The sequence below is a fragment of the Pongo pygmaeus genome, chromosome 20, assembly GCF_028885625.2.
Source record: "Pongo pygmaeus isolate AG05252 chromosome 20, NHGRI_mPonPyg2-v2.0_pri, whole genome shotgun sequence".
Taxonomy (NCBI): Eukaryota; Metazoa; Chordata; class Mammalia; order Primates; family Hominidae; genus Pongo; species Pongo pygmaeus.
The window spans coordinates 61,314,749-61,366,416 of NC_072393.2; the positions used below are offsets into that span (position 1 = coordinate 61,314,749).

At 48.4% G+C, this 51,668-nt stretch overlaps 2 protein-coding genes across 2 annotated transcripts; both read left to right on the top strand.

Annotated features, from left to right (window-relative positions):
• Nucleotides 1–9,252: 9,252 nt before the first annotated feature.
• On the top strand, nt 9,253–41,312 carry NLRP2 (NLR family pyrin domain containing 2). Its single transcript, XM_054463797.2, has 13 exons — nt 9,253–9,334; nt 12,831–13,129; nt 16,048–16,092; nt 19,425–19,496; nt 22,534–22,602; nt 23,084–24,650; nt 25,945–26,115; nt 27,060–27,224; nt 30,938–31,108; nt 31,418–31,588; nt 35,080–35,250; nt 38,079–38,249; nt 40,935–41,312. Exons 2-13 carry the CDS (start codon nt 12,850–12,852, stop codon nt 41,071–41,073), a joined length of 3,192 nt encoding a protein of 1,063 aa, XP_054319772.2. The 5' UTR covers nt 9,253–9,334; nt 12,831–12,849; the 3' UTR covers nt 41,074–41,312.
• On the top strand, nt 15,370–15,964 carry LOC129020042 (large ribosomal subunit protein eL42-like). The gene is made up of 2 exons (XM_054463800.2): nt 15,370–15,602; nt 15,889–15,964. Exons 1-2 carry the CDS (start codon nt 15,370–15,372, stop codon nt 15,962–15,964), a joined length of 309 nt encoding a protein of 102 aa, XP_054319775.1.
• Nucleotides 41,313–51,668: the final 10,356 nt, after the last annotated feature.

Sequence of the window (51,668 nt, forward strand, 5' to 3'; positions counted from 1 at the left end):
GGCACACGCCTGTAGTCCCAGCTACTTGGGAGGCTGAGGCAGGAGAATTGTTTGAACCCGGCAGGCAGAGGTTGCAGTGAGCCGAGATTGCGCCACTGTACTCTAGCCTGGGCGATAGAGCGAGACTCCGTCTCAAAAAAAAAAAAAAAAAAAAAAGGCTATTTCTACCAGAAGGGGAGTTGCTCAGAGACAACTTTTATCACCTAAGGAATTTCATCTGCATTAATAAGTCAACCCCCAGCTCATCATACTTTTCCCCCTTTCTTTTTTTCTTTTTTGAGATGAAGTCTTGCTCCCTTGCCCAGGCTGGAGTGCAGTGGTGCGATCTCGTCTCACTGCAACCTCCACCTCCCGGGTTCAAGCGATTCTCCTGCCTCAGCCTCCTGAGTAGCTGGGATTACTGACACCTACCACCACGCCTGCTAATTTTTTGTATTTTTAGTAGAAAGGGGGTTTCACCATGTTGGCCAGGCTTGTCTCGAACTCCTGTCCTCTGGTGATCCACCTGCCTCGGCCTCCCAAAGTGCTGGAATTACAGGCGTGAACCCAGCAACTTTTCCCCCTTTTATCATACCTTAATTTGCCTCCACCACCCCCAGAAGCTCCAAGTCTCTACTCCTTTTCATGTATGTATGTATGTATGTATGTATTTATTTTATTTTGAGACAGGGTCTCCCTCTGTCTTCCAGGCTGGAGTGCAGTGGCGTGATCTTGGCCCACTGCAACCTCCACCTCCCAGGTTCAAGTAATCCTCCTGTCTCAGCCTCCCGCCCGAGTAGCTGGGATTACAGGGCACACCACCACGCCTGGCTAATTTTTGTATTTTTAGTGGAGACCGGGTTTCACCCTATTGTCCAGGCTAGTCTCAAACTCCTGATGTCAGGTGATCCACCCATTTCGGTTCCCAAAGTGTTAAGATTACAGACGTGAGCCATCGGGACGGACGACACCCCTACTTCTTTCTTCTTCTTCTTCTTTTTTTTTTTTTTTTTTTTTTTTTTGAGATGGAGTCTCCCTTTGTAGCCCAGGCTGGAGTACAATGGTGCGATCTCAGCTCAGCTCACTGCAGTTTCCTCCTCCCGGGTTCAAGTGATTTTCCTGCCTCAGCCTCCAGAGTAGCTGGGATTACAGGCACGTACCACCACACTGGCTAATTTTTGTATTTTTAGCAGAGATGGGGTTTCACCATGTTGGCCAGGCTGGTCTCAAACTCCTGACCTCAGGTGATCCACCCACCTTGGCCTCCCAAAGTGCTGGGATTACAGGCGTGAGCCACCGCACCCTACACTTTTACTGCTTTCTGTAGCTCAGGCAGCTAAACGAGCTTCAATCATCTGGCCCTTCCTCCAGTCCCACATTTTTGTGGGATTCCTGTGCATACACAATTGAATCTGGTTTTTTTTCTGTCAGACTGTTTTGTGTCAATGTAATTCACAACCCATCCAAAGAACCTAAGAGGGTGGAGGGAATCCATTTTCTCTCCTCCACACTGGAGGGCCATGGAGCCCAGGAGTTCAAGACCGGCCCAGTGTACAAAGTGAGACCTAGTCTCTAGTTAAAAAAGAGGGGGAGGGAGCCGGGCACAGTGTCTCACGCCTGTAATTCCAGCACTTTGGGAGGCCCAGGTGGGTGGCTCACCTGAGGTCAGGAGTCCAAGAACAGCCTGGCCAAGGTGGTGAAACCCCGTCTTTACTAAAAATACAAAATTAGCTTGGTATGGTGGCGGGAGCCTGTAATCCCAGCTACTTGGAAGGCTAGGGCAGCAGAATCACTTGGTTTGGGATTTTCTCTCTGAGACACTTGCTATCTCCAGGATTATGGGTCTCAGGTGAAAGAAAGACACAGAAGGAGAGAGAGACAGAGAGAGGGACAGGAAAAGAGAATTTTAGACTTATCTAACATTGACACTTAGGAGAAGTAGCGAGAAAGAGGTGGGAAAATAAAGTGCCAAGGTAAAAATGAACACGTCAGTAACAATAATAGCATTAACAATAACTAGTATTGCCGGGTGTGGTGGCTCACGCCTCTAATCCCAGCACTTTGGGACGCCAAGGCGGGCGAATCATGAGGTCAGGAGTTCGAGACCAGCCTGGCCAACATGGTGAAACCCCATCTCTACTAAAAATACAAAAAGTTAGCTAGCTGGGCACAGTGGTGCACGCCTGTAATCCCAGCTACTAGGGAGGCTGAGGCAGGAGAATCGCTTGAACCCGGGAGGCAAAGGTTGCAGTGAGTCAAGATCAGGCCACTGCACTCCAGCCCAAGGGACAGAGTGAGACTCTGTCTCAAATAATAATAATAATAATAACCAGTGGCCAGGTGCAGTGGCTCACACCTGTAACCCCAGTGTAGCAGGACGAGCCACAGACAAAACCTCTCAGACACAGAGTTGTAAAAGAAAGGGCTTTTATTCAGCTGGGAGCATCGGCAAGCTACTGTCTTAAAATCCAAGTTCCTCGAGTGCACAATTTCTGTCCCTTTTAAGGGCTCACAACACTAAAGATTGTGCACGAAAGGGTCGTGATTGATTGAGCCATCTAGGGGATACGTAACAGGGGTTTCATGCACTAGTGGTCAGAGTGAAACAGAACAGGGCAGGGAGTTTCACAATGTTCTTCTATACAATGCCTGGAATCTGTGGATAACATCGGGTTCTAAGTCATGAGTTGATTTTTATCTACTAGGTTGACGCCAGGCAGGCCCAGGCCTGGTTTTGGGTCTGGTGCCTGGCGCCGGGCTGCCTGCCTTTGGTTTCACTTCCTTGCTTTTTTCTTAAAACAGGTACTGAGTATAAAACAATATAGAACAATATGAGAGGGTTTCTCTCTTCCCTCACCAGCACTTCGAGAGGCTGAGGCGGGTGGATCACGAGGTCAGAGTGGATCACGAGGTCAGATCAGCACTTTGGGAGGTTGAGGTGGGAGGACCCCTTGAGCCCAGGAACTCAAGTCCAGCCTGGGCAACATAGCAAGACCCCCATTTCCAATTTTAGTGCTGCCAAAGCAAGTACTGTGAGACCCTGTTTCTACAAAAAATGAAAAAATAAAAATGAGTGCTTGGAAAAAAAAAAAAAAAGTGCTTGGCCAGGAGGCAAGCACACCTCCTCATCCTCTCACGGATGTCTGTCTGTAGAAACTAAACGGAGACAACTTCATTTTACCCAACTGCTGTGTTTTAGGTCCGCTCTTGAGCTTCTGTTGTTCCCAGCCATGCAACCCTGGGAGCCAACTCCCGGCTGCAGAACCTTGTTAGAAGCAGGCAATGTACACAGAGACCCAAGGCCTGGTTTAGACAGGCTTTCACCGACCTGGGCATTTTGTTGAATTGTTTTTGAATTGTGGTTTCTTATCAGTTCATCCAATACTCTTTTCTGGCCATGTAGTTCCTCTTTTAGATCTCCAAACGCCTTTGCAGGCTCCATCTACCCGAACCAAACTCACTTATTCCAACAGAAGTCTGGTTTTTCTTGGTTTTTTTGTTTGTTTGTTTCTTTTGTTTTGTTTTTTGAGATGTTGTCTCCCTCTATCGCCCAGGCTGGAGTGCAGTGGCGAGATCTCGGCTCACTGCAACCTCTTCCTGGGTTCAAGCAATTCTCCTCCCTCAGCCTCCTGAGTAGCTGGGATTACAGGCGCCCACCGCCACACCCAGCTAACTTTTGTATTTTTAGTAGAGATGGGATTTCACCGTGTTGGCCAGGCTGGTCTCCAGCTCCTGAACTCAAGTGATCCACCCATCTTGGCCTCCCAAAGTGCTGAGATTACAGGCTTAAGCCACTGCGCTCAGCCAGAAGTCTGTTTAAATCCATCCTTCTCCCCAGCCACCCATGAGTTATGTGACCTTGGGGTTGCTACTTAACATTTCAGTCTCAATTTCCTCAATACAACAAAAGTTAGCAAGAATAACAAAAGATAATTTCTTAATCTCATGCATATGAGTCTTTAAAAAAATTCTTTTTTTTTTTTTTTTTTAAGACAGAGTCTGGCTCTGTTGCCCAGGCTGGAGTGCAATGGCGCAATCTTGGCTCACCACAACCTCCGCCTCCTGGGTTGGAGCAATCCTCCTGTCTCAGCCTTCCGAGTACCTGGGATTACAGGTGTGCAACACCACACCCGGCTAATTTTTGTATTTTTAGTAGAGATGGGGTTTCACCATTTTGGCCAGGCTGGTCTTGAACTCCTGACCTCAGGTGATCCACCCACCTCGGCCTCCCAAAGTGCTGGGATTACAGGCATGAGCCACCATGCCCAGTCTTTTTTTTTTTTTTTTTTTAAGACAGAGTCTGGCTCTGTTGCCCAGGCTGGAGTGCAATGGCACGATCTTGGCTCACTGCAAGATCCACCTCCCGGGTTCAAGCGATTCTCCTGCCTCAGCCTCCAAAGTAGCTGGGATTACTGACACTCACCACCACGCCTGGCTAATTTTTTGTATTTTTAGTAGAGACAGGGTTTCACCGTGTTAGCCAGGATGGTCTTGATCTCCTGACCTCGTGATCCACCCGCCTTGGCCTCCCAAAGTGCTGGGATTACAGGCGTGAGCCACCGCGCCCGGCCAAAAAATTCTATGTAATTCATAGGTCAAAGAAGAAATAACAAAGGGCATTTTTTTAAAACGCTAGAACTGAGTGGTGGTGAAATTGCTGTTACAGGCGCAGTGGCTCACGCCTGTAATCCCAGCACTTTGGGAGGCCGAGGCAGGTGGATCACGAGGTCAGGAGATCGAGACCATCCTGGCTAACACGGTGAAACCCCGTCTCTACTAAAAATACAAAAAATTAGCCAGGCGTGGTGGCGGGCACCTGCAGTCCCAGCTACTCCGGAGGCTGAGGCAGGAGAATGGCGCGAACCCGGGAGGCGGAGCTTGCAGTGAGCCGAGATCAGCCACTGCACTCCAGCCTGAGCGAAAGAGCCAGACTCTGTCTCAAAAAAAAAAAAAAAGAAAAAAAAGAAATTGCTGTTGAAATGTGTGTGTTGCACTGATGGAAATTTATAAATGTAAATATTTATATTGAAATATAAAATAATGGGCCAGGCATAGTGGCTCACACCTGTAATCTCAGTACTTTGGGAGGCCAAGGCGGGAGGGCCATGAAGCCCAGGAGTTCAAGACCCGCCCAGTGTACAAAGTGAGACCCAGTCTCTAGTTAACAAAGAGGGGGAGGGGGCCGGGCACGGTGTCTCACACCTGTAATTCCAGCACTTTGGGAGGCCAAGGCAGGTGGATCACCTGAGGTCAGGAGTCCAAGACCAGCCCGGCCAAGGTGGTGAAACCCCGTCTCTACTAAAAATACAAAATTAGCTTGGTATGGTGGCGGGAGCCTGTAATCCCAGCTACTTGGAAGGCTAGGGCAGGAGAATCGCTTGAACCTGGGAGGCAGAGGTTGCAGTGAGCCAAGATCATGCCACTGCACTCCAGCCTGGGCAACAACAGAGAGATTTCATCTCAAAATAAATAAATAAAAGAAAATACAAATTTTTTTAAAAAGGTACTGTGGCTGGGCATGGTGGTTCACACCTGTAATCCCAGCACTTCAGGAAGCCGAGGCAGGTGGATCTCAGATCAGGAGTTCAAGAAGAGCCTGGCCAACATGGTGAAAACCTATCTGTACTAAAAATTAGCCTGGCATGGTGGCAGGTGCCTGTAGGAGGCTGAGCAAGAGACTTGCTTGAGACCTGGAGGCGGAGGTTGCAGTGAGCCGAGACCACACCACTGCACTCCAGCCTGGGCAACAGAGCGAGAGTCTGTCTCAAAAAGGAAACAAAAAAAAAGTACCTCCAAATTATGGTAGGGTGCCCATATTAAGAAGATAGAAAAAAGTGGGGGGAAGTGGCTCGTGCCTGTAATCCCAGCACTTTGGGAGGCTGAGGCGGGTGGATCACCTGAGGTCAGGAGTTCAAGAACAGCCTGACCAACAGGGTATGGTGAAACCCCGTCTCTACTAGAACTACAAAATTAGCCGGGCATGGTGGTGCATGCCTGTAATCCCAGCTACACAGGAGTCTGAGGCAGGAGAATCACAGGAAACCGGCAGGCAGAGGTTGCAGTGAGCTGAGATCACACCATTGCACTCCAGCCTGGGCGACAAGAGCAAAACTCCGTCTCAAAAAAGAAAAAAGAAAAAAGAAAAAAAGAAAAAGAATTTATTGAAATGTGCAGTCTGAAAACTGCTCCTGGCACATTTTCATTCATCCTTCCTATTCTCTCCATCCCTCACTTTTTTTTGTTTGTTTTGAGACAGAGTTTCGCTCTTGTTGCCCAGGCTGGAGTGCAATGGCACGATCTCAGTTCACTGCAACCTCTGCCTCCCAGGTTCCAGCGATTTTCCTGCCTCAGCCTCCAGAATAGCTGGAATTACAGGCACCTGCCACTACGCCTAGCTAATTTTTTGTGTATTTTTAGTAGAGATGGGGTTTCACCATGTTGGTAAGGCTGGTCTCGAACTCCTGACCTCAGGTGATCCACCCCCACCACCCTCGGCCTCCCGAAGTGCTGGGATTACAGGCATGAACCACCACGCCCGGCCCCTCACTTTCTTTTTTTCTTTCTTTCTTTTTTGTTTGTTTTTGAGATGGAGTCTTGCTCTGTCACCCAGGCTGGAGTGCAGTGGTGCGATCTTGGCTCACTGCAAGCTCCGCCTCTCGGGTTCATGCCATTCTACTGCCTCAGCCTTCCGAGTAGCTGGGATTACAGGCGACTGCCACCACGCCCGGCTAATTTTTTGTATTTTTAGTAGAGACGGGGTTTCACCGTGTTAGCCAGGATGGTCTTGATCTCCTGACCTCGTGATCCGCCCGCCTCGGCCTCCCAAAGTGCTGGGATTCCAGGCGTGAACCACTACACCCGGCCCCTCACTTTCTTATTCTTTCTAGGATAGGCAACTGAGCGCAGTAGTGAAGAGCTGGACTTCCGGAAGCTGACAGCTGTTTGTGATCTTCAAGACCTCAGACAGGTTTTCTAAATATGCCTTGTCTTCATTTTCTCAAGGAAAGTGAAAAATGGGTAGGATCATGGCAATCACTACTGTGTAGCAAAGTTTAGAGGACTTAATAAGTAAATACAGGGTCAACCATGGTGGCTCACGCGGGAAATCCCAGCACTTTGGGAGGCTGTGGTGGGAAGACTGCTTAAGCCCATGGGGTTGAGACCAGCCTGGGCAACATAGTGAGACCCCCGTCTCTATAAAAAATACAAAAATCTAGTCAGGCGTGATGGCGTATGCCTGTAGCCTTCAGTGAGCTATGATAATGCCACTGTACACCAGCCTAAGCGACAGAGTGAGACCCTGTCTCAAAAAGAAAAAAAAAGAAAAATATAGATGTACATATACATATATTGGTTCTAAAACATCAAAAAGGCTGGGCACGGTGGGTCATGCCTGCAACCCAAGCACTTTGGGGGGCCGAGGCGGGCAGATCACGAGGTCAGGAGTTTGAGACCAGCCTGGTCAACATAGTGAAACCCCATCTCTACTAAAAATACAAAAAAAAAAAAAAAAGTCTAGGCGCAGTGGCTCACGCCTGTAATCCTAGCACTTTGGGAGGCCAAGATGAGTGAATTACCTGAGGTTGGGAGTTCAAGACCAGCCTGGCCAACATGGTGAAACCCCATCTCTACTAAAAATAAGAAAATTAGCCGGCTGCAGTGGCATGCGCCTGTAATCCCAGCTATTCAGGAGGCTGAGGCAGGAGAATCGCTTGAACTCTGGAGGTGGAGGTTGCAGTGAGCTGAGATAGCACCACTGCACTCCAGCCCAGGCGACAGTGCCAGACTCAGTCTCAAAAAAAAAAAAAAAAAAAAAGCAAAACAAACAAAGAAACATGAAAAAAAGCTATAAAACTCAACTTTTTTTTTTTTTTTTTGAGACGGAGTCTCACTCTGTCACCCAGGCTGGAGTGCAGTGGCGCAGTCTCGGCTCACTGCAACCTCTGCCTCCTGGGTTCAAGCAATTCTCTGCCTCAGCCTCCCAAGTAGCTGGGATTACAGGCACCCGCCTCCATGCCCGACTAATTTTTTGTATTTTTAGTTGAGACGGGGTTTCACCATGTTGGCCAGGCTGGTCTCGAACTCCTGACCTCGTGATCCACCCACCTCGGTCTTCCAAAGTGCTGGGATTACAGGCGTGAGCCACTGCGCCCGGCCAAAACCCAACTTTTTAGTCTTATTTATATGGTTTTTTTTTTTTTTTTTTTTTTTTTTGAGACGGAGTCACTCTGTTGCCCAGGCTGGAGTGAGGTGGCGCGATCTCGGCTCACTGCAAGCTCCGTCTCCCGGGTTCACGCCATTCTCCTGCCTCAGCCTCTTGAGTAGCTGGGACTACAGGCGCCCACCACCACGCCCGGCTAATTTTTTGTATTTTTAGTAAAGACGGGATTTCACCGTGTTAGCCAGGATGGTCTCGATCTCCTGACCTCGTGATTCGTCCGCCTCGGCCTCCCAAAGTGCTGGGATTACAGGCGTGAGCCACTGCGCCTGGCTATATGTTTACAAAATTAATACTGCCAGCCAGGCACGGTGGCTCACGCCTGTAATCCCAGCACTTTAGGAGGCTGAGGCTGGCAGATCACCTGAGGTCAGGAGTTTGAGACCAGCCTGGCCAGCATGGCAAAACCCCGTCTCTACTGAAAAAAATACAAAAATTAGCCAGGCGTTGTGGCGCATGCTTGTAATCTCAGCTACTCGGGAGGCTGAGGCAGGGGAATCGCTTGAACCCGGCAGGCGGAGGCTGCGGGGAGCCGAGATCGTGCCATTGCACTCCAGCCTGGGGAACAGAGCAAGACTCCACTAAAAAAAAAAAAAAATTAATACTGTGAATGTGAAACTGATGAACTTGGTGCTTTTCATGTGTCTCATAGTTGACGTGTCATTGATATTTCACTTGAAATACGGTTGGATTTTTATTAATAATATACCTGGGGTGATGGGAGAAGGTAGCCAATCACAGCTGAGGCTTCTAAGCGGTGATTCTCAGCCTCAGCGGCAATCACAATTATCTGGGGCTCTCGAAAGAACTCCAGGGTCTGGGCAGCGCCAGTCTGACCAATCAAGCAGAATCTCTGGGCGTTCGTGCTTTGAAATGAGGCTCCAGATAGGTAAGTTTAACAGGCAGCCAAGATTGAGAACCACAGGTGGAGATGGGGAAGCTCAGGTGAGGAATCGCCGCCCACCACCCCCCGCCCCCAAATGACCTCTCAGTAGTTCCGGTGGATACAGGAAGTGCTCAGCAAGGATTACGCCCCGAGGGCCAATCACAGGGCTGCGGCCGAAAGAGAAGCCTTATTAGAGCTTTCTCCACCTACAGCCCCCATCGCCGCCGGAGAGTAGGGCCGGGTATTGGGTGGTGAGTAGCTCTCCGGCAAGTCTGCAACTGCATTTGTTTATTTCTCCATTCCATAGTTGGTAAAATTTCTCCTTTTATTTCATATATTTTTTTTTTTTGGGACGAAGTCTCGCTCTGTCGCCCAGGCTGGAGTGAGGTGGCGCGATCTCGGGTCACTGCAAGCTCCGCCTCCCGGGTTCCCGCCATTCTCCTGCCTCAGCCTCCCGAGTAGCTGGGACTACAGGCGCCCGCCACCACGCCCAGCTAATTTTTTTGTATTTTTAGTAGAGACGGGGTTTCACCATGTTGGCCAGGCTGGTCTCAGTCTTCTGACCTTGTGATCCGCCCGCCTCGGCCTCCCAAGGTGCCGGGATTACAGGCGTGAGCCACCGCGCCCAGCATTTTTTTTTTTTTGAGGGTCTTACTCTGTTTCCCAGGCTGGAGCGCAGTGGCAGGATCTCGGCTCACTGAAGCCTTGACCTCTCAGGCTCAAGCAGTCCTCACACTTCAGCCTCTGAAGTAGCTGGGACCGTGGGAGGGTGCCACCACATCTGTTCTGGCTAATAATAATATTATTACCACTGTTTGTAGAGACTCACTAGATGTAGGGTCTTAGTATGTTGCCGAAGCTGGTCTCTAACTCCTGGGCTCAAGCGATCTTCATGCCTCAGACTCCCAAAGTTCTGGGATTACAGGCAGGAGCCACCGCGCCCGGCCTAACTCTTTTCTTCTGTTAGAAACTCAGTGGTCTGCCTGTCTCAGTGACTCACGCCTGTAATCGCAGCGCTTTGGGAGGCCGAGGCGGGCGGATCACCTGAGGTCGGGAGTTCGAGACCAGCCTGATCAACATGTAGAAACCCCATCTCTCCTAAAAATATAAAATTAGGTGGGCGTGGTAGCGCATGCCTGTAATCCCAGCTACTCGGGAGGCTGAGGCAGGAGAATCACTTGAACCCGGGAGGCGGAGGTTGTCGGGAGCCGAGATCATACCATTGCTCTCCAGCCTGCACAGCAAGAGAGAAACTGTCTCAAAAAATAAAATAAAATTCAGTGGTTCTGACTTGGGAAAGAGTAGCAGATGCTTAGATCTAGAGAGACTCTACGTTGGCTCACAAGAGGATAGTTTTGTGTGCTTTATTTCTGTTCTCTTGGGGGATTTAGGATAGAGCTATAGAGAGCTCCAAAAAAAAAATATGTTGGAACAGGTCAGATGCTGAGGTTGCTGTGTGGAGTCCTGGGCGGTGCTAAGGTTTTGTGTCTAATGAGTCCTCTTAACAGAAGGTATTGTCTTTTATTCACTGGGGCGACAGAGCCTCTTAGCAGCGTTCTAGTCCAGCTTCCGGACCTGAGTCTTATGCAAATACCTATGCCAGTTGCCATTCTCATGCTATTCACAGCTATCATATAGAGAGGTGTTACACCCTTTCTGTAAAGTTTTTGTTGCTACTGCTATTTTTTTTTTTTTTTTTTTTTTTTGAGACAAAGTCTAGCTCTGTTTCCCAGGCTGGAGTACAATGGCGCTATCTCAGCTGACTGCAACCTCCACCTCCCAGGTTCAAGCAATTCTCTCAGCCTCCTAAGTAGCTGGGACTACAGCCGCCTGTCAGCAACCTGGCTAATTTTCGTATTTTTAGTCGATATAGGGTTTCACTATGTTGGCCAGGCTGGTCTCAAGCTCCAGACCTCAGGTGATCCTCCCATCTCGGCCTCCCAAAGTGCTGTGATTACAGGCGTGAGCCACCCCACCCGGCCCTGTTGTCGTTTTTAAAATAGAGACAGAGTCTTATGTTGCCAGGCTGGTCTGGAACTTCCGGACTGGAGTGATCCACCCACCTCAGCTTCCCAAAGTGCGGGGATTACAAGCGTCAGCCACCACCCCCAGTGTTGTGTTTTTGTTTTACCAGGCTGGAGTGCAGTGGTGTGACCAAAGCTCACTGCAGCCTTAACTTCCCTGGCTCAGGTGATCCTCCCACCTCAGCCTCCTCAGTAGCTGGGACTACAGGTGCATGCCACTATGCCCAGCACATCTTTTTATTTTTTTATTTTTTTGTAGAGACAGGGTTTTGCCATGTTGCCCAGGCTGGTCTTAGACTCCAAGCAATCCCCCCACCTTGGCTTCCCAAAGTGTTGGGGTTCCAGGTGTGAGCCATGGCCCCCCGGCCAGCTTCAGTAAAGTAAAAGCCACACACCTGTGTCCTGAGACCAGGCTCCACCACTAACTCATCTTCAAGCCTTTTTTTGAGACAGTTTCACTCTTGTCACCCCAGGCTGGGGTGCAGCGGTGCCATGTCAGCTCACCACAACCTCTGCCTCCCACTCTCGGGTTCAAGCGATTCTCCTGCCTCAGCCTCCCAAGTAGCTGGAACTACAGGCGCCTGCCACCACACTCGGCTAATTTTTTGTATTTTCAGTAGAGACGGGGTTTCACTGTGTTAGCAAGGATGGTCTCGATCTCCTGACCTCATGATCCGCCCGCCTCGGCCTCCCAAAGTGCTGGGATTACAGGCGTGAGCCACTGTGCCGGGCTGTGTGTTTGCATTTTCTTATTCACCCCAGTTTTCACAAAGTGTCTTGTCTCCTGGGTGATCCACATAGCTCCCCACTTCCTCATCTGATCTATGCTTGTCCTTTCATTGTTGTGTTACTACTTTGCTATAATGAGAGAGTGTTTTCGCTTTACAGGTTAACTTTTAGAACCTGAGCAGCCCCTCAGAGAAAACCCTGACAGTAGCTGGTTATTTTGCAATTAGAAAAACTAGCTGGGCACCAAGGCGGGTGAATCACGAGGTCAGGAGTTTGAGACCAGCCTGGCAACTTGGCGAAACCCCCATCTCTACTAAAAATACAAAAAATTAGCTGGGCATAGTGGTGAATGCCTGTAATCCCAGCTACTCGGGAGGCTGAGGCAGGAGAATTGCTTGAATCCCGGAGGCGGAGGTTCCAGTGAGCCGAGATTGCAGCACTGCACTCCAGCCAGGGTGACAAAGTGAGATTCCGTCTCAAAAAAAAAAAAAAAAAAAATACAAAAAGTAGCTGAGCGTGGTGGTGGGTGCCCATAATCCCAGCTACTCGAGAGGCTGAGGCAGGAGAATTGTTTGAACCTGGGAAGCAGAGGTTGCAGTGAGCTGAGATCGTACTACTGCACTCCAGCCTGGGCAGCAGAGTGAAACTGTCTCAAAAATAAGTAATAAAAATAAAATGAGTTGAGGTCTTGCTGTTGCCCAGATGGGAGTGCAGTGGCACAATCAAGGCTCACTGCAGTTTCAGTCTCCCAGGCTCAAGTGATCCTCCCACCGCAGCCTCCTGAGTAGCTGGGACTACAGGCATGTACCACCACCCACTGCTAACTTATTTTTTGTGGAGATGGGGGTCTCACTATGTTGCCCAGGCTGGGAGTTTGTTCTTGAAGAAGCAGGGTAGATAGTGAGTGTCCTTGTTCATGGCACAGTGGGGACTGGCATTTGAGACAGGAGTGCTAATCACCATCCCTCTCCATTTCTCCCTTAATTCTCATCAGAGCTCCCACGTGGGACAAGATGGTGTCTTCGACGCAGATGGGCTTCAACCTGCAGGCTCTCCTGGAGCAGCTCAGCCAGGATGAGTTGAGCAAGTTCAAGTTTCTGATCACGACCGCCTCCCTGGCACATGAGCTCCAGAAGATCCCCCACAAGGAGGTAGACAAGGCTGATGGGAAGCAACTGGCAGAAATCCTCACCAGCCATTGTGACAGCTACTGGGTGGAGATGGCGAGCATCCAGGTCTTTGAAAAGATGCACCGAATGGATCTGTCTCAGAGAGCAAAGGATGAACTCAGAGGTGAGTGGAAATCGGTCTACACTGTGTCCTAGGAGGAAGCAGGCGTCCTCTCCAGGACTTTAGAAATTCAGAAGGCCAGGCGTGCTGGCTCACGCCTGTCATCCCAGCACTTTGGGAGGCCGAGGTGGTTGGATCACCTGAGGGTCAGGAGTTTGAGACCAGCCCTGACCAACATGGTGAAACAGCATCTCTACTAAAAATACAAAAATTAGCTGGGTGTGGTGGCAGACACCTGTAATCCCAGCTACTCGGGAGGCTGAGGCAGGAGAATCACTTAAATCCAGGAGGCAGGGGTTGCTATGAGCCGAGATCACGCCATTGCACCCCAGCCTGGGCAACAAGAGCAAAAATTCTGTCTCAGAAAGAAAAAATGGCATTGAGGCTTGGAGAGGGACTGCTTGTTCTGAACACAGGTGCTGGATCTTCATAAACCCTGGTGTCTGTCCTGGTCCTTATTTTCTACCTATTTCTATCCCTTTCAGGTATCGTACAGTTGGCCTAACATATCTGTGGATTTAACCAATCCTAGATCAAAAATAATGGGGGCGAAGACAATTAAAAATAACAATACAATAAAATGCACATGAACTATGGTTATTTAACTCTTCTTGAGAGAGGATCTCACTCTGTCACCCAGGATGGAGTACAGTGGCACAATCTCAGCTTATTGCAACTCCCACCCCCCCGGATTCAAGCGATTCTCCTGCATCAGCCTCTTGAATAGCTAGGGTTATACAGGCACCTGCCACTGCGCCTGGCTAAATTTTGTGTTTTAATAGAGATGGGGTTTCACTATGTCGGCCAGGCTGGTCTTGAAATCCTGACCACGTGATCAACCCGCCTCAGCCTCCCAATGTGCTAGAATTACAGGTGTGAGCCACTATGCCCAGCTATACTTTTTTTTGAAACGGGGTCTCATTTTCTTCCTCAGGCTGGAGTACAATGGGGCAATCACAGCTCACTGCAGCCTCGACCTCCCAGACTTGAGCAATCCTGCCACTATAGCCTCCCACTACACCTCACTGATTCTTGTATTTTTTTTTTTTTTTTTTGTAGAGATAGGGTTTCACCATGTTGCCCAGGCTGGTCTCGAACTTCTGTAGGCTCAACCAATCCTCCTGCCTTGGCTTCCCAAAGTCCTGGGATCAGAAACATGAGCCACAGTGCCTGGCCAGTGCAGCTTTATTTACAGTAACCAAGATATAGGGTCAGTCTAAGTGACCATCAGTGGATGAATAGAAAATGTGCCTGTTGGGTACCCTGCCTACTGCCTGGGTTATGAGATTGTTGGGACCCCAAGCCTCAAAAAGGAAACATGGTAGGCTGGGCGCAGTGGCTCACGCCTGTAATCCCAGCACTTTGGGAGGCCAAGGCGGGTGGATCACTTGAGGCCAGGAGTTTGAGACCAGTCAGGCCAATGTGGTGAAACCCTGTCTCTACTAAAAATATTTAAAAAATTAGCCGGGCGTGGTGGCACACTCCTGTAGTCTCAGCTACTTGGGAGGCTGAGGCAAGGAGGATTGCTTGAACCAGGGAGTCAGAGGTTGCAGTGAGCCAAGATCGTGCCACTGCACTCCAGCCTGGGTGACAGCAAGACTCCATCTCAAAAAAAAAAAAAAAAGAAACATGGTATTAATTACACAATGGAATACTCCTCAACCTTAAGGAAATCCTATCTTTTTATTTAAAAATTGCCAGTTTTATTTCAGCTAGAAATCACTTTTTAACATAATGTTTCCTGTCTTTAACGATGGGTGACGGTTTTTTTGTTGTTATTGTTTGGTTTGGATTTTGGTTTTGGTTTTGAGACAAAGTTTCACTCTGTGAAACATTGCGCCCAGGCTAAAGCGCAATGGCACAATCTCGGCTCACTGTGACCTCCTCGTCCCGGGTTTAAGTGATTCTCCTGCCTCAGCCTCCAGAGTAGCTGGGATTACAGGCGCCCATCACCACGCCCGCTAATTTTTGTATTTTAGTAGAGACAGGATTTCACCATGTTGACCAGACTGGTCTCGAACTCCCGAGTTCAGGTGATCTGCCCACCTCGGCCTCCCAAAGTGTTGGGATTACAGGTGTGAGCAACCATGCCCGGCCGAGGGTTTTTAACTCTAGCTGACCTCCGGAGGTTACAAGTTTGAAAACAGCAGGAGGGGAAACCCAGAGAGTTGTAAACTTACGAGGGTCTGGGCTCTTAAAAAAAATGCAAATTTTCTTTCCATGCCGATAGCGCTCACACAAACATGGTGAATGTTCCTAAAACCCGCCGGACTTTCTGTAAGAAGTGTGGCAAGCACCAGCCCCACAAAGTGACACAGGGCAAGGATTCTTGGTATGCCCAGGGGAAGCAGTGTTATGACAGGAAGCAGAGTGGCTATGGTGGGCAGACTAAGCCGATTTTCCAGAAAAAGGCTAAAACTACAAAGAAGATTGTGCTGAGGCTTGAGTGCCTTGAGCCCAACTGCAGATCTAAGAATGCTGCCTATTAAAAGATACAAGCAGCCGAGCGCGGTGGCTCACGCCTGTAATCCCAACACTTTGGGAGGCCGAGGTGGGCGGATCACAAGGTCAGGAGTTTGAGACCAGCCTGGCCAAAATGGTGAAACCCCATCTCTACTAAAAATACAAAACTTAGCCAGGCATGGTGGTGTATGCCTGTAGTCCCAGCTACTCAGGAAGCTGAGGCAGGAGAATCGCTTGAACCTGGGAGGCAGAGGTTGCAGTGAGCCAAGATCGTGCCACTCCAGCCTGGGCAACAGAGTGACACTCTGTCTCAAAAGATGCAAGCATTTTGAACTGGAAGGAGATAAGAGAAAGGAACAAGTGATCCAGTTCTAAGTGTCATCTTTTCTTTTATGAAGGCAATAAAATCTTGACCTTATGTTAAAATGCAAAATTTTTCCCCCCTTCTCCTTTTTCAGAAGCAGCTTTGAAATCGTTAAATAAAAGGAAGCCTCTATCATTAGGTAAGTTACCTCATTTATAACTTTTATTCTTCATGTGAGATCTGGGGACTCGGGCCTTTGTTTTAAGGAGAATGTGCCGAGCACTAAGAATGCAAAGAAATGCCGGACTTCGCATCCCTTCTCCCAGGGCGGACCTGGTCACGCAGGTGCATAGCAGTAAGACCTGGGAAGCTGAAACACGATAGCGTTTGTTGAAAATCTATAAATACATACAAAGCGGGGAAGGGTAAGCTTGGCCTTTGAATCTGGATAAGCTAGAGACTTTCTTTTTTGAGATGGAGGCTTGCTCTGTCACCTAGGCTGAAGTGCAGTGGTACGACCTCGGCTGACTGCAACCTCCACCTCCCGGGTTCAAGCAGTTCTCCTGCCTCAGCCTCTGGAGTAGCTGGGATTACAGGTGCCTGCCACCAGGCCCGGCTAATTTTTTGTGGTTTTTGTAGAGATGGGGTTTCACCATGTTGGCCAGGCTGGTCTTGAACTCCTGACCTCAAGTGATCTGCCCACCTCAGTGTCCCAAAATGCTGGGATTATAGGCGTGAGTCACCCCCACACCTGACTTTTTTTTGTTTTGTTTTTTGAAACAGGGCTTCACTCTGTCACTTAGGCTGGAGTGCAGTGGTGCAATCATGGCTCACTGCAGCCTTGACCTCCCAGGCTCTGGTGATCCTCCTGCCTCAGCCTCCTGAGTAGCTGGGACCACAGGCACCTGCCATCACGCCTGGCTAATTTTTTTCACTTTTTGTAGAGACAGGGTCTTGCTATGTTCACCCAGGCTGGTCTCGAATTACTAAACTCAATCAGTCCTCCCGCCTCACCCTCCCAAACTGCTGGGGTACAGGTGTGAGCCATGACACCTGGCCCTTACCAGCTACTTATATCCTGAAGATTTTTTTTTTTTTTTTTTTTTTTTTTTTTTGAGACGGAGTCTCGTTCTGTTGCTCAGGCTGGAGTGCAGTGGCGTGGTCCCGGCTCACTGCAAGCTCCACCTCCCGGGTTCACACCTTTCTCCTGCCTCAGCCTCCCAAGTAGCTGGGACTACAGGCCCCTGCCACCACGCCCGGCTAATTTTTTTGTGTTTTTAGTAGAGATGGGGTTTCACCATGTTAGCCAGGATGGTCTCGATCTCCTGACCTCGTGATCCGCCCGCCTCGGCCTCCCAAAGTGCTGGGATTACAAGCGTGAGCCACCGCGCCCAGCCCCTGAAGATTGTTTTTTGAGATGGGGTCTTGCTGTGTTGCTCTGGTGTGATTGCAGTGGCACAGTCATAGCTCATTGCAGTCTCAAACTTCCAGGCTCCAGAGATCCTCTTACCTCAGCCTCCTGAGTAGCTGGGAATACAGGTGTGCACTGCCACACCTGACTAATATTTGTATTTTTGGTAGGGACAGTTTCACTATGTTGCCAAATGTGGTGTCAAACTCCTGGTCTCAAGTGATCCTCCCACCTTGGCCTCCCAAAGTGCTGGGATTACAGACATGATTCACCACACCTGGCCATGAAGACTTTTTTTTTTTTTGGACAAAGTCTCAGTCTGTTGCCCAGGATGGAATGCAGTGGCATGATCTCGGCTCACTGCAACCTCTGACCTCCGCCTCCCGGTTCAAACGATTCTCTTGCCTCAGCCTCCCGAGTAGCTGGGATTACAGGCGTCTGCCACCAAGCCCAGCTAATTTTTGTAATTTTAGTAGAGATGGGGTTTCACCATGTTAGCCAGGCTGGTCTTGAACTCCTGACCTCGTGATCCGCCTGCCTCAGCCTCCCAAAGTGCTGGGATTACAGGTGTGAGTCACTGCACCTGGTCTCATGAAGACCTTTTTTGAGAGTTGTGCTCTGTCACCCAGGCTGGAGTGCAGTGGTACAATCTCACTGCAGCCTCCGCCTCCCAGGTTCAAGTGATTCTCCTGCCTTAGCCTCCGGAGTAGCTGGGGTTACAGGCGCCTACCACCACGCCTGGCTAATTTTTGTATTTTTAGTAGAGACAGGGTTTTACCATGTTGGCCAGGCTGGTCTCAAACTCCTGACCTCAAGTGATCTGTCTGCCTCAGGCTCCCAAAGTGCTGGGATTACAGGCATGAACCACCGCACCTGGTGGTGAAGACTCTAAAGGCTCTTCTCAGACCAGCCTTTGTCCTGAAGTTCACATGCCAGTTGCCTCCCCAGCATCTTTTCAGGAGTTCTACAGACTCGCCCCTTCATTATCCAGGGTTAAGCTGCAGATATTCTTATTAGAATTCCACCTTGTTCTCTTTTTTTTTTTTTTTTTTTTGAGACGGAGTCTTGCTTGCTCTTTTGCCAGGCTGAAGTGCAGTGGAGCGATCTTGGCTCACTGCAATCTCCGCCTCCTGGGTTCAAGCAATTCCCCTGCCTGAGCCTCGCAAGCAGCTGGGACTTACAGGTACACACCACCATGCCTGGCTAATTTTTTGTTTTAGTAGAGGTGGGGCTTCACCATGTTGGCCAGGATGGTCTGGATCTCCTGACCTCATGATCCGCCTGCCTCGGCCTCTCAAAGTGTTGAAACCCTGACTCTACTAAAAATACCAAAAATTAGCTGGGTGTGGTGGCGGGCACCTGCAGTCCCACCAGCTACTCGGGAGGCTGAGGCAGGAGAATGGCGTGAACCCGGGAGGCAGAGGTTGCAGTGAGCCGATATCGCGCCACTGCACTCCAGCCTGGGCGACAGAGCGAGACTCCGTCCCAAAAAAAAAAAAAAATTAGCCAGGTATGGTGGCGCATGCCTGTAATCCCAGCTACTCGGGAGGCTGAGGCAGGAGATCACTTTGAACCCAGGAGGCGGAGGTTGCAGTGAGCCGAGATCGCACCATTGCACTCCAGCCTGGGCAACAAGAGCAAAACTACATCTCAAAAAAAAGAAAATCTAGGCAGTTAATCCTCAAAGCCTTTCCAGTGGCCTTATGCATGAGTGTGTGTGTGTGTGTCTGTGTGTGTGTCTGTGTGTTGTGTGTATGTCTGTGTCTATGTGTCTGTGTTGTGTGTGAGTACTGTGTGTCTGTGTGTGTGTCTGTGTGTGTTGTGTGTATGTCTGTGTCTGTGTGTTGTGTGTGAGTACTGTGTGTCTGTGTGTGTGTGTTTTTCACACCATGTGTTCTGAACTACTAAGGACTTCTCACCAGAAAGGCACGTAAACCTGGGATCATGGCCTAATGTACTTTCACTTTTACATCCAGTACCTTGTCAACATCCTTTTTAGTAATCTAGTAAATTACCTAATCTAGACTTAACTATTGAGACTCAGTGGTCGAACTTGAGCCATCTTGGAGTCCCACTGCCAGCACAGCAACAGGCCTGTAATGCGCCCCCTTTTTCTTCAGGGATAACACGGAAAGAACAACCACCTCTAGACGTGGAGGAAATGCTGGAGCACTTCAAAGCAGAAGCACTAGGTGGGTGTCAGGACCTCCGATGTTGGAGTCAGCTGAGGGAAGCCGCCCCTTCTTGCTGCTTTCTCCTGTTCCTTTGAAGAACCCCATCTCTCTCCAATCTTTTTCTCCACTATTCTTAATGTGCCCACTGTCTCCTGGAGAATGCCAACCTCCCATAAGAATAGAGGGAAGAACGAACGTTGCAGAGAATTAGAACTCAGTTTGTAGAAAGTTAGGAGCACGGTGCAGAGAGTTTTTGTTTTGAGACAGTTTCTCTGTTGCCCAGGCTGGAATGCAATGGCGAGATCTCGGCTCACTGTAACTTCCACCTCCCAGGTTCAAGCGATTCTCCTGATTCTCCTGACTCAGCCTCCTGAGTAGCCAGGATTATAGGCACCTGCCACCACACCCAACTAATTTTTTTTTTTTTTTTTTTTTTTTGAGACGAAGTCTTGTTCTTGTCACCCAGGCTGGAGTATAGTGGCACCATCCCTGTTCACTGCAACCTCCGCCTCCCAGATTCAAGTGATTGTCCTGCCTCAGCCTCCTGAGTAGCTGGGACTACAGGTGCATGCCACCACGCCCAGCTAATTTTTTTTTGTATTTTTAGTAGAGACAGGTTTCACCATCTCAGTCAGGCTGGTCTTGAACTCCTGACCTCAAGAGATCTGCACCCCCTCTCAGTCTCCCAAAGTGCTGGGATTACAGGTGTGAACCACCGCACCCAGCCTGTGATAAGTTTCAGATCAGCCTTGCTTACTCCACGTTCCCTCTTATCTTCCTGGTAGCATTTTTGTTTTTTCTTGAGAAAGAGTTTCGCCCTTGTTGCCCAGGCTGGAGTGCAATGGTGTGATCTCGGCTCACCACAACCTCCACCTCCCAGGTTCAAGTGATTCTGCCTCAGCCTCCCGAGTAGCTGGGATCATAGGCGCCCACCACCACATCTGGCTAATTTTTGCATTTTTTAGTATTTTTAGTAGACACAGAGTTTCACCATGTTGGCCAGGCTGGTCTTGAACTCCTGACCTCAGGTGATCCACCCACCTCGGCCTCCCAAAGTGCTGGAATTACAGGCATGAGCCACCGTACCTAGCCCACATTGGCTTGATACAGCAAGTATTTCTTGTTATGGCTCTGTATGATAGAGGTGAGTAACTTGGTTGAAGGAATTGTTTGCCCTGTTCATCTCTCTAGACCCGGCCAATGTCATTCCCAGCACACAATCTTTTTTTTTTTTTTTTTTTGAGACGGAGTCTTGCTCTGTCACCCAGACTGGAGTGCAGTGGTGCAATCTTGGCTCACTGCAACCTCTGCCACCCAGGTTCAAGCGATTCTCCTGCCTCAGCCTCCCAAGTAGCTGGGAGTACAGGCGTGTGCCACCACACCCAGCTGATTTTTTGTATTTTAGTAGAGACGGGGTTTCACCGTGTTAGCCAAGATGGTCTCGATCTCCTAACCTCGTGATCTGTCCACCTCAGCCTCCCAAAGTGCTGGGATGACAGGCGTGAGCCACTGTGCCCGGCCTAACACACAGTCTTGTCAAAGAATTCCAGTGCGACTTGGGGTACTGTGGAGCCTGCTCTATCATGCTTCAGCAGGAAATGTGGGTGAACAGTGCCTGGTGGCATGGTGGGTAAGGAAATTTTTTTTTTTTTTTTTTTTTTTGAGACAGTCTTGCTCTGTCTCCCAGGCTGGAGTGCAGTGGCGCAATCTCAGATCACTGCAAGCTCCGCCTCCTGGGTTCACGCCATTCTCCTGCCTCAGCCTCCCCAGTAGCTGGGACTACAGGCGCCCGCCACACGCCCAGCTAGTTTTTTGTATTTTTAGTAGAGACAGGGTTTCACCGTGTTAGCCAGGATGGTCTTGATCTCCTGACCTTGTGATCCACCTGCCTTGGCCTCCCAAAGTGCTGGGATTACAGGCGTGAGCCACCGCGCCCAGCCGCAGGTAAAGAAATTTATGAAGACAATCGTAGGTAAACGAATGCAGATTTATTGGAGAAAGTAGGAAAAGACATTGGCAGAGAGACCACAGCAGGCAGGTTGTCATGAGAGAAGCTCACTGCCAGGAGACCAAAGCTTCCTGCAGATTTTATAGAATAGGGCTTGGGCTGATTGATAATGTCAACAGGGGGTTTAACTTGCAGTCTTCTTTCAGCAGAGGTGTTTGATAAACTGAGGCGTTTCATGGCAAGCAGGGAGTTTGTGAGCTCTGTGTGTGATCTGGCCAGGAAGGCCAAACATCTTGGGCCGTTATCTCCTGGACCATAAAAGCAGACCTGGCCCAGTGCAGTGGTTCATGCCTGTAATCCCAGCACTTTGGGAGGCCGAGGTGGGTGGATCACCTGAGGTCAGGAGTTCTAGACTGGCCTGGCCAACATGGCGAAACCCCTTCTCTACTAAAAATACAAAAATTAGCCTAGACGCAGTGGCACATGCCTGTAATTCCAGTTGCTCGGGAAGCTGAGGCAGGAGAATCGCTTGAACCCGGGAGACGGAGGTTGCAGTAAGCTGAGATTGCGCCACTGCACTCCAGCCTGGGCAACAGAGTGAGACTGTCTCAAACAGAACTATAGCTGACCCATTTCCTCTTGTTTGTATGCCCTGAACCATGGAGGAAAGCTTATTTATTTATTTTGTTGAGATGGAGTCTTGTTCTGTTGCCCAGGGTGGAGTGCAGTAGTGCGATCTCTTACTGCAACCTCCACCTCCCAGGTTCAAGCAATTCTCGAGCCTCTCGGCCTCCCAAGTAGCTGAGATTACAGGCGTGTGCCACCACGCCTGGCTAATTTTTGCATTTTTAGTAGAGATGGGGTTTCTGTGTTGGCCAGGCTGGTCTCCAACTCCTGAGCTCAAGTGATCCACCCACCTCAGTCTCCCAAAGTTCTGGGATTATAGGCATGAGCCATCACACCTGGCCGGAAAACATATTTGTAGCTTATTTGCTTTATCTGATTCCCGCCCCCCGCCCCATCAGCCTGACTCCTTTTCTCTAATTGGGACTCCACGGGAAATACACCTGATTTTGTGTCACGCTCACATGAGTTTGTATTTTGTAGCATTTACAGAAACCAAAGAGGGAAATGTCACCTGCCTGGGTAAAGAAGTCTTTAAAGGAGAAAAGCCAGGTCTGTACCATATCTTCCTGCAGTGAGCTTGGGATCAGGTTTCTCTTTATAAACTTGAAGTCCTCTTAACTTTCCTATGTAACACAAAGCATTTATGTATGTATGTATGTATCGAGACGGAGTTTTGCTCTTGTTGTCCAGGCTGGAGTGCCGTGGCATGATCTTGACTCACTGCAACCTCCGCCTCCCAGGTTCAAGCAATTCTCCTGCCTCAGCCTCCCGAGTAGCTGGAATTACAGGCCTGCGCCACCATGACCGGCTAATTTTTAATTTTTAGTAGAGACAAGGTTTCTTCATGTTGGTCAGGCTGGTCTTGAACTCCCAATGTCAGGTGATCTGCCTGCCTCGGCCTCCCAAAGGGCTGGGATTACAGGCATGAGCCACCGCGCCCGGCCAACACAAGGCATTTTGTTATTTTGGTTTTCCCTATGGGTAACTGATTGCATCCTCTCTCTCCCTTCCCTCCTCACCAATGATAAAGACAAAGACAATAGGTACAGGTATATATTGAAGACGAAGTTCCGGGAGATGTGGAAGAGCTGGCCTGGAGATAGCAAAGAGGTCCAGGTTATGGCTGAGAGATACAAGATGCTGATCCCATTCAGCAACCCCAGGGTGCTTCCCGGGCCCTTCTCATACACGGTGGTGCTGTATGGTCCTGCAGGCCTTGGGAAAACCACGCTGGCCCAGAAACTAATGCTAGACTGGGCAGAGGACAACCTCATCCACAAATTCAAATATGCGTTCTACCTCAGCTGCAGGGAGCTCGGCCGCCTGGGCCCGTGCAGTTTTGCAGAGCTGATCTCCAAAGACTGGCCTGAATTGCAGGATGACATTCCACACATCCTAGCTCAAGCACAGAAAATCTTGTTCGTGATTGACGGCTTTGATGAGCTGGGAGCTGCACCTGGGGCGCTGATCCAGGACATGTGCAGGGACTGGGAGAAGAAGAAGCCGGTGCCCGTCCTCCTGGGGAGTTTGCTGAACAGGTATATGTTACCCAAGGCCGCCCTGCTGGTCACCACGCGGCCCAGGGCACTGAGGGACCTCCGGTTCCTGGTGGAGGAGCCAATCTACATAAGGGTGGAGGGCTTCCTGGAGGAGGACAGGAGGGCCTATTTCCTGAGACACTTTGGAGACGAGGACCAAGCCATGCGTGCCTTTGAGCTGATGAGGAGCAACGCGGCCCTGTTCCAGCTGGGGTCGGCCCCCGCGGTGTGCTGGATCGTGTGCACGACTCTGAAGCTGCAGATGGAGAAGGGGGAGGACACGGCCCCCACCTGCCTCACCCGCACGGGGCTGTTCCTGCGCTTCCTCTGCAGCCGGTTCCCGCAGGGCGCACAGCTGCGGGGCGCGCTGCGGACGCTGAGCTTTCTGGCCGCGCAGGGCCTGTGGGCGCAGATGTCTGTGCTCCACCGAGAGGACCTGGAAAGGCTCAGGGTGCAGGAGTCCGACCTCCGTCTGTTCCTGGACGGAGACATCCTCCGCCAGGACACAGTCTCCAAAGGCTGCTACTCCTTCATTCACCTCAGCTTCCAGCAGTTTCTCACTGCGCTGTTCTACGCCCTGGAGAAGGAGGAGGAGGAGGACAGGGACGGCCACGCCTGGGACATTGGGGACATACAGAAGCTGCTTTCCGGAGAAGAAAGACTCAGGAACCCCGACCTGATCCAAGCAGGATACTACTCCTTTGGCCTCGCTAACGAGAAGAGAGCCAAGGAGCTGGAGGCCACTTTTGGCTGCCGGATATCACCGGACATCAAACAGGAATTGCTGCGATGCGACATAAGTTGTAAGGGTGGACATTCAACGGTGACAGACCTGAAGGAGCTCCTTGGCTGTCTGTACGAGTCTCAGGAGGAAGAGCTGGTGAAGGAGGTGATGGCTCAGTTCAAAGAAATATCCCTGCACTTAAATGCAGTAGACGTTGTGCCATCTTCATTTTGCCTCAAGCACTGTCAAAACCTGCAGAAAATGTCACTGCAGGTAATACAGGCGAATCTCCCGGAGAATGTCACTGCGTCTGAATCAGACGCTGAGGTTGAGAGGTAAGAACCGTTTCACTCTACCAGTCGTTCCATCTTTAGCCTCATCCCATGCACCCTTAGGAAGAGGCCAGAGCCTCCTATGCACTGTGACTTAGGGTCAGGAATTCCCTCTTGTTGGACTTTGTTTGTTTTGTTTTGTTTTTCAGATGGAGTCTTGCTCTGTCGCCCAACCTGGAGCGCAGTGGCGTGATCTTGGCTCACTGCAACCTCTGCCTCCTGGGTTCAAGCGATTCTCCTGCCTCAGCCTTCTGAGTAGCTGGGACTACAGGCGCCCACCACCTTGCTTGGCTAATTTTTATATTTTCAGTAGAGATGAGATCTCACCATGTTGGCCAGTCTGGTCTTGAACTCCTCCTGACCTCAGGTGATCCACCTGCCTCAGCCTCCCAAAGTGGGATTACAGGCATGATTCACCATGCCCGGCCCAAATATATTTTTTTAAGACAGGGTCTTGCTCTGTTGCTCAGGCTGGAGTACAGTGGTGCAATCATAGCTCACTGCAGCCTCAAACTTCTGGGTTCAAGTGTTGTTCCTGAGTACCTGGGATGACAGGTATTAGGTGTGCACCATCATGCCCAGCTAATGTAAGTGGGTTTTTTTGTTTTTTTTTGGAAAGACAGAATCTCACTATGTTGCCCAGGCTGGTCTTGAACTCCCAAAGCACTGGGATTACAGGCATGAGCTACCACACGCCCTGTCTGAATATTTCTTATTGGTATGTATATTCCCAATTTTTTTTTTTTTTTTTTTTTTTTTTTGAGACAGAGTTTCACTCTTTTTCTCAGGTTGGAGTGAAGTGGCTCGATCTCAGCTCACTGCAACCTCCGCCCCACCAGGTTCAATGATTCTCCTGCCTCAGCCTCATGAGTAGCTGGGATTACAGCCACCCACGACCATGCCCAGCTAATTTTTGTACTTTTAGTAGAGATGGGGTTTCACCATGTTGGCCAGGCAGGTCTCAAACTCCTGACCTGAGGTGATCCACCTGCCTCAGCCTCACAAAGTGCTAGGATTATAGGCGTGAGCCACCGTGCCCAGTCTTCTCTTTTATCAATGATGTGCTTAGCATTTTAACTTATTTTTACCCTCTATTGGATTTTTGTCTAAGAAGAATAGGTTCTTTGTCCTGTGATGCTTTTTGGGTGTTGAGTTGTCTGATGGTGGTGCTAAATGATTAAATGGTCCAGTTTTCAATTATACTTATTTGTTAGGGGTATATGCCCAGAGAAACCCTAAATACTTCAGCTGTGATGGACATACATTTGGTGTAACCCGCTTCTTCTCTTCCCTGTAGATCCCAGGATGATCAGCACGTGCTTCCTTTCTGGATGGACCTTTGTTCCATATTTGGCTCAAATAAGGATCTGATGGGTCTAGCAATCAATAATAGCTTTCTCAGTGCCTCCCTAGTAAGGATCCTGTGTGAAGGAATAGCCTCTGACACCTGTCATCTCCAGAGAGTGGTGTAAGTAGAAACTAATTCGTGAACTGAAATCCTTAGGGTGTGAAAATGTTACAATTTTAACGCTATAACAATATTCAGATTCCTGTCCTAGACTCTTAGGTGCTCAAGACACAGGGAATTGAGAGAGTCCTGTCCTTAAATTTGTCTTGTGGGATAATTGTATAAAGTAATTTAGAAATTACTAAATTACTTTATACGAGGCAGGGCATGGTGGTTCACACCTGTAATTCCAACACTTCGGGAGGCCGAGGCAGACAGATCACTTGAGGTCAGGAGTTCGAGACCAGCCTGGCCAACATGACAAAACCCTGCCTCTACTAAAAATACAAAAATTATCCAGGCGTGGTGGCAGGCACCTGTAATATCAGCTACTTGGGAGGCTGAGGCAGGAGAGTTGCTTGAACCCAGGAGGCGGAGGTTGCAGTGAACCGAGATCTTGCCACTAGACTCCAGTCTGAGTGACAGAGCGAGACTCTGTCTCAAAAAAAACAAAAGAAAAAAAAAGGGCCGGGCACAATGGCTCACGCCTGTAGTCCCAGCACTTCGGGGGCCCAAGGCGGAGGGATCACTTGAGGTCAGGAGTTCAAGACCAGCCTGGCCAAGATGGTGCAAAACCCTGTCTCTACTAAAAATACAAAAATTTGCTAGGTGTGGTGGCAGGTGCCTATAATCCCAGCTATTCCGGATGCTGAAGGTAGGAGTCGCTTGAGTCCGGGAGGCAGAGTTTGCTTTGCAGTGAGCCGAGATCACGCCACTGCACTCCAGCCTGGGTGACAGAGTGAGACTCCATCTCAAAGAAAAAAAAAAAATTTGTAAAGATGGACAAAAATTTAAACATGGAAAAAATAGTTCCTAAAGTTTAAATATATTGAGCCCCTGGTTTCCATTTAAGTACGATACAGGTGTACACACTAAAGATTTCACTTTCGTTCTCTTTTCCCTAGGTTCAAAAACATTTCCCCAGCTGATGCTCATCGGAACCTCTGCCTAGCTCTTCGAGGTCACAAGACTGTAACGTATCTGACCCTTCAAGGCAATGACCAGAATGATATGCTTCCCGCATTGTGTGAGGTCTTGAGACATCCAGAATGTAACCTGCGATATCTCGGGTATATCTCTTAATCATTAAAATGCTTCATCATACAAACAGCTACCACAAGCTTATATGGCAATTTTGTGTAAATAAGAAAAAGTTCGTTATTCTGACTAGAAACAGTACTAAGGGCAGATGACCCAGGATGCAACATGGGCTGAACTTGAGTTTCTACTTGCCTTGAGCAGTGAACAACCTGGACAACCATACGTGAGGACCCTGAATCCAAAGAAACTCCCAGAATCTTTATCTTCCTTTTTTTTTTTTTTTCCTTCAGATGGAGTCTTGCTCTGTTGCCCAAGCCGAAGTGCAGTGGCACGATCTTGGCTCACTGCAACATCTGCCTCCCAGGTTCAAGTAATTCTGCTGCCTCAGCCTCCCAAGTAGCTGGGATTACAGGCACCCGCCACCACACCTGGCTAATTTTTGCGCTTTTAGTAGAGATGGTTTCGCCACATTGCCAGGCTGGTCTTGAACTCATGACCTCAGGTGACCTGCCCCCCCCCCGCAGAGGCTCCCAAAGTGCTGGGATTATAGGCGTGAGCCACCATGCCCAGCCAGAGTCCTTATGTTTTGGTTTTGGTTTTTTCTTTTTTTTTTTTTTTTTTTTTTTTTTGAGATGGAGTCTCGCTCTGTCACCCAGGCTGGAGTGCAATGGTATGATCTCAGCTCACTGCAGCCTCCACCTACCAGGTTCAAGTGATTCTCCTGCCTCAGCCTCCTGAGTAGCTGGGATTACAGGTGCACACCACCACACCTGGTTAATTTTTGTATTCTTAGTAGAGATGGAGTTTTACCACATTGGCCAGGCTGGTCTCGAACTCATGACCTCAGGTGATCCACCCCCCACCCCCCCGGCCTCCCAAAGTGGGGTGTGAGCCACCGTGCCCAGCCCAGAATCTTTATCTTCTATCAGATCATTCACTCATGGTTCATGCTTCTCCTGTATGATGATTCAGAATACCAGCTATTGACATTTTTCAAGCAAGAACCCTTCAGGAACATCAAGTTGCCCCTTTTCTGTTAGTCCTCTGGTTTGAGAGCTCTCCCCGTGGGAAGCTGTCCATGTGGCTGCCCAGGTGATGAGAACCATCATGGGAGGAGTCCATGAAGCCTCACTTGGCCACATTGGTGTAGTAGGTGGTCATTGGCCTCAAATTATTGCCCTGGGCCAGGCGCAGTGGCTCACGCTGGGAGGCCGAGGCGGGTGGATCACTTGAGGTCAGGAGTTCAAGACCAGCCTGGTCAACATAGTGAAACCCCGTCTCTACTAATAATACAAAAATTAGCTTAGCTGGGCATGTTGGCGCGCGCCTGTAGTCCCAGCTACTCAGGAGGCTGAGGCAGGAGAATCATTTGAACCTGAGAGGCGGAGGTTGCCGTGAGCTGAGATCACACCACCGCACTCCAGCCTGGGCAACAGTGTGAGACTGTCTCAAAAATAAATAAATAAATAAATAAAGAGTCTTGGCCGGGTGCGGTGGCTCATGCCTGTATCCCAGCACTTTGGGAGGCCAAGGTGGGTGGATCACGAGGTCAGGAGTTCAAGACCAGCCTGGCCAACATGGTGAAACCCCATGTCTACTAAAAATACAAAAAAATTAGCCGGGCATGGTGGCGCGTGCCTGTAATCCCAGCTACTTGAGGCTGATGCAAGAGAATTGCTTGAACCTAGGAGGCAGAGGTAGCAGTGAGCCAAGATCATGCCATTGCACTCCAGCCTGGGCAACAGAGCAAAACTCCATCTCGAGGACAGAAAAAAAATTTATTGTTCTGGCTCTACTGATGAAATCTTAGGCTGCTTAATGGGATCTTCTCAGTTGAATAGGATGCTGTACATCTCACAGGTATTTGAAGGTTGAATGAAACCAAATCCAAGCACATGCATTCAGTAGTGGCTGCTGTCATTACTAACCATTGTACTACCCTCTTTTCTTGTTTACATGAGAATAATGGAATGCAGGGTGAGGGGGAATATTGGGTGAATTAAAGATTTGGGTCACTAATTTCTTTTTTTTTCTCGAGATATAGTCTTGCTCTGTCTCCCAGGCTGGAGTGCAGTGCCACAGTCTTGGTTCACTGCAACCTCTGCCTCCTGGGTTCAAGTGATTCTTCTCCGTCAACCTCTCGAGTAGCTGGGATTACAGGCACCCAGCTGTATTTTTGTATTTCTAGTATTTTGTATTTCTAGTAGAGACAGGGTTACGCCATGCTGGTGGCCAGGGTGGTCTCAAACTCCTGACCTCAGGCAATCCACCACACCCAGCTAATTTTTGGTATATTTAACAGAGCCGGGGTTTCACCATGTTGGCTGGGCTGGTCTCAAACTCCTGACCTCAAGTGACACCCATCTTCCAAAATGCTGGGATTACAGCAGTGTGCCACCACGCCCAGCTAATTCTTGTATTTTTAGGAGAAATGGGGTTTCATCATGTTGTCTTGGCTGGTCTTAAACTCCTGGTCTCATGATCCACCTGCCTTGGCCTGCCGAAGTCCTGGGATTACAGGCATGAGCCACTGTGCCCAGCCACTCATTTCTTATGAATTTATTCTAACACATTTTCCGGATAAACAGACCACCTTGAAACATAGGTTAGTGGGCTGGTATGGTGGCTCATGCCTATAATCCCAGTACTTTGGGAGGCCTAGGCTGGTGTATCACTTGAAGTCAGGAATTTTTTGTTTTGAGACGGAGTCTTGCTCTGTCGCCCAGGCTAGAGTGCAGTGGAGTGATCTCGGCTCACTGCAACCTCCGCCTCCTGGGTTCAAGTGATTCTCTTGCCTCAGCCTCCTGAGTAGCTGGGACTACAGGCACGTGTCGCCACGCCCATCTAACTTTTGTATGTTTAGTAGAGCCGGGTTTTCACCATGTTGGCCAGGATGGTCTCAAACTCCTGACCTCCTGATCTGCCTGCCTTGGCCTCCCAAAGTGCTGGGATTACAGGCATGAGCCGTTGCCCCGGCCAAAGTTAGGAGTTTGAGACCAGCCTGGCCAACATGGTAAAACCCCATCTCTACTAAAAAATAGAAAAATTAGCTAGGCAAGATGGCATTCGCCTGTAATCCCAGCCACTCAGGAGGCTGAGGCGGGTGAATCTCTTGAATCCAGGAGGCAGAGGTTGCTGCGAGCTGAGATCGCGCCACTACACTCCAGCCAGAGTGACACAGCATAAATAACTCCCTTTCAAAAAACCAAACAATGAAACATAGCGGACTCTGCATCCAACATTAGAGTAAGATTGACTAAGTTCTTTATTTCCAGCTGATTCCTGGGCGATGTTGATGCCGCTGGTCTGGGGACCACCCTTTGACAACTACTGCTCCAGATAATTCAAGTCGGGGTATAACATAACTAGTGAGATGTAAACCAAAGACAATTCCGCGGTTAGATTCTCAAGAATGACTTGTTCTGCCAGGCGCAGTGGCTCGCGCCTGTCATCCCAGCACTTTGGGAGGCCGAGGTGGGCAGATCACCTGAGGTTGGGAGTTTGAGACCAGCCTGACCAACATGGAGAGACCCCACCTCTACTGAAAATACAAAAATAGCCTGGGCATGGTGGTGCATGCCTGCAGTCCCAGCTACTCGGGAGGCTGAGGCAGGAGTATCAGTTGAACCCAGGAGGCAGAGGTTGCTGTGAGCCGAGATCGCGCCACCTGGGCAACAAGAGTGAGACTCAGTCTCAAAAAAAAAAAAAAAAAAAAAATGACTTGGTCCTATTTCTCCCACAGGTTGGTGTCTTGTTCCACTACCACTCAGCAGTGGGCTGATCTCTCCTTGGCCCTTGAAGTCAACCAGTCCCTGACGTGCGTAAACCTCTCCGACAATGAGCTTCTGGATGAGGGTGCTAAGTTGCTGTACACAACTTTGAGACACCCCAAGTGCCTTCTGCAGAGGTTGTCGTAAGTCTCTCGTCTCTTCCAGAGCAGCTGTGCTTTCGATCTGGGGCCACAGACGAGCAATGGTCATGCCTGACTTGGCTGTATGGAACCTCTTGCTGATGTGAACACCTGTTCCCATGTTTAGATCCAGGCCGATGGCCTGTGAATCTTGTTCTTCTCTCTTTCCTATTCCTTCATAGGATCACCAGTGCATGACAGAGGGTGGGGGGTTCACAAGAAGGGGCTTTTGGATGCTGGCACTTGTGGAGCTAGCCGGGAAGGTTGAAGTTGGAAATGTCAACCGTGTTGCCATTTGTGATTCTTTTGCAGGTTGGAAAACTGTCACCTTACAGAAGCCAATTGCAAGGACCTTGCTGCTGTCTTGGTTGTCAGCCGGGAGCTGACACACCTGTGCTTGGCCAAGAACCCCATTGGGGATACAGGGGTGGAGTTGCTGTGTGAGGGCTTGAGGTACCCCGAGTGTAAACTGCAGACCTTGGTGTAAGTCCGTGCTGGCTGCCTGTGTGCGTGGGTGTATATGCACACACCCCGCACCTCCGGGTTTGAGTAGGGTGGTTATGAGAACACTTAATTCCTCTAAATGCCCCAAGCATGATGCTAATGACAACTGGTAATACCTGGGGCGATGATGATAGGAAAAAAGTATAAGTAGTAGTAGCAGTAATATTCTATAGGGATTTGGAGAATGTAGCTGGTTTTCAGGGTTCTTTTTTTTTTTTTTTCCTCTTTATGTATGTATGTATTTTAGAGATGGGGTCTACGCCATATTGCCTAGGCTGGTCTCAAACTCCTGAGCTCAAGAGATCTGCCTGCCTTGCCCTCCCAAAATGCTAGAATTACAGGCATGAGCCATGTCACTCCATGCTGTGTTTTCTCTTAATCTGTGTTCTTAGAACTATAACTGTAACATAAATTGCATCAGGTAGTCTTCTGGGCCAGTGTACACTCAGACTCCCAGTGGAAGCTATTGGAAGCTACATGCTCAATATGATCCTCTTGTTAATACTAAAATCACAGGACACATGGCCTGGTGCAGTGGCTTACGCCTATAATCCCAGCACCTTGAGAGGCCGAAGCAGGCAGATCCCTTGAGGGCAGGAGTTTGAGACCAGCCTGGCCAACATGGTGAAACATTGTCTCTCTACTAAAAATACAAAAATTAGTCAGGCATGGTGGGACATGCCTGTAATCCCAGTTACTCAGGAGGCTAAAGCAGGAGAATTACTTGAACCCGGGAGGTGGAGGTTGCAGTGAGCTGAGATGGCACCACTGCAGTCCAGTCTGGCCGATAGAGCAAGACTCTCTCAAAAAAAAAAAAAAAAATTATACGATAAATCTTTAGAAAGGAATTGGGGCCTGGCATGGTGGCTCATGCCTGTAATCTCAGCACTTTAGGAGGCGGGCAGATCACCTGACGTCAGGAGTTTGAGACCAGCCTGGCTGATGCAGTGAAACCCTGTCTCTACTAAAAATACAAAAATTAGCTAGGCGTGTTGGTATGGTCCTGTAATCCCAGCTACTTGGGAGGCTGAGGCAGGAGAATCGCTTGAAGTTGGGAGGCGAAGGTTGCAATGAGCCGAGATCATGCCAGCCTGGGTGACAGAACGAGATTGTCTCAAAAAAAAAAAAAAAATTGTATCTGCACTGATGGTTTCTGTTCAGAGATTCGATTTTATATCAACATCTCTGGTATTTTTTTTTTTTTTTTTAAGATGGAGTTTTACTCTTGCCCACGCTGGAGTGCAATGGCATGATCTAGGCTCACTGCAACCTCCGGCTTCAAGGAGGTTGATTCTCCTGCCTCAGCCTCCCGAGTAGCTGGGACTACAGGCGCCCACCACCACGCCCGGCTAATTTTTGTATTTTTAGTAGAGACGGGATTTCACCATATTGGCCAGGCTGGTCTCAAACTCCTGACCTCATGATCCGCCCACCTCGGCCTTCCAAAGTGCTGGGATTATAGGCATGAGCCACTGCGCCCAGCCATACATCTCTGGTATTCTTTGTCTCTAACATCACCTCCAACAGTTAGGAACTGTCCTCTTCCTATAAAGTAACTTTAATCTAGGATATGCACCTGGCATCTGAAAACTACTCACTTAAATTTAATGACATATTCAGTTCATGGCTGGAGACAACGAGTAGAAGGAAAGGATTCTTCCCACACCCACTATATCTAGGCCCTGAAACACTAAAAATGAAGTCCCACAAGCAGTGAGATGTCACCCACTCACTAACTGTATCTTCAAATGAACGTCTAGTTTTTTTGGTTGTGTGTGGTGTGTGTGGTGTTTTTTTTTTTTTTTTGGATAGTCTTGCTCTGTCGCCCAGGCTGGAATGCAGTGGCTCCATCTCAGCTCCACTGCAACCTCCACTTCGTGAGTTCAGGTGATTCTCCTGCCTCAGCTTCCCAGGGATTAAGGTGCATGCCACCACGCCCAGCTAACTTTTGTATTTTTAGTAGAGACGAGGTTTCACCTTGTTGGTCAACCTGGTCTCGAACTCCTGACCTCAGGTGATCCGCCCACCTCAGCCTCCCAAAGTGCTGGGATTACAGGTGTGAGCCACCGTGCCGGCCCCCTCAATTCAACTTTTTGATCCATGTCCCTATTTTGCTAAGTTGTCAACTTCCCTTTAGTCTTATGTGGGTTTTCCTCCATTACACAGTCATAGAAGTTTCTAGAAGGCCGGGTACGGTCTTTGGGAGGCTGAGGCAGGTGGATCATGAGGTCAGGAGTTCGAGACCAGCCTGGCCAACATGGTGAAACCCTGTCTTTACTAAAAATACAAAAATTAGCCACGCATGGTGTCGGATGCCTGTAATCCCAGCTTACTTGGGAGGGTGAGGCAGAGAATTGCTTGAACCCAGGAGGCGGAGGTTGCAGTGAGCCGAGACTGTGCCACTGTACGCTAGCCTGGGTGTCAGAGCGAGACTCTGTCTCAAAAAAAAAAAAAGTTTCTATACATTCATAAAGTTTCAAGATTTGGGGGTGTGTTTTCACTCCTCTGTCGTCATGGGCTCCAATCTGCCATCTATTTCCAAGGCCCTTCCAGGTCCTGTGTCCCTCAGCTAGTGGTGTGCTTCACTTGGGACCCAGAGATACATGGGCATTATAGTTCAAATTATAATTAAGTTTAGAACTCTATTGAGACAGAAGAAAGAAGCTAAGGTGAACTGTGTTGGTTAATATCTAGGATCCTAGTAGCAGATATGTTGGAGTGTGAGCTGGTGTCTTCTGCCTGTAAGACACCACCTCTCTAGCAACTGAATTTAGGAAATAGAATCGTAATCCCAGCATGTTAGGGAGGCCAGGGTGGGCAGATCGTCTGAGGTCGGGAGTTGAAGACCAACCTGGCCAACATGGGGAAACCCTGTCTCTACTAAAAATACAAAACTTAGCTGGGTGTGGTGGCATGCGAACGCGTGTACACACACACACACACCCCTGTAATCCCAGCTACTCAGAAGGCTGGGACACAAGAATCGCGTGAACCCAGGAGGCGGAGGTTGAAGTGAGCCACCGTGCCCACTGAGAATCCTTTTTACTTCTTCAACTTCTGTTGGCCACCTGTATTCCTTGGCTTGTGGCCCTTCCTCCAACTTCAGCACAGCGTCTTCACACGTTGCTCTGGTTCCCTTATCACGTCACCTCCTGCTGGCTTGGACTCTCAGCTCCCTCTTATGAGGATCCCTGTGATTGCTGGACCTACCCAAATAAACCAGGATATAATCCATCTTAAGATGCTCAGTCACATCTACGAGGTCCCTTTTGCTCGCAGGTGCCAGGAGTTGGGACTTGGACATCTTTAGGGGAGGCCATTCTTCTGTCCACCACACCACCCCATGATTCCATTTCCATGTCACCACTGTCTCTAAGTGTGTCTAACCCACGGCTCAAGAGTCGAAGGTGCATCACACCAGTGAGAACTCACAGGTTCGGGTTTGCTTTCTTCCTGTGGTTGATTTCTAGGCTTTGGAACTGCAACATAACTAGCAATGGCTGCTGCAATCTCGCAAAGCTTCTCCAAGAAAAATCAAGCCTATCGTGTTTGGATCTGGGGCTGAATTACATAGGAGTTAGCGGAATGAAGCTCCTGTGTGAGGCTTTGAGGAAACCACTGTGCAACTTGAGATGTCTGTGGTGAGTTAACTTATAAGTTCAACTTCCTATACTTATACCTTATTGAATCTGTGGCTAGTGTAAAATAATCAGTGAAGCTGACTTACCAAGTTATATAATTGAGAGGACTTCTATAGAGTCGATCGAGCATTTACTAGGATGGTTAAAGGAATAAGTTCTAGTCTAAGTTTTTTTTTTATTCTTGAAGCTTTGCTCTTGTCATAGGCTGGAGTGCAATGGCGTGATCTTGGCTCACTGCAACCTCCGCCTCTCAGGTTCAAGCAGTTCTCTTGCCTCAGCTTCCCAAGTAGTTGGGATTACAGTCGCCCGCCACCATGCCCAGCTAATTTTTGTATTTTTAGTAGAGACAGGATTTCGCCATGTTGAAGGTTCATCTCAAACTCCTGACCTCAGGTGATCCACCCATCTCGGCCTCCCAAAGTGCTGGGATTACAGGTGTGAGCCACTGCGCCCGGCCCTATGTCTAAGTTCTAGTCTGTGTCATGCAAAGAACACCTGTGAAATTTTAAGGATACAATGCCTCAAGCCATTCAGCCAAAAGCCACTGCCCAGCACCCCACATTCAGAGAGGTAGGAATTAGGCCAGGCATGGTGGCTCACACCTGTAATCCCAGCACTTTGGGAGGCCAAAGCGGGCGGATCACTTGAGGTCAGGAGCTCAAGACCAGCCTGGCCAACTTGGTGAAACTCCATCTCTACTAAAAATATAAAAATTAGCCGAGTGTAGTAGTGGATGCCTCTTTTTTTGAGACAGTTTCACCCTTGTTGTCCAGGCTGGAGTGCAATGGCATGATCTCAGCTCACTGCCACCTCCTGGGTTCAAGTGATTCTCCTGCCTTAGCCTCCCAAGTAGCTGGAAATAAACAGGCATGTGCCACCACGCCTGGCTAATTTTGTATTGTTAGTAGAGACGGAGTTTCTCCATGTTGGTCAGGCTGGTCTCGACCTCCCGACCTCAGATGAGAGCCACTGCGCCCAGCCAGTAGGTGCCTTTAATCCCAGCTACTTGGGAGGCTGAGGCAGGAGAATCACTTGAACCCTGGAGATGGAGGTTGCAGTGAGCTGAGATCCTGTCACTACACTCCATCCTGGGCGACAAGAGCAAGACTCCATCTCAGGAAAAAATAAAAAATAAAGAAGAGGTAGGAATTAGACATCATGCCAGAAAATGCTGGCTCTATCAGCAGGTGAGTGGTCTCAACTTGGCTATCTTACAAATCCCTTGTGAGTTAGCTACAATCAAATGCACTTGAACCTGGAATCCTACCTGGGAGGCAATCTTAAAAGAATTTGACTCCGGATGGGCAAGGTGGCTCATGCCTGTAATCCCGGCATTTTGGGAGTCCAAGGTAGGTAGATTGCTTGAGGCCAGGAATTTAAAAACAGCCTGGCCAACACAATGAAACCCTGTCTCTACTAAAAGTACAAAAATCAGCTGAGCGTGGCTGTGTACCTCTGCTCCCAGTTACTCGGGAGGCTGAGGTGGGAGGATCACTTGAGCCTGGGAGGAAGAAGTTACAGTGAACTGAGATCACGTCACCTCACTCCAGCCTGGGTGACAGTGAGATCCTGTCTCAAAAAAAAGGCGCCTTTTTAATCACTCACTGACACATGTAGAGGAGCAAAAAGTTTGAGTTGCTGGTTGGCCCAGGAGGTCAAGGCTGCAGTGAGCCAAGATGGTGTTACCACACTCCAGCCTGGGCAACTGAGTGAGACCATGTTTCAAAAAATTAAGTGGCCGGGTGCAGTGGCTCATGCCTGTAATTCCAGCACTTTGGGAGGCTGAGGCAGGTGGATCACCTAAGGTAAGGAGTTTGAGACCAGCCTGTCTCTACTAAAGAGACAGGGTTTCACCTGTCTCTATAAAACCACAAAAATTAGGCGGGCATGGTGGCACATAGCTATAATCTCATCTACTTGGAGGCACAAGAACTGCTTGAATCCAGGAGGCAGAGGTTACAGTGAGCCGAGATCATGCCACAGCACTCCAGCCTTGGCGATAGAGCGAGACTGTCTCAAAGAATAACTTCAAAGATGGAAGTTATCTAACCTCCGCTCAAAAGCCTCAGTGCTTCCCTATGTCAATCCAGGTAAAATCCTATATTGACGATGGCCTCAGGGTCTTCTGTGAGCTGGCCACCGCTTACCTATGACCTCATGTTGACAATCCTCCCTGGCTCACTCATGCCCGCTGCCTGGATGTTCTATTTCACATGTCAATCACATGTATCTTCAGGGCCTCTGCACAAGCTATTTCTCTGCCTGGAGAACTCCCCCCGAGCTCTATGACTCAGTCTCTTCACCCCCTCACCTCCAACCATGGTAGCCAGAACCCTCAGTTATTCCCTGTACCCCTTGCCCTTCATAACCCCTCATCACCTCCATATTTTCCTGTTAGCAGATGAGCCCTGAGGGCAGAGACGTTTTGTTGGTTTTTTGAGACCGGAGTCCCACTCTGTCGCCCAGACTGGAGTGCAATGGCGCGATCTCGGCTCACTGCAACCTCCGCCTCCTGGGTTCAAGCGATTCTCCTGCCCCAGCCTCCTGAGTAGCTGGGACTACAGGTGCCTGTCACCACGCCCAGCTAACTTTTGTATTTTTAGTAGAGACAGGGTTTTACCATGTTAGGCTGGTCGTGAACTCCTGACCTCAGGTGATCCATCCACCTCGGCCTCCCAAAGTGCTGGGATTACAGGCGTGAACCACTGTGCCCAGCCTGAGACTTCTGTTGGTCATGCAGATCCCCAACACCCGAGGGTGGGCTTGGCTTACAGGAGGGCATCGATCAGCACTGGCTGCATTAACATGTTGATTTCTGTGTTTCCCAGGTTGTGGGGATGTTCCATCCCTCCGTTCAGTTGTGAAGACCTCTGTTCTGCCCTCAGCTGCAACCAGAGCCTCGTCACTCTGGACCTGGGTCAGAATCCCTTGGGGTCTAGTGGAGTGAAGATGCTGTTTGAAACCTTGACACATCCCAATGGCACCCTCCGGACACTCAGGTATGATCCATTTACTTCCCCATCAGGCTTTCTCCAGAGTGGTAGGTTTAGGGGAAGCATAATGACATGGACCTGCTGTAGAAGACTGATCTGGTAGCTGGATTACAGGTTCCCGCCACCAGACCCAGCCAATTTCTGTATTTTAGTAGAGACAGGGTTTCACCATGTTGGTCAGGCTGGTCTCAAACTCCTGACCTCAGGTGATCCACTGCCTCGGCCTCCCAAAGTGCTGGGATTACAGGCGTGAGCCACCGCACCCGGCCACCTTTTTTTTTTTTTTTTTTTTTTTACCTTTGAGGCAAGAACTCACTATATTCCCCAGGCTGAGTCCAGCAGTACAATGATGGCTCGCTGCAGGCTCGCTCCAGCTCCTGGGCTCAAGCAATCCTCCTGCCTCAGTTCCTGAGTAACTAGGTTTATAAGCATGAACCATTGCACCCAGCCACGGCAGCTGTCTACCTGCTCATGAGAGCAAGTTGTCACTGGGCTGTGTTTTGTTTGTTGCATTTTGTCAGGGTTTTTGGGGTTCGTTTTGTTTTTTTTTGTTTTTTTTTGTTTTCTGAGATGGAGTCTCACTCTGTTGCCCAGGCTGGGGTGCAGTGGTTGCTAACTGCAACCTCCACCTCCCAGGTTCAAGCTATTCTCATGCCTCAGCCTCCCAAGTAGCTGGGATTACAGGCATGCACCACCACACCTAGGTAATTTTTGTATTTTTAGTAGAGACAGGGTTTTGCCATGTTGGCCAGGGTGGTCTCGAACTCTTGACCTCGGTGATTTGCCCACCTCAGTGTCCCAAAGTGCTGGGATTACAGGCATGAGCCCCACCGCACCCGGCCTGAGTTGTATTTTGATACCATGGCATCAAAGAACCAAGAAGCCCCTTCCTAGGAGTGTGGGAACTTCAGAAATTCTCACAAGCAATATACTCTACTGCTGGCTTAAAATAATCTTTATGTAGAAGAAACATAGATTACTTGTTTATTTAACATGAATCTCAGCCTAAGATACTTTGTAAGTCAAAAGACATATGGACACTAAAGGTTTTTTTAAGCTTTAAGTTTATCTATTTATTTATTTATTTATTTATTTTTTTTTGGAGACAGAGTTTTACTCTTGTTGCCCAGCCTGGAGTGCAATGGCGCTATCTCGGCTCACTGCAACCTCTGCCTCCCGGGTTCAAGAGGTTCTCCTCCCTCAGCCTCCCAAGTAGCTGGGACTACAGGCATGTGCCACCACACCTGGCTAATTTTGTATTTTTAGTAGAGACACGGGTTTTCTCCATATTGGTCAGGCTGGTCTCGAACTCCTGACTTCAGGTGACCCACCTGCCTCAGCCTCCCAAAGTGCTAAGATTATAGGCGTGAGCCACCACGCCTGGCCTGCATCTCCTCTGTTTAACTGGTACTCCGGGGTCCACCGAGTAGAAGTTGCCAAAGTGGGTGATAGAGCAGGTAGGCAGATATTAGAGCTATAGCCCAGCTGTATTCAGCAATTTCATTTTCTGTGTATGATAATCAACAAGCATCTAAAACTACACAGTGGCTTTATACCATTACAAGGTTAATCTGATGTTATGTTTTTCTCTATCATCAGATCAACATGGTTGAGAATAAGAGGAATGAAAAAAAGGATTAAAAAGAGAAATGAAAGTCTTTAATTTTACATTTTATTATTTACTTCATTTATTTTTTAGACAAAAATCTCACTCTATTGCTCAGGCTGGAGTACAGGGGCCCGGTCTTGGCTCACTGTAACCTCCGCCTCCCAGGTTCAAGTGATTCTCCTGTGTTAGCCTCCTGAGTAGCTGGGACTATAGGGACACACCATCATACCCAGCTAACTTTTATATTTTTAGTAGAGATGGACTTTCACCATCTTGCCTAGGCTGGTCTCAAACTCCTGACTTCAAGTGATCTGCCCACCTCACTCTCCCAAAGTGCTGGCATTACAGGCATGACCCACCACATCTGGCCTCATTTTATATTTAAAAATAAAAAATAAGCAAATCGAGCCAGGTGCAGTCTAGGCAACATGGTAAAACCCCAACTCTATTAAAAATAAAAAAACTAGCTGAGCATGGTGGCGGGCGCCTGTAGTCCCAGCTACTCGGGAGGCAGAGGATAGGATGGCTTGAACCCAAGAGGCACAGGTTGCAGTGAGCTGAGATGGTACCACTGCACTCTAGCCTGGGCGACAGAGAGACTGTCTTTTTTTTTTTGAGAGAGTCTTGCTCTGTCGCCCAGGCTGGAGTACAGTGGCACGATCTCGGCTCACTGCAAGCTCCGCCTCCTGGGTTCACGCCATTCTCCTGCCTCAGCCTCCCAAGGAGCTGGGACTACAGGTGCCCGCCACCACACCCGGCTAATTTTTTGTATTTTTTTAGTAGAGACGGGGTTTCACCGCGTTAGCCAGGATGGTCTCAATCTCCTGACCTCGTGATCCGCCCGCCTCGGCCTCCCAAAGTGCTGGGATTACAGGCATTAGCCATCGCGCCCGGCCTGAGACTGTCTTAAAAAAAAAAAAAAAAAAAAAAAAATCAATGTGGAACACTCCTTTGCCACCTAGAATAATCAGGAAAGGTGACCCATGCCCTGTGCCTCCTTAACAGACTTTCAGGTCCTTGGGAATTTGAAACAAATCTCCTTCATGCACAAAGTAACCTTTTCTTCCCCCATTGTACCCCAGGTTGAAAATAGATGACTTTAATGATGAACTCAATAAGCTGCTGGAAGAAATAGAAGAAAAAAACCCACAACTGATTATCGATACTGAGAAACATGATCCCTGGAAAAAAAGGCCTTCTTCTCATGACTTCGTGATCTGAATCCCCCCCGAGTCATTCATTCTCCATGAAGTCATCGATTTTCCAGGTGTTGGTGAACTGCCTGTGACTCCTCCTCCCCCGCCCCCACTCCTCGGGGATAATGAGTTCATTGCTGGGCTAGATGTTTTAGCCATGATTCTGCCTCTGTTTTACACGTGCACACGTCCTTATCTTTGTTACATATGAAATATCTGTATCACGGGTATATTGAGAGAAATAAAGGTGAGAGCATTCACAAATGAAGCTGTTACTTAATAATAGGCTTTGACAAGTTAAGAGAAAAGATATCTTACTGGGGAGAACCTAGGGGGTGGGGGAAATGACAGTGTTTAATTGCATTGATTTCTATTCCCTTGTCAATCTTTGCCTTGCCTTGGTATTTCCTTTCTTTTTTCTTTTTCTTTTTTTTTTTTTAGACAGTTTCACTCTGTTGCTCATGCTGGAGTACAGTGGCACGATCTCAGCTTACTACAACCTCCCAGGTTCAAGCGATTCTCCTGTCTCAGCCTCCTGAGTAGCTGGGATTACAGGCATCCCTCACCACACCCAGCTAAATTTTTTTGTATTTTTAGTAGAGATGAGGTTTCACCATGTTGGCCAGGCTGGTCTTAAACTCCTGACCTCAAGTGATCCGTCCACCTCAGCCTCCCAGAATGCTGGGATTACAGCGTGAGCCACTGCACCCGGCTTTTTTTTTTTTTTTCCTTTTTCTTTTTCCTCAAGCATGAGTGTTGCTCTGTTGCCCTGGCTGGAATACAGCAGCGTGATGATAGCTCACTGCAGCCTCAAGCTCCCAGGTTCAAGCGATCCTCCAGCCCCAACCTCCTCAGTAGCTGGGACTACAGGTGCACACCACCAAACCAGGCCAATTTTTGTGGGATTTTTTTGAAGACAGGGTCTCACTATGTCGCCCAGGCTGATCTCAAACTCCCAGGCTCAAGTAATATTCCTGCCTCAGCCTCCCAAAGTGCTGGGATTACAGGTGTGAGCCACTGTGCCTAGTCTGTCTTGTTACTTCTTGACCTGCGTGGATCATTGCCTGCTGAGTATTACTTGCCAGAGGATTTCTCCTACCAACCTACAATATTTTAGGTGCTTGAGTGTAGCTCATATATGACCATGTCATTGCTCTGATTTTGCTTTTTAAAAATTCTAACTTTACTTAAAATAGAATCCTGGCCAGGCACGGTGGCTCACACCTGTAATCCCAGCACTTTGGGAGGCTGAGGTGGGCAGATCACGAGGTCAGGAGTTGGAGACCAACCTGGCCAACATGGTGAAACCCCGTCTCTACTAAAAATATAAAAAATTAGCCAGGCATGGTGGCACATGCCTGTAATCCCAGCTACTTGGGAGGCTGAGGCAGGAGAATTGCTTAAACTCAGGAGGTGGAGGTTGCACTGTGCTGAAGACTGCACTACTGCATTCCAGCTTTGGGCAACAGAGTGACTCCTTCTCCAAAAAAAAAAAAAAAAATCTTATGGTATGCATAGTTTTTCACTATAGAGTCTCCAGTATTTCCTTGTGATACAGAATTCCAAATTCAACAAAGCAGCAGTGCAAGCTCTATGCTGTAAAACCACAAACAAAAGGAACTGTACTATAAAGATGACACTAGTTGGCAAAGTTGCTTCTCATAGGGAGACTTTGTTGCCGTCTGTGTTTACTGGATGAGCAAACAAATGGATGGTAAGGGGGAAAAAGAACAGTACAAATTTTTATTAAACACTAATAAAATCATGTTTTTTTTGTTTATTTGTTTTGAGACAGTTTCACTCTTGTTGCCCAGGCTGGAGTGCAAGGGCATGATTTTGGCTCACTGCAACCTCCGCCTCCCCAGGTTCAAGCGATTCTCTTGCCTCGACCTCCCGAGTAGCTGGGATTATAGGCATGTGCCACCAGGCCTGGCTAATTTTGTATTTTTAGCAGAGACGGGGTTTTTCCATCTTGGTCAGGCTGGTCTCGAACTCCCAACCTCAGGTGATCCACCGGCCTTGGTCTCCCAAAGTGCCAGGATTACAGGTATGAGTCACTGCACCCGGCAACATTTTTTTCTTTCCTTTTTCTTTTTCCTTCCTTTTTCTTTTTCTTTTTTTTTTTTTTGGTGGCAGAATCTTGCTCTTTCACCCAGGCTGGAGTGCAATGGCATGATCTCGGCTCACTGCAGCCTCCACCTCCCCAGTTTAAGCAGTTCTCCCATCTCAGCCTCCCATGTAGCTGGGACCACAGGTGTGCACCACTGCACCCAGGTAATTTTTGTATTTTTGGTAGAGATAGGGTTTCGCCACGTTGCCCAGACTGGTCTTGAACTCCTGAGCTCAGGTGATCTGCCCACCTTGGCCTCCCCAAGTGCTGGGATTATAGGCATGAACCACCACACCTGGTCAAAAGTAGTTTAATTTTTTTAGTTTTAAATTTAAATATTAATCTTTCTTCCTACTTTTCATTTCGTCATCGGGCCATTGGTTTATTCTCATCAACGAGATCCAAGTTCTCTGATACTATCTTTAAACCACTCCATCACTTTCCAGTTCCACTGCATACAGTGTGGGCTTCTGAGGTGTCCTGTTTCCTTCTGTTCCTGGTTCAAGGTCTCCTTGTTCAATGGGGCATGGGTCATTCCCTGAGCATTTTTTTTTTTTTTTTGACAGTCTCACTCCGTTGCCCGGTTTGGAGTGCAGTGGTGTGATCTCGGCTTACTGCAGCCTCTGCCTCCCAAGTTCAAGCAATTCTGCCTCAGCCTTCCGGATAATTTTTGCATTTTTAGTAGAGACAGGGTTTCACCGTGTTGGCCAGGCTGGTCTTGAACCCGTAACCTCAAGCGATCCACCTGCCTCGGTCTCCCAAAGTGCTGGGATTACACACATAAGCTACTGTGCCCGGCCTCCAGAGCATCTTTATTCTCAGTTTCAGCGGGAAGAAGGGGGAAAGTTGGTAAAAGAGAGGCACAAAGTTTGAAAAGGACGTTGCATGAAGAAACGAAAGGTTTCTCATTCTCCACACTATTGACATTTGGGGTCAGATCACTACTTGTTGGGAAACATGGTCCTGTACATTTACAGGGTGTTTGGCACCATCCCTAGCCTCTACCCCCTAGATACCAGCATCCTCACAGTTATGATGACCAAAAATGTCTCTGGGCATTAGAATATATTTCCTGAAATTGCAAAGTTTTCTTAGGTTGAGAACCATTGTAATCTAGCCCCATCTTTAGAGAAGAAATTGAGTAACGTATCTACATCCATTTAGGAACTATTGACACCCTAGGGGCCCATAAAATGTAAACTTGTACTCATAATTAACCATCTTTCTCCAACGTGTGTATTTCATCTAGCCATACTCTCAGATGCCCACCCTCATGACCTAAAGTCCTAAACAGTGAAACCTGTGGCACATGGGCTCATGTGTGTCTGAATCTATATGTTCAGAGATGAACAAGTACCGCTGTCCCTGTTTTCTTGCACCTCCTTACCTGTGACCACTCACCTCCGCCCATCACTGAATTCTGAAAATGTGGCCTCAGGCTCACAGCAGCTTTAGCACTTGCTTGCTCTGGATCTCATCACACTGATGATCAAGAACAAAGTATTCACTGGGTTCCCTGCTAAGGATACAAAAAAAAACCATTCCACAATTCCATGGCCATGTTTGTACCCAGGAACCACAAGGGCTGGGTTAGCCCAGATGGTGGGCTTGGGAAATGTTCCTGGAGCAAAAAAAATAAGAGCCAGAGGTCATGAGAGCCTGATCCCTTCCCCCAACGCGCACACACACACCACTCTCTACCTCCAAGCCTCATTTTCAGGCTTTTCAGCCTTCTCAAAGCTAAGGTCACTCCCATGAGCTAAGCCGCGCTTCTCTCAATCCTCAGCTCTTCCACAAGAATAGGAAGAACTCTCTCCTGTTCAAGATCCTCTGGCTCAGCTGCAGCTCTCGAAGAAAGACCCCAGTGAGGGTCTTTCTTTTCACAATCCCCAATCCCAGACCACATCCTGTACCCCAAAACAACTTCCATGGTAACCACATCCTTTCCTCTCTTGCTCATTCCCTGAGCCCTGACCCAGGCTTCTTCAGGGTTCCTCTACTCACCCAGACAGAGCAGCGTAGATCACGTAAATGTGCTCTGTGCAAGCAAAGGCAGTTAGTGAAGTCAGGCAGGAAGTAAAGTCAGAAGACGGAGTGGGCTGGGCATGGTGGATCGCACCTGTAATCCCAGCACTTCGGGAGGCAGAGGCAGGTGGATCACATAAGGTCAGGAGTTCGAGACCAGCCTGGCCAACATGGTGAAACCCTGTCTCTACTAAAAATACAAAAATTAGCCGGGCGTGGTGGCGCATGCCTGTAATCCCAGCTACTCTGGAGGCTGAGGCAGGAGAATCACTTAAACTTGGAAGGCAGAGGTTGCAATGAGCCGAGATCGCACCATCGCACTCCAGCCTGGGGACAGAAAAAAAAATGTAGCTGAGCATGGTAGTGCACGTCTGTAATCTCATCTACTTGGGAGTCTGAGGCAGGAGAATCGCTTGAACCCAGAAGGTGGAGGTTGCAGTGAGCCAAGATTGTAATTGTCCAAGGTGTTCACCTTGCCCACTGCCTAGACAGAGCTGATTCATCAAGACAGGGAATCGCAATAGAGAATAATTCATGCAGAGCTGGCTCTATGAGAGACCAGAGTTTTATTATTATTCAAATCAGTGTCTCCCAGCATTCAGGAAGAAGACTTTTTAAGGATAACTTGGTGGGTGGGTGGGAAGCCAGTGAGCCAGGAGTGCTGATTGGTCTGGGATGAAATCATGGGAGCCAAAGCTATCTTCTTGCACTCAGTTCCTGAGTGGATGCCAAAAGATAAGATGGGCCAGTTTATTGATATGGGTGGTGCCAGCTGATCCATCAAGTACAGGGTCTGCAAATAAAGCACTGATCTTAGAAGCAGTTTAGGGAGGGTCACAATCTTGTAGCCTCCAGCTGCATGACTCCTAAATCATAATTTCTAATCTCGTGGCTAATGTTCATCCTACAGAGCCAATCTAGTCCCCAGGCAACAAAGAGGTCTCCTTTGGAAAAGGACTATCATCTTTGTTTAAACTATAAACTAAGTTTCTCCCAAAGTTCAGCCTATGCCCAGGAATGAAAAAGGACAGCTTGGAGGTTAGAAGCAAAATGGAGTCAGTTAAATCTCTTTCACTGTCTCAGTGATAATTTTGGAAAGGTGGTTTCAAGCTGGCACAACTGCACTCCACCCTAGGTGACAGAGCGAGACCCTGCCAAAAAAAAAAAAAAAAAACCAAGAAGTGAAGTCAAGATAGGAAGTAAAGTCCGAAGACAGGAAGTGGTGGTAGAAGACAAGAAGTGAGGTCATACAGGAAGCAAAGTCAGAAGACAGGAAGTGAAGTAAGACAGGAAGTGAGATCATACAGGAAGTAAAAATCAGAAGACAGGAAGTGACGTCAAACCAGGATTGCAGTCGGAGGCAGGCAAGAAGTGGCTAAGGGGAATGTCTTTCTCCTGCTCAGCCCGAAGTGAACAGGTGCCATCAGGTGTGCCATTTGAGTGACTGGGCGCAGCTCAGGCACCCACATCTCCCTTCAGCGCCTATTCTTGGAACACCAGAGACCTCTACACTATTTTCTGTTGCTTTTTTCCTTCATTTTCAGAGATGAGATCCTGGATTGAATGACTTGAATTACTGTGGAAAGTGATTGACCAAGGTAAGTCACAACTATCTTGTTCTTTAATTTTGGTGTTGTTTGTTATGACTTGTTAGCCGTCTAGCACACATAGCTTTGCATTTCCACTCTGCATTACTTGTATTTTTATTATTTTGTAATATTTGTAATAATTTATTATAAAACTGTGTGATTTTTGGATATTTTTAAGTTAAAATGCGGTTTTTTAACTAAGTGGCAGTATGCAAAGCAAGTGTTTCAGAACTCTTCCCCCATCAATAAGTCTTCTCTCCTGAAGGAAACAATTTTGAGACTTCCTGTTCTGAATTCTGTTTAACAGCATACTTCTAAAAGTGTATACTGTTATTATTTATTGTGTTACAAAAATATATACGCACCTTTCATGCACGTCCGTGTGAAGAGACCACCAAACAGGCTTTGTGTGAGCAATAAAGCTTTTAATCACCTGGGTGCAGGCAGGCTGAGTCCGAAAAGAGAGTCAGCGAACGGAGATGGGGTGGGGCCGTTTTATGGTATTTGGGTAGGTAAAGGAAAATTACAGTCAAAGGGGGGTTGTTCTCTGGCGGGCAGAGTGGGGGGTCACAAGGTGCTCAGTAGGGGAGCTTTTGAGCCAGGATGAGCCAGGAGAAGGGATTTCACAAGACAATGTCATCAGTTAAGGCAGGAACGGGCCATTTTCACTTCTTTTGTGGTGGAATGTCATCAGTTAAGGCAGGAACCAGCCATCTGGATGTGTACGTGCAGGCCACAGGGGATATGATGGCTTAGCTTGGGCTCAGAGGCCTGACATTCCTGTCTTCTTATATTAATAAGAAAACTAAAACGAAATAGTGGTAAAGTGTTGGGACAGCGAAAATTTTGGGGATGGTATGGAGAGATAATGGGCGATGTTTCTCAGGGCTGCTTCGAGCGGGATTAGGGGCAGCGTGGGAACCTAAAGTGGGAGCGATTAAGCTGAAGGAAGATTTTGTGGTAAGGGGTGATATTGTGGGTTTGTTAGAAGAAACATTTGTCATTTAGAATTATTGGTGATGGCCTGGATACAATTTTGTATGAATTAAAAAACTAAACGGAATAAGAGAAGGAGAAAACAGGTATTAAAGGACTAAGAATTGGGAGGACCTAGGACATCTAATCAGAGAGTGCCTAAGGAGGTTCAGCATAGCCTTGCCAGCAAAGATTATTTATTTACTTTAAGAGTTAAGAGTGGCGGTTTGGGGATAGTACCAGGAGATATCAGCTGTGCTGGCTTGGAGAAACAGTGTAAACTGGCAGTGTAAACAAGAGCAGGGCATGTATGAGTAGTTGAGAACAGTGAATAGGAGTATGACTAGACAGAAGATAGTAGGGATGACAAGTATTTTGGGGCACAGTCTAAGTTGGTCTGGTGTCTGGAATGAGACTGGGGCCTAATAAAAAGGAGTGTCTATACAGGAGCCTAAATGGGGTGTATCTTGTAGCATTCCAAGGACAGGCCTGAATTCTGAGAAGCGAAAGTGGTAAAAGTATTGTCCAGTCCTTTTTAAGTTGGTGGCTGAGCTTGGTGAGGTGTGTTTTTAATAGACCATTAGTCTGTCACTGAATACTAAGAGCCTGAAAAAATGCTTGGCTGATTTGACTAATAAAGGCTGGTCTGTTATCAGACTGTATAGAGGTGGGAAGGCTAAACTGAGGAATTATGTCTGACAGAAGGGAATGACAAGGCTAAACTGAAGAATTATGTCTGACAGAAGGGAAGAAATGACTGCAGTGGCCTTCTCAGACCCTGTAGGAAAGGACTCTACTTATCCAGTGAAAGTGTCTACCTAGTCTAAGAGATATTTTAGTTATCTTACTTGGGGCATGTTGAATAAAGCTAATTTGCCGGTCCTGGGTGGGGGCAAATCCTTGAGCTTGATCTGTAGGGAAGGGAGGGGGCTGAATAATCCAAGAGTAGTAGAATAGCAGATGGAACACTGAGAAGTTATTTCTTTGAGGATAGATTTCCACGATGGAAAGGAAATGAGAGGTTCTAAGAGGCGGGCTAGTGGCTTGTACTATAGCATAGCCTGCCTTTGCTGGTGTGTGGCGATTAGGCCTGGTGGAACCGCTATCAATAAACTAAGTGTGATCAGGGTGAGAACAGGGAAGAAGGAAATGTGGGGAAATGGGATGAACGTCAGGTGGATCAGAGAGATGCAGTCATGAGGGTCAGGTGTGGTATCTGGAATAATGTGGGAGGCCGGATTGAAGTCCAGGGCAGGAACAATGGTAATTGTGGAGACTTAACAAAGAGTGAATACAGCTGAAGGAGCTGGGGAGCAGAAAGTATATGTGTCAGGTGTGAGTAAGAAAATAGATTTTGGAAATTATGAGAGCTGTAGAGAGTGAGCTGAGCATAGTTTGTGATTTTTAGGGCCTCTAAAAGTATTAAAGCAGCGGCAGCTGCTGCACGCAGACATGAGGGCTAGGCTAAAACAGTAAGGTCAAGTTGTTTGGACAGAAAGGCTACAGGCTGCGGTCCTGGCTGTTGTGTAAGAATTCTGACCGCACTAACCATACCTAGGAAGGCAAGGAGTTGTTGTTTTGTAAGGGATTGAGGTTTGGGAGATTAATTGGACACGATCAGCAGGGAGAGCACGTGTGTTTTTATGAGAATTATGCCGAGATAGGTAACAGGTGAGGATGAAATTTGGGCTTGACTGAAGTAATGGGGGCTGTCTGTGAAGCCTTGCGGCAGTTCAGCCCAGGTAATTTGCTGAGCCTAATGGGTGTCAGGGTCAGTCTAAGTGAAAGCAAAGAGAGGCTGGGACGAGGGGTGCAGGGGAATAGTGAAAAAGCATCTTTAAGATGGAGAAGGGAATAGTGAGTTGTGGAGGAAGGCATTGAGGATGAAAGAGTATGGGTTGGGCACCACAGGAGGGATAGGCAAAACAATTGGGTTGATAAGGCGCAGATCCTGAACTCATCTGTAAGACTTGTCCGGTTTTTGGACAGGCAAAATGGGGGAATTGTATGGAGAGTTTGTAGGTTTTAGAAGCCCATGCTGTAGCAGGCGAGTGATAACAGGCTTTAATCCGTTTAAAGCATGCTGTGGGATGGGATATTGGCGTTGAGCGGGGTAAGGGTGATTAGGTTTTAATGGGATGGTGACGGGCATGTGATCGGCTGCCAGGGAAGGAGTAGAGGTGTCCCATACTTGTGGGTTAAGGTGAGGGGATACGAGAGGAAGACGGGAAGGAGGCTTTGGGTTGGGGAGAAGGGCAGCAATGAGATGCAGCTGTAGTCCAGGAATAGTCAGGGAGGCAAATAATTTGGTTAAAATATCTCAGCCTAATAAGGGAACTGGGCAGTGGGGGATAACTAAAAAAGAGTGCAGAAAAGAGTGTTGTCCAAGTTGGCACCAGAGTGGGGGAGTTTTCAGGGGTTTAGAAGCCTGGCCGTCAATACCCACAACAGTTATGGAGGCAAGGGAACCAGGCCCTTGAAAAGAAGGTAATGTGGAGTGGTTAGCCTCTGTATTGACTAAGGGGACGGACTTACCTTCCACTGTGAGAGTTACCCAAAGCTCGGCGTCCGTGATGGTCTACGGGGCTTCCGAGGCGATCAGGCAGCATCAGTCTTCAGCTGCTAAGCCGAGAAGGAGTCAGTCAGAGAGCCCTGGGCCAGAGTTCTAGTTGCTCTGGGAGTGGCTGCCAGGTGAGTTGAACAGTCCGATTTCCAGTGGGGTCCTGCACAGATGGGACACGGCTTAGGAGGAATCCTGGGCTGCAGGCATTCCTTGGCCTGGTGGTCAGATTTCTGGCACTTGTAGCAAGCTCCTGGGGGAGGAGGTTCTGGAGGAACGCCTGGCCACTGCGGTTTAGGCGTTTGGAAGTTCTTGTGTGCTGGAGGTGTGGCTGGGGTTTGTCTCACAGTGGAGGCAAGGAATTGCAACTTTTTTCTATTATTGTACACCTTGAAGGTGAGGTTAATTAAATCCTGTTGTGGGGTTTGAGGGCCGGAATTTAATTTTTTGGAGTTTTATTTAATGTCGGGAGCAGATTGGGTAATAAAATGTATTTTGAGAATAAGACGGCCTTTTGACCTTTTAGGGTCTAGGGCTGTAAAGTGTCAGGGTTGCTGCCGAACAAGTCATGAACTGGGCTGGATTTTTATATTTGATGAAAAAGAGCCTAAACGCTATCTGATTTGGGATAAAGAAAAAGGAGCATGAAACTTGACTATGCCTTTAGCTCTAGCCACCTTTTTAAGAGTAAATTGCTGGGCAGGTGGGGGAGGGCTAGTCACAGAACGAAACCCGGACCCGGTGTGAGGAGGGGAGGTGATAAAATGATTATAGGGTGGAGGAGCAGAGGCTGAGGAAGAATTGGGACCTACCTCAGCCTGGCAAGGAGGGGAGAGGTCAGATGGATCTGTAGAAAAGGAAGATTAGAAAGACTCAGCGACGCTTGGGGTTGGGACTGAGGGGACAGGCGGGAGGGAAAGAAGGAAGATTTGGGACGAGTTGCACTGGGCACAGAGACTAGGGAGGGACTGATATGTAAAAGAATGCCTGGACATCAGGCATCTCAGACTGTTTGCCCATTTTACGACAAGAATTATTTACATCTTGCAGGATGGAAAAATTGAAAGTGTCATTTTCTGGCTATTTGGAACTACTGTCAGGTTTGTATTGGGGTTAAGTGGCGTTGCAGAAGAAAATAAGGCATTTAGGTTTTAGGACAGGTGTGACTTGAAGAGGTTTTAAGTTTTTGAGAACACAGGCCAAGGGAGAAGAAGGAGGAATGGAGGGTGGAAGGTTGCCCATAGTGAAGGAGGCAAGCACAGAGAAAAGAGAGAGTAGAGACACGGAGGAAAGGGGTTTGGGGGTTCTTACCCTCCAGAAAAGCAGGAAAGGGGTTGGTGCAGAGATAAGAGGTCGGGGCA

Excerpts from the sequence above, each read along its gene's own strand:
- NLRP2 (XM_054463797.2), top strand. The coding sequence starts at position 12,850 with ATGGTGTCTTCGACGCAGATGGGCTTCAACCTGCAGGCTCTCCTGGAG. Across the intron at positions 24,651-25,944 it reads TCAGACGCTGAGGTTGAGAG|ATCCCAGGATGATCAGCACG; the intron begins GTAAGAACCGTT and ends TCTTCCCTGTAG. Across the intron at positions 26,116-27,059 it reads TGTCATCTCCAGAGAGTGGT|GTTCAAAAACATTTCCCCAG; the intron begins GTAAGTAGAAAC and ends TCTTTTCCCTAG.
- LOC129020042 (XM_054463800.2), top strand. The coding sequence starts at position 15,370 with ATGGTGAATGTTCCTAAAACCCGCCGGACTTTCTGTAAGAAGTGTGGC. Across the intron at positions 15,603-15,888 it reads CCCAACTGCAGATCTAAGAA|GACACTCTGTCTCAAAAGAT; the intron begins TGCTGCCTATTA and ends GGGCAACAGAGT.